This window comes from Triticum aestivum, chromosome 7D, assembly GCF_018294505.1.
Source record: "Triticum aestivum cultivar Chinese Spring chromosome 7D, IWGSC CS RefSeq v2.1, whole genome shotgun sequence".
NCBI classification, from domain to species: Eukaryota; Viridiplantae; Streptophyta; class Magnoliopsida; order Poales; family Poaceae; genus Triticum; species Triticum aestivum.
In genome coordinates this window covers 266259517-266330464 of record NC_057814.1, presented here as the reverse complement: position 1 = coordinate 266330464, position 70948 = coordinate 266259517, and the positions used below count along the sequence as shown (strand labels likewise).

The window sequence follows — 70948 nt, the reverse complement described above, 5'->3', positions numbered from 1 at the left end:
GCTTGTATCCGCATTCATGCGTCCATGCGGGAGTTGGAGGTGATCCAGGTCTGCGGCCCTGCTGATCACTTGCGCTCGGTGGAGTTCTTGTGAGAACTCCAAGCTAAGGTTCACGCGGTCACCGCAACCGCGACCCCGGTGGTGGTAGGGGGTGATTTCAACTTGATCCGCTCGGGTGCAGACAAAAACAACAATAATATCAACTGGCCTCGGGTGGCCTTGTTTAACAACGCAATCGCCTCTATGGCCCTTAGGGAAGTGGCCAGATCAGGTGCTAGATACACATGGACGAACAAGCAGCTTGCTCCGGTGCGGTCAGTGCTGGATCGAGTGTTTGTTTCGCTCGATTGGGAGGTGCTCTTCCCTCTCAGCTCGCTGATCGCCGAGACTCGAATCGGGTCTGATCACGTCCCCTTAGTTTTGTCCTTAGGGGAGGACCGGATCCATCGCAACCCTCGTTTCTTCTTCGAGATGGCTGGTTTGAGATCCCAGGGTTCGACGCCATTTTTAGGGACAAATGGACGAACTGTGTGTGCCAAATAGGGCCTTAACGTGGGCCTATGGAGTTCTGGAATGCGGTAGGCGGCCGGCTTCGCGCTAGGGGTTGGGGAGCGAACCAAGGCCGTCATGACAAGCTGCTCCGTGTGTGCCTTGTCGAAGAGATTGCACGTCTAGATTCCCACGCGGATGCCAGAGCCTTCTCAGAGCAGGAGTGGGCGCATTGCTATGCTCTGGAAGGGCAAGTCGAGGCTTTGTTTTGCGCGGAAGAGGAGTACTGGCGACACCGTGGTGGTCTTAAGTGGACAGTGAAGGGGGACGCCAATACTAAGTACTTCCACGCCTACGCAAACGGTAGGAGGCGGAAGTGCGCGATCATGCGGTTGCAGTCAGAGCAGGGGCTGCTGCTGCTCCAAGTGGATATTATGCGCCACGTATACGAGTTTTACACCCGATTGATGGGGGCTGGGGAGGACCAGAGGGCTGGCCTTCGTGAAGACGTATGGGCGCCTTCTCAGCTTGTTTTGGATAGTGAGAACGAATCGGTAGGGCTTGCATTCCCCCCAAAAGAAATTGATGATGCGCTTATGAATATGAAAACGGATACAGCACCGGGCCCGGACTGGTGGCCGGTGGCAATATTCAAGCACTTTTGGCCATTGCTCCGAGGACCCATTTTCGAGGTTTGCAATGGCTTTATCCGCGGGACAGTAGACATCGCTCGCCTAAACTTTGGTATTCTTTCGCTGATCCCCAAAGTGGCTGGGGCCGACAATATTCGCCAATTTAGACCAATAGCGCTCATCAACGTGCCTTTTAAGATCTGCGCCAAGGCATGCATGACTCGCCTCGTCCCGATTGCTCACCGTACGATTTGCCGCACACATACTGCCTTTATACGGGGCCGTAACATTCTGGAGGGACCGCTGGCGTTACAGGAAATTTTACACGAGCTCAAGCGCGCTAAAGAACCGGCCATCCTGCTAATACTCGACTTTGAGAAGGCTTACGACCGAGTAAATTGGGATTTCTTGCGTCAAGTCCTCCTTAGTCGGGGTTTTCGGCAATTTGGGTTCACCGAGTGATGCAGCTTGCCTCGGGTGGCCAAACTGTGATCTCGATTAACGGGGAAGTAGGGCACTTCTTCCGTAACAGACGTGGACTACGGCAGAGCGACCCCATATCCTCTATTCTGTTTAACTTTGTGGTCGATGCTTTGGCGGCTATGCTTCGTAAAGCGACTGAGGCTGGCCACATAAAAGGGGTGGGGGGACACCTCATCCCGGGGGGGGGGGGGTTTCTCATTTGCAGTACGCGGATGACACGCTGCTACTTCCACAAATGCGAAGTTCTTTCCATGGGGGTGGAGCCTGCCGAGGGGCAGCGCATTGCGGACTTGCTCAATTGCAAAGTAGGGAAATTCCCTTTTACCTACTTAGGTCTGCCCTTAGCTACCAAACGGCTAACGATAGACGAGTGGGAACCGCTATGTGCCAAGGTAGGGGGACGGGTGTGCCCATGGTGCGGCAAATTCCTATCATCGGCAGCGCGGTTGGTGCTCACTAACTCGAGTCTATCCTCGTTGCCCATGTTTGCCATGGGCCTCTTCCTTCTAGCCGAAGGGGTCCATGCCAAAATGGACACGCCGAGTTCTCGTTTCTTTTGGGAAGGAACGGGCCCGAAACGCAAATACCACATGGTTAAATGGGCGGCTGTTTGCCGGCCCAAGGCCTTGGGAGGCCTTGGGATTACCAACACTAGACTCCTAAATATCGCACTCATGTGCAAATGGATCTGGAAACTGTCGCAAGGGGTGACCGGTTTGTGGGCGGACCTCCTTCGCGCCAAATACTTCCCCAATGGGAATTTTATTGAAGGGGCCATGAGGGGATCACCTTTCTGGAATGATATCCAATCTATTAAACCGGCCTTTGCCATGGGGGCAAAGTTTGCCGTCGGCAACGGTCGTTCAACTCGGTTCTAGTTAGACCGTTGGGTGGGCTCATAGCCACTCTGGCAAGAATATCAGGACCTATACACCATAGCCATAAACCTGAGCCAGACGGTGGCGGATGCGCTGGCCTCTTCCCCTCCGGCCGTTCACTTCCGTCGTGAGCTCAATAACCAAGAGAGGGCGAATCTCGCGGTTATGCTCGACTCTGTGAGCTCATACCCGCTGTCCATCGGACCGGGTTCCGTTTCGTGGTCCCTTACTGGATCCGGCAAATTCACGGTCAAGTCCTTATACTACAAACTGTGCTAAGGGCCGACACAATTGGTGGCTAGGGGCCTCTGGAAGGCGCGTATCCTTCTCAAAGTCAAAGTTTTCCTTTGGCAAATGTTCGGCAATAGATTTCCAACGTCTGTGAGTGTGGCTAAACGTCACGGCCCGGCTTCGGGCCCATGCGCTCTTTGTGGTTCACCCGAGGATGCCAACCATGTATTCTTCAACTGCCCGCTAGCTAGGTTCGCCTGGAGTGCGGTGCGTGAGGCGGCAGGAGTTCCGTGGGACCCTCGGTCCTCCAATGAACTAGCCGGCCTGCTCGATTCGGTTCAGGGGCAAGGCAAACGAGTGATGTGGAGCTGTGCAGGGGCACTTCTCTGGGCTCTTTGGCTGACCCGGAACAAGCTAACTATTGAAGGGATTTTTCCGTCACATCCGGCTAATGTGATCTTTAAATGCAACTTGTTTCTTCAGCAGTGGAGTCCGTTGGGGAGGCGCAAGGATGCTGAGCTGATGAAGCATGCTCAAGTTCGTCTTCAGCAAGTCTACGTGATGGCTAGGGAGCCAGCGGCTACTACCTAGTGGAGTAGCCCCTTTTGTTTTTCCGCGAGCCTGCGTGCTCTGTCATTTGGCCAATGGCCCTATATTCGCTCGCTGAGAACCCCATAACCTTTCTATCCGTTTGGGCCTGAGGGTTTTTGTTTGTAAGACGTGGTTGACCCTGGTATGCTGCCTATGTTGTGGGCTTTATTAATTTAAAGTTGGACGCATCTAGTGTCTACGTTCTAAAAAAACCTTTTTAAAAGCACGAGTGTAGATCCTGCAATCGATAGAGATCATCAATAACCTACTTTGTATTTACCGAAAAAGGCTTTCGCCCTGCTTTATATATATAAAGCAACGACCATCGACCACTCGATACAAACACACGCCACCCCAATCCACGCACACACCCAAGGCAGGATACATATGAGCTGAGCGCAGCAACACCACCCCCTACCACTACAAGAGCTACCGGGGTCCTCAACCGTGAACACGCCACCGTGAGGAAGGTCACGGTAACGGAACGCACCACCACTCGATCCAAGGATCAGGAACCCTGGAGCAACGCGGCGAGCGATGAGAGCCGCGTCGGCGCCTTCAAGGGGACGAAAATCGCCGCCGCCGGTCTGCCCGAAGACAAACAGGTTTTCACCCCGGCATATGGTACAAACGTCGTACAACCGCCACCGAGCATCACCCCCGGCCACCACGCCACCCACACGACCATGGCCACCGGGCAACACCTGAGCCACGGGCTTCGCCCACGAGCCCGCGCTACCACTACCAGAGCTGCTGCCCTGGAATCCAAGACCGCCCCACCACCCGCACCATGGTTCACTGGCGCTACTGTCGGGAAAACGCTACCTTTGGGCAAGTACGGGACCCAGCCGACCGGAGCGGGGGAGGGGAAGGCCACCGGCAGCTGTCGGCCAAGCCGCAGCCACCTTGCGATTTCTCAAACTGGGTCCGGCCGCCGTCACCATCCCCGGTGATAGCAAGACCAATATAGGCACCCCTGCATCTCCTTGGAGCGCCCCTGTCCCCGAGGCCAGCCAAGGACGAGACGCGTCAAGCCGTCGTGCACACCCGTCGGGCGCGCCTCCAACCGCAGAACCAAGCGCCCCATCAGGCAGGAGGAGAGGGTCGAACCTCTGCCACTGCGCCACCACCCTGGCCAGCCGAGATGGCCCCGGTCGAGGCAGCTAGCCGCAGCCCTAGCCGCCCGCGTCTCGCGCCGCCCACCGGGCTAGATCCGGCCGAGGCCGCCGCATCCAGCCCCCGAGCACGCTCCGCCACCTCGCAGCCCGTCAGGCACCAACCAGTCCCGCACCCATCACTCTGTCGGCCAGCCGCCGTGTTGCTGCGCCCCATGCCCGTTGGCGCTAGCCCCTCCGAGCAGGGAGACGATGAAGCCCCGCCGCCGCCGGCCCAAACCGGGCTTTGCCCGACCACGCGCTCTGGCGGCGAGGGAGGAGAGAGTCCCGGTGGCGAGATCTAGGGATTCCTCCCAGTCGCCATGCGGGGGCGACGAGGGAGGGAGGGGGAGATTTTCGGTCACTTTGTATTTGCAATCATGGCCTCGTGCTTTCCCTTGAAAACATAATAACATTCTTGTGAGATTCAGAGTCTGATGAGGACGGTAAAGTATCTTCCAAGTATATCCATTTTGCGGGGAAATCTTACCTTTATTTTAATTACTTGTGTTTATCGTTAACCTCAAGTAAAAGAGTCTGGTACAGATGCCGGGGCTTCTTCTTTTCTTAAGAAAAGTAGAAGAGTCTGGTAGTCTTGTTCTGTGGTAATGATCTCACCTAATCGAGTAAATTACAAAAAACTACCACGATTCAAGCAACCTTCCCCGGAACTACCACTTTACAAATATTGACAGAATCGAACCTATTTCACTCTATTTTTTTGCTAAAAACTACCAGTTAAAGTTAATAACTGTTTGAGTTCAAACTAATGGTGGTTATGACATATATGGCCCAGCTATCAGAGCCGATGTGGCACAAAGTCTTGTTCTGCACCGCTATGTTGACCGTTATGACATGTGGGACCCACATGCCATTCCCAGTTAAAGAAAGCCAACAATCCCCTTGGCGAGATGCACCTCGCAAAGGCCTGACGTGTGCCTCACGCCATTGCCGGTGAGCCATCTCCTGCCCAACCCGACGCATGTCTTGCTTAGGATGCATCTTATCCCCCAGTCGTTCTGGTAATTCGAAACAACATATAGTTGTATATGTGTTTTCATGAATAAGCTGGTTGTGATTGTGGTAGCAAAAGTGGTGTGGTTGCGTGCAACTCGGGGCCCTGAATTGGACGGTGTTGCTGGGGTGGAGGGACACTCACGGCGAGCACGAGCATTAACCTGCCAAAGTTGGATAATGACCCCCCATGCTTCTCTCCTCGTTCCGCAACAAGGAACTCGATGCCTACGACCTCACTGCGTAGGGAAGGATTCAGGGGGGCGAGACCCCTCTAACGATTTCCTCCTGAATAGCGATTAGCAAAAGAGAGATGCTATGCGGACGGTGGACGGAGGATCATTTATACAGAGTTAACGGACATGCACATGTGGAGGTTTAGGATTGAAAAAGAGTAAAATACACCACAACTCCTAAAACTATTCGAGGGGTTCCAAGTTAGTTCTAATGCTATGAAAATGCATACAATCCTCCCGTGGCACCATATCTCATTGAACTAATGCCTATTCAAAAGAATAGTTCAGGAAAGTTCAATTTAGGTACAACGATGGGAAGTGAAAATGGACCCCTCAAAATGCTAAGGACATGTGTTGGATCAAGCTTTAAGCCTCCATTTTATATTTGAGTGATCCAAAATCACATTGAGTCCATAGGTATGCCAACACTATCAAGAGGGGATGAGGTTGTGATGAGTCTCTTGCTCAAGTGCTTAAAAATCAAACTCCAAAGGCCTCACGTCATTTCACATTATTCCACTATCACAAACCAAACATGCAACTCGGACTCACCGAACCCATACACATCGGAATCACCGAGCGATCACTCATATAGTTGTTGTCCTAAATCCTAGAATTTTAGTCTCACCGAGTTGAACCTTCAGTCTCACTAAAGAGCACTTGCCAACCTTCTGTTGCCTACTAAAATTCATTAGGAATTTCCGAACAGTTTCAATCAGTGACACAAGTGCGAAAACCATGCAAAGAAGCAGATCCGCGCAACACGGAGGTACAAGGAGTCGCGGTTTGTTTGTGGTTTTACCCACGTCCAGGTCCTTGCGATGGGTAAGAGCCCCTAGTCCTACTTTGTGTATATTGATACCGGCTTACAACTTACATGTTGTAGGTAGATTGGATATCCCCTACCTTGAAAGGACTCCACATGCCTTATATAGGCATCCCCCTATTAGTAAACTAGGAAACTATCTTCGGGCTATCCTCGATGATCCGATCTTGTATAGTTACACGGAACATATCTCCCGCAAGAGTCTGATCCGAGAAATAGTGCCCCTTTCCTTATCTCCCTTGAGTGTCTTCTTTGGTGCATCGTGCTGTGGCCCAGAGAGTCCATAGGCATTTGCTAGTCGACTTAGTCTATCCACACTTGTAGGGTATTGCCCTGTGATATCTCATCCATAATCATCGACACCTAAGCAACCTTGGCAGAAAAGCTTAAAACATGACCACTAAAATTTGAGTAGGTTTTTAATATGTTTATACAAAAGTTACCTCTTTGCAGCTCAGATGAAGCCTCCGAGCTGACCATTTAGTGACTCAAAATTGTACGAAAAACTGTGTAACGGTCAGATTTCAAGACTTATGCCGAGCCAAATAATATTCCACCAGTTCATTGAAGAGTTTCATTTCAAATATCCACTTCTAAGAGAGAACCTTCAAGTCTTATGCTGAGCCAAATAATATGCTACTCCAACATTCGTGCCAAACCTTTAAATATGTCTTCTACTTCTTGGTTTCAAGCCAATCTTTTAGCCACCCAACCTCTTCAGTCCAAGGCTTTCACCCCATGAGGGTCTGAGCATGGAGGACATTATCTTCTGAAGCACGAGCAAGAGATTCATCATCAAGCAATCGTATCTTGTTACTTTTGGAGGGTGTGTATCTCCTAGATTGGCTAGGTATGTTTGGAGCCTTCAATCTGTAAATGAACCAAGAAGTTTGTCAGGGCTAAGAGATCGCCTACCTCCTAAACACCTATCTCGAGTGAGGCTTGACCATGGTGGTTTATAAGCCATGGTGGTATAGGTTGGTAAGCGCTTTGTGGGTCCTTGGTGGGCGATGCTACCGAGACTTTCACCTTTGTGGTATGCCGTCTTAGAACCATTGTGATTTGAACCTCCCCCAACATTGAGTATGATAGCGCCAACCATTGTAACCTCGGGAACAATCAGGGTTTGGGATCTCTCTCCAAAACTCTCTTACCTTACTTGCACCTTTTGCTTACTCTTTCATAGATTTGCATGCGTATGGTGTTCTTAAGCATCCTTTAACTAAGCTTAAAATTTGTGAAGATTTAAATTGACTAGATTTTAGGTGGTTACTTCTGTTAGTCTATTCAACCCCTATAGACTCCAAACGATCTTACACATCCTCTGACAGGTTTGAACAAATCGCACCAATACAACGTGATGGCAACACGTGTTGAACATGTGTTACACCACATGTTACCCCTAAATGTGGCATGAGATAACCTCTGTAAAGGATAACCGCTAACTAGCGATTGTGATGAAACTACGACATTCAAAACCAAAATTGATGTAATGTAAACTTAAGAAAACAAATTAATCTCGAAAACTATAAAAACCAAGGAAATTCAATAAAGTGTTTCACATGACTATATGGGCCAAGCTAGACCACCCCGGGCTCACACAGGGACCTCCCAAAATTTGAAAGGTATGTATATACTTGGCCGAAGTTAACAGATCCTAGTTGAACTAGCCCAAACGAAAGCAGGTACCCCTACTGTAGGATTGAGAAGATAGGTCTAGAGGGGGGGGGGGCTGAATAGACACTTATTGAACCAAAGGTGCAGTTTTTAGTTTTCTTGAAGTTTAGGCAGATTTTGGCACTAGTTAAGATACAACCAGTACTTCCTACACATGCATATCTAGAGATAGGGCAGCGGAAAGAATACAACATGCAATTGTGCGGAAAGTAAAGGGGTAGAGATGGGAAGATCAAACGCAATGAAGCCATGGTGGTTTTTGGCGTGGTTACAATAGGTGGTGCTATCGTACGTCCACGGTGATGGAGACTTCAACCCACGAAGGGTAACGGCTGCGCGAGTCCACTGAGGGCTTCACCCACGATGGGTCCACGAAGAAGCAACCTTGTTTATTCCACCACGGGTTACGTCCACTAAGGACTAGCCTCACTCGGGGTAGATCTTCACGAAGTTGGCGATCTCCTTACGCTTACAAACTCCTTGGTTCAACTCCACAAGATCTTGGTGGCTCCCAAGTGACACCTAATCAATCTAGGAGACACCACTCTTCAAAAGGTAATAGCTGTTGTTGTTGATGATGAACTCCTTGCTCTTGTGCTTCAAAAGATAGTCTCCTCAACACTCAATCACTCTCTCAAAGATTTGGCCTGGGTAGGAGAAGGATTGGAGTGGAAAGCAAATTGGGGAGGCTAGAAATCAAGGTTCAAATGGTTGGATTGGAATCTATTGATCTCAACACATGACTAGGTGGTTCTCTCTCAGAAAATGAATGGTGGAAGTGTAGTTTCGTTCTGACGGCTCTCCCAAAGAGTAAGTGAGGGTGGAGGGGTATAAATAGCCTTCACCAAGAATCCAACCGTTACAACCTTTTGACTCAACTGGGTGACACCGAAATGAAATCTCGGTGAGACCGACCTGTGTAAAAGATTTGAACGTTAGGTGTCTCGGTGAGATCGAATAGAACAACTCGATGAGACCGATGTGCGATGACCTAAGCAAGACCTCATCTCGGTAATTCTGATCAAACCAACTCGGTAATTCCGAAATGGTGTGAGAGGGTTATAGAAACTTGGTCAGTACAACTCGATGAGACCGATCGTCATCTCGGTGAAACCGATTTGTTAGGGTTTGGTTGTGGCTCTATCTAGGATCAACTCGGTGGGTTCGGATGTGGAGATTTCGGTGGGACCGAGTTGGGCTTTTAGGGTTTGGACAGATAGGATTTGGAAAAGGTGGTTGAGGGTTTTTGGAGCAATATCTTCAAGCACTTGAGCAATTGAGTCATGATCGAAAACTCATCCCCTTTTAATAGTATTGTCTTTCCTATGGACTCAATGTGATCTTGGATCGCTTAACCAAAAATGTAGAGTCTTGAAGCTTGTCCCAATAGATGCTTAATATTTTGAAGGGGTCCACAATCTTATGTCTTTGTCATGCCAATGTTGAACTTTTCTGAAACATACTAGATGAAAATATTAGTCCAACAATATGTATGTTAACATGAATTACCAAAACCATCAAGGGAGCAAATGTGCTTTCCCCTACCTTCACAAAAAGAAGCCTATCCTAAAAAAATCCTTTCCGTCCGAGAGGGCTTCGAAAGACGAAAAGTTCTGCTAAGAAAAAAATGTTGGAAGTTAGAGAAAAAGAAACAGTGTTGTCGCGTCGGCACCGACCACCACCGGCGCGAGATTATCTTTTGAAGCACAAATAAGGGATTCAGGACCGCAACTATATCTTGTCACTTTTGGAGGGTGTGTGCCTCCTAGATCAACTACGTGTGCTTGAAGCCTTCAAGGTGTGAATGAACCAAGAAGTTTGTGAGGGCTTGGAGATCGCTTACTGCGTAAACATCTATCTTGAGTGAGGCTTGACCGTGGTGGTTCATAAGCCATGGTAGTATAGGTTGGTAAGCTCTTTGTGGGTCCTTGGTGGGCGACCCTACCGAGACTTTCACCTTTGTGGTATGTAGTCTTTGAACCTTTGTGATCTGAACCTCCACCAGCGCAGAGTACGATAGCGCCAATCTTGGAAACAATCAAGGTTTGCAATCTCTGCCAAACTCTCTTACCTTACTTGCAAGTCTTGCTTCCACACTTTACTCTTTCGTAGAACTGCATGTGTATGGTGTTTTTAGGCATCCTTTAGCTAAGCTTCAAATTTTTGAAGATTAAAATTGGCTCGATTTTTAGGTGGTTACTTTTTTTTGCGTGAAAACTTTCGATCTATTCATTTTCAATCATGGCAGTACAACGAATACCAGAAATAATAAAAATTACATCCAAATCCATAGACCACCTAGCAACAACTATAAGCACTGAAGCGAGAAGGTGCGCCGCCGTCATTGCCCCTCCCACACTGGAGCCGGGCAGAACTTGTTGTAGTAGACGGTCGGGAAGTCGTCGTGCTAAGGCCCCATAGGACCAGCACAACAGAACAACAACCGCCGCCGTTGATGAGTAGCGTAGATTGGAAGGACCCAACCTGAAAATACATGAATATAGACGAACTACGACCAGATCCGAACAAATCCACCAAGGACAGATCCACCAGACACACACCTCCACACGCCCACCGATGATGGTAGACGCACCATCGGACGGGGGCTAGGCGGGGAGATCCTTATTCCATCTCCAGGGAGCCGCCGCCGTCTCGTCTTCCTGAGCAGGACGCAAACCCTAACAAAATGCGAAGAAATAATTGAAAACAGAGCCCTCCCGCCGGCAAGGGCCGAGATCTACCGCGCCGCCATGGCTCTAAGGCCACTGGAGACGAGGCGGACCGACGGTGGCGCCGACGGGAGGCAAGGAAACCCTAGATTTTTCTTGGGGAGGAGGCAGCCTGCTTGGGTAACTAAGCCTTAGGTGTTACTTCTGTTAGTCTATTCATCTGCTCTAGACTCCAAACGATCTTGCACATCCTCTGGCAGGTTCGAAGAAATCGTGCCAAAACAACGTGATGGCAACACGTGTCGAACATGCATTACGCCGCATGTCACCTCTAAATGTGTCGTGGGATAACCTCTGTAAAGGGTGACCACTAACTAGTGATTATGATGAAACTACAACATTGAAAATCAAAATTGATGTAATGTAAACTTAAGAATACGAGCGAATCATGAAAACTATAAAATCCAAGGTAATTTCAATAAAGTGTTCACATGACTATATGTGCCAAGACAGACCACCCCAAGCTCACAAACCTCCCAAAAAATGGAATGTAACTGGCCCGAAGTTAACGCGGCCTAGCGGAACCAGCCCACACGAAAGCAGGTAGACCTACCTTCACAAAAAGAAGCCTATCCTAAAAAAAAAGCCTTTGCTGTCTGAGAGGGCATCAAAAGCTGGAAAGTTCTGTAAAAGAAAAGGTTAGAAAGTTGGAGAAAATGAAACAGCGCCGGCGCGTCAGCACCGACCACCACCGGCACCCCCCACCAAGCTTATGTCAGGATGCCTCGGCCGCCAGCAGAGCTCCCACCGTGGTATGCATCTAGTTAGCTCTTAGTTCTCTGTAGTGTCTACTGCCATGCCTTGTGACCTAGCTGGCTTGTACTGCCTGTGATGACGAATGATTATATGAGCCAATGCAGAATTATTGAGTCATCAAAATTCGCATCTTACCATGTTATTCCAAATCCTCTCGCTCAGCTTTAAAATTCATGTGCTTTGCATGTAATTTCTCGCTCCCTTAACTTATTTGGTTGGTGTCAGTAATGAAGGTAGTGCGCAGCCACTACATAATGCACTATCATGTGTGTGCTCAAATGATATGGATGCCAGTACTGAGTATCATTAGAAGTACACGAGGATTCCAGAAAGTTTTCAAATAGTTTTGCAACCACCACAGCCTTGCCAACAGAAAATTTGAAGTTGGTATCGCTATCATTGTAATTGTGTTTTTAATGCTGGGTGCAAACAAAAACAAAGCAGGATGTTATCCATTTGCAAGCTTGCCTTGTAGTTTGGACCTGCCATGTAAGCGAAAGATGCTAAAACAAAATCATGAGATTAAGCAGGTGTGAGGCTACGTGGCCACATTAATATACAAGGTACAAACAAGCAGGTAGTTATGGACCAGTGCGGAATATCAGAACATGCAAAGGTTGAATTCACAGTATGAGTTCGATCAAAACTTTTGTTTCCTTTCTGTATGGAGTATCCTGTACATTTCTACATATATATACACACTGGGAAAGATCAGCAATCCTTTAAAAGGTGGAAGCCAATCGCATAGTGCAAGAGTAGCTGATGTTGAAGTGTATCTATGAGCTAAGGATGTTTAGGAGAGTAACTCTGCTCTGGACCAATCTCCAGAACAGAATTCCTGCTCCAGCCTCAAGATCTCCAACACTGCAATCTAGGACCTGCAACTGTTCGTCCTTGCAAACAACCGAGTTCTTCTTCTGGAATGCCTTGGAGACAAGAGACCATTTTGGCACTGCGATTTGTTGGACAAGAGGTGTACTGTTGACTCGAGGAGAGAGGTGGTGATCTCCCTAGCCTCGCTCAACAGCCTGACCATCCTGCAGTCCTCCTTGTCAGATGTAACCTTCTTCGCGGCCTTCTTGAAATGTTTCTTCGCCTTCTTCACCAGGCGGGTGTAAGACTGGATCTTGATTTGAACAGCAGCGTCATCTCCTTTTCTGCTCGCCACTTGCAGATCTTGGATAATGGCCTTCAACTCGGTGAAGTCCTCATACATAGCATTGCAGAGATCTAGTAGCTCAAGGGAGCACTCGGTTTCACCTTCCAGCATCTTCCTTTGCTGTGAAGAGCAAATTTGGTTGCTAGGAAGGCACATGATCTCTTCAATGGTGCTGTAGATGTCTCCAAGCCTCCTCAGACCATCAGAGATTGTCTCGATGGTCATGGAGGGTGAAGAGATGCTTGCCTCTAGGCTGTGCAGCTCCTCTTCGACCTTGGTGTGAGGCCTAGAAGGCAAACTAACTGATCTAAGATGGCAAGCCATATCTGTTACTAAGACTCTTTCCTCTGTGTTGAGTACTTGAGGTTTGAAGATATGAGAATGAGAGAGCGCCTTTCGGTTTGATGTGTTTAGCCTTCTTCTGAGGCCTATTTATACAGAGGAACAATATGATACAACGCCATTTGAATGGTAGACACAAGGAATCATGCCAACTCATCTCCACAGTTTTGTATATCAAGTTTGTGAGATCTGGTTCAACATTTGGAATCTTCGCCCATGTGTAGTTCAAATTCTGTAGTGCAGTAGCTATTCTTCCAATGAGATATCACATTGTCATGTTCTTTTAATTGGTGACAAGAATCAACCGGATGGTTGGCTCTACTGGTGGATCTTGACATAATTGTGTGCTAAAAAATGTTTATTTTAGTTGCATACGTGTTATCTAGGTATTGTGCTGTTTTTAATTTATTATGTAGGTATTATATGCTGCACAACTCATGCTACCTGCGTGGCCAACTTGCAGTGTTGGTGCTGGCTTGCTTTAGCTATGGATAGCAGAATCACTGCACACTGATCCTTTGGCTGTTGTTGTGATAACAAGTGACACATTCCAAATTTTGATCTGAAACAGTATGATGTTATCTTGCATGATCGCCAGCAACGATGAGCATTTCTGAGTAATACTAATTGTATATTCTGAAGATCCGTCTGAGTTACATGCTCCAAAGTTGTTCTTTCTTGAAGACATTGTCCAAGCTATCTTCACAGCAGCATAAACAGTAAACTGATCCTCTAAAAGGTGGGTGCCTATCACAGTGAACCGTAGGCAATGTATCATCCAAGTACAAGCTTAGAGCATTCAGAAAAGAAACTCTGCTCTGGATCGATGACCTCAACAAAGTCTAAGCACTGCCCTCAAGATCAACGAAACTCCAGTTTCAGTAATTGCTCGTTGCATGGAAGTCTTTTCTTGTGGAACTTCTTGGAGACAAGATACCACTTGTTATAACTCGGCATCACAATTTGCTTCAGTAGGAACCGCATGGATGACTGAAGCATTGAAGCAACGACCTCTCTTGCTCCAGCCAACAGTTTGACCACCCTGCAACTCTCCTTGTCCGCTGAAGGAGATTTCTTGTTAATCTTCATCCACTGTTTTGGCCCCATCCTGGTCAGACTGATGAAGGACTGCTTGTCAATGTATCTTGGCCCGAGAGCCAATGTAATTTCATGACTGCTTGTCTTGAGCTTAGAAAAGCTCCCTAGGATGGCATTGCAGATGTCGATCAGTGCAAGAGAGTGCTCGAGCTCGAGCTTCACAGCTTACCTTTGTTGCTCTGGCAAAGGCTAATTTGGGTGCTTATGATCTCCTCGATGCTATTGTACACAAGTACAAACCTCCTGAAGTCATCGAACATTGTTTCAATGGTAGCCGAAGGTGAAGAGATCTTTGCCTTGAGAGAAAAGATGTTTTGCTGGCTAGCCATGGCTGGAATGGGGGATGGTGTGGTGTGCTTTCTATGTATCTGGAAACGGAAGAGAGATTCAGAGAAAAGAAATTTTGCTGCAATGGTGCTTAACCGGTATGGTTTGCCTCTCTATATAAGCACCTTGCAAAGGCTGGCCTTGTAGACAACAGGAATCTCGTCGCTGATGGGGTGCTGCGCCGTTGCCACCCATCTCCGACAAGCTGATTTTTCTTTTGAATTTCTGATCAGTGTAAGTAGTATCGTCAACTATTCGCCTGTGGTTGAGCTTATGGGCACCTTGTCATGTCTCCACTATGGGCAGCAAAATCATCTGCACGAGCGTGCAGTTTGATGTCAGATCCAGATCATGAGATTGGTGGTGGAGGAGCAGTTGACTTCACCATTGGGCTCCAACACAACACGCTGTGTTTGTCTGGTGAGCATCGCTGGTATGTTTCCACTAGTGCTATTAACTTCCACATGTGATCCTTTGCATCCTCAGGGTGCATTGGGTGCTCCTACCTAGGCCTATCACGTTCTCTTGTCCTATGTCATTGGCAGCAAGGAAAGGCGCGGTTGTTTACTCGATTATTTCTTATTCTCGTCATACATGCATGCTCGAATAGTTATTTGATTAGGAATGTTCAAGTAGATTTGCATCGGTGTGTATTGTGTCAAAAAAAAAGTTCTTAAGTAGTTCTCAAATAGTTCTTTGATTGGGAATCCTAACGTGTCTCTTAACATCCAATAAGAAAAGTAGTCTGAGTGAATTAGATTTGCCCTGAAAGAAGAACTTAAACTGAATTCCTGATTGAAACGTTCAGACATCCGTTTTTTGTTCAAGGTGACGTTCTACTGCGGTGGGGATATGTTTGACATTCAGTTGATCATCTCTGTGTTTTACTTGGGTGAAACCCAGTCAAGTCCCCACGGGCGTTGAGATAGTAAGACTGGGAAGTGACCATTTATCAGTAGAACGGTCACTGTGAATAGCTACAATTTTTGGGTGATTGATTATTTTGTTCTACGAATTCCCGTGGAATGAGCTTGATCTGACAAGGTGCATCTATAATTGTGAGATGAAAGCCTGTGACGCTGCCTGGCATGTCTCTAACTAATCTCAGCCACTGCTGGCAGTGACGATCTGCAGCTGTGCACGAGCACATACGTGCAGTTTAATTCCAGGAGATCAAGATGATGAGATCGATGAGCATGCAATGAAATGATGGAGAACTGGTGAGATTGGTGGTTGGTGCTTGCTTGCTGGTGGAATCATAAGTTGACTCTCTTCACCCCAGGGGCAAACGTAGAATGCGATGTTAGTGGTATCTGCTTTGCTTTTTTGCTTTGGGGGGAGTGGTATGTCTCTCAAGTCTCAACACCTGCAAGTCTCAACACCTGCAAGTCTCAACACCTGAAGCAGGGAGGGCAACTGAAGATTGATGCGCTGGTCAGGATTTTGACTGTTAGCTGTTTCTCAAACCTGTGTCCCCAGTTCTTTGGAGTTAACCTGTACCTTTTGTTTGTCTCTGATGAATAGCTGCTGCTGCGACTTTGCATGCTGATGGTCTCCCTGGTAGTTAGTGCTATTCATTTGTGTGGCATCGCTAGCTGGCCCTTATCGACGGCAAATCTCGAGACCATTGTCGGGGATATCTAGCGACATATGACAGGGGGTGGCTTATCATGGAGGGGGACAAGAGTACGTCGCCGGGCTCTAGAAGCGGGAGTGAGCGAGACCTCGAATGCCTACGAGTCTTACCCAGGTTCGGGGCTCTCCGTGGAGATAACACCCCTAGTCCTGCTCTGCGGGGTCTCCGCATGATGACTATCGTCAATAGAGTAGCTACAACTGTGCTCCTTGAGTTGTTTCGGCTAGAGGAGGAAGAAGGGCAAGGCTAGCTCTATCTTCTCTTTCTATGGGTGAGTGTATGATGGCCAGGGTTCTGAATCCTTTGCATGGGTGAGCCTGGGGGGTTTATATAGGCCTACCCCCCAGGGGTACAATGGTAATCCGGCCGGGTGTAGGACCCGGCCGTCAGTGTCTCTGGCCGCCGGCTTCTCCGCCGACTGCTGGGGCCCGCCGCTTGGTGGGTCCCGCCGGCTGCCGTGAACTCGGCTGACAGGTAGGGCCCGTCGCCTGCGGGCCTGGTTGACTGCTTTATACTGTAGCCTCGCCCCTGATGATGGAGGCCTTGTCGGGGGGCGCATGGCTACAGTCCCACCGCCTGGCGGGCGCTCACGGTAGCCACACCCCGTCTCATCGGATTAATGGGGCGCAGACTCCGAGGGGAAGGAGGGCCGCCTGCTAGGAGTCGGCCCGCCCTCGAGGCCGCCTGCTTGGGATTCGCCGCCTGCTAGCGGCTCGCGGACAGGTAGGGGCCGCCGCCTGCGAGCCGTACCGATCGCCCATCGTGGGAGCATGGCTATCCCTGACGTAGATGATGTCATGGGTTGTGTGGCAACAGTGCCGCGCTGGGCGAGGGGTGTCCGCTTGGTACACCCGCATTGTGGCCACGTTCCGCCCTGGATTCGGGGGTGGCAGGTCGTACTGCAGCCATGCCCCGTCTCGTCGTGGTTAAGTGGCTGCAAACTTTAAGGGGACGAGGGGCCGCCTGCTAAGAGCTCGCCGCCTTCTGGCAGCCGGCCCATCGGACCAGGCGGACCAAAGGGTCGGCCTTTCGTCCGGGAGGTGTGAGGGGCGCAGCTAGCCCCGATGTCTTGAAATGCCATGGGGTGCCGATGAGGCTAACCGTGGTCAATTACTCCGACAACCATCCCTGTGACGTTCTTGTCAATTCAGTTTTCAGTTGAATTTGGTGCATCCGTGCATCTAGGTAACTATAATTGATTTGCATCGTGCTGTCATGCTACTCCATTATATTGATTCCACACGGCCAGCAATTATATGCACGAACTCCTCACGAGAAAAGAAATATTTTATATGCACGTACTCATTACAACTCTACATTAGTAATATGAAGTCGGGACCTTTTTAAAAACACAAGTGCAGATCCTGCAATTGATAAGAGATCATCAATATCATTCTTTGTATTTGCATCATGGCCTCGTGCTTTCCCTCTAAAACATAATAACGTTACTGCAAGGTTCAGAGTCTCATGAGGACAATAAAGAATCTTCCAAGTACTAGAAGGGTTGGACACGCTTTGCTGCGCCGTTGAGGTTGTTGGGTATCTTAAAAAAATCCACTCTGTTTCAAAATGCAATGTGTATTGCTTTTAAAAAAATCAAACCCTTTTAACTTTGATCAAATTTGTAGATAAATATATCAAAATAAATAATATCAAATCGGTATTATTAGATTCATCATGAAATGGGTTTCCATATTTTTTTGTTTAATATTGTGGATGTCGATATTTTTGGCTCTAAACTTGGTCAAAGTCAAAGGAATTTAACTTAACAAAAAACTAATACCCCTTATATTTTTGAATTGATGGTACATTTAGTTCGGCGGGGCAGGGAGATGATGGAGTGTTTTTTTATAACACAGTGATTTGGTGGGCCTTTTGCGGTGTGATTTTGTGTTATCCGCTAACAAACCCACATTTATGTGGGGAAATTTCTACGTAGGTACCTGCATGTATTATATTGATGCTACGGTATCGGATGGTGGAGTTTTTTTCTAGGTGGTGGGAGGGCACGCAAGATTGGTATGTTTCTATAGGCCAGTTGTTGCTGATTGATTTGAAAAATCATTGTCCCGGGCTACCACTTCGCTAAAATTACAGAACCGTGGAGACCCGCTCCCCGCTCCTAAGGTTCCCCCGCCGCCGCCGCCGGCTCCCCGCGCGGAGCCGCGGCGGCGGCGGCCGGAGCCCGCCGGAGCTGCCAACCCCTTCCCCCTCTCGTTCCCCTTTTCCTCCCCCCGCCCCCTCCATTCCCCGGGCTCCACGAGCGAGGCGGCCGGGGGCCCTTCCCTCGCACCTCTCCAGCTCTCCCCTACGTCCCTCCCTCCTCCCGCCGCCGTCAGCGTGCGCCGCCGGTCCATGAGGTGCTGGCGGCGGTGGGCATGCGTCTCCCCGCGCGCGGCCCTCCCCTGCTCGGGCGGTGATGGTCGGCGGCGGTGCGCCTCGGCCGGCTTCGGTGCTGCCCGTCGGTGGTGACGCCGCGGGCCGTGATGGTTCTCGACACGGCGGTGCGGCCGTTGGCCACGGGGCGGCGCGGTGGCGCTGGGCCTGGCGGTGCCCGCCCAGCCCAGATCTGGGCCATTTTGGGCCTCTTCCAGGTTGGGCGGGCCGGTGGCTCGGTGTTCGGCAGCGTCGTTCCCTGTTGGTGGCGTGGTGGCGGTGGTCTCGGGCGGTGAGGGCTTCGTCGATCGGTGCGCTGCAGCGTGGTGACAGGACTGTCCGGGTCCAAGTGGACCCGGTCGGGCATTCGGTGCCCGGCAAGTCCTTGTCGCCGTGTCCGGTCGGCCCCGCTGAGGCGGTGGAGGCTGTCCCCTCCCTCCGGTCGCGTTGTGGCCACTCCCGTGGCCGTTGTTCCCTTTCCATCTCCAGGTCTCGTGTTGGCAGCTCCAGTGAGGCGGCGAGGGTTGCCCGGTAATCGTGGTGGCACACGCTGGTCGGCGGATGTTGGTGTGATGCATGTCGAAATGCCTGGGGTGGTGGTGGTGGTCGTGGATCCGGAGAAATCCATGTCGGCTTGTCTGGCACCGACGTGGTGACGCCTGCAGGCGCCATCGGTCCCTCCTGAGGGGCATCGGGTGTATCCTTTCCCCACTATCCCCCGTGTACCGGGTTAAACCCTAGAACTTGTTCGGGCAACAACCGCGACGCCGTCCCATCCCTTCTTGAAGGTGTTACTTGGTGCACGGCGCTTCGGGATGCTGGGAGCGTGGTGGTACTTCTTCGGAGGGTGCAGCGGTTGCCGGGCTTCCTTTCTCCGTTGATCTGCCGATGTCGGCATTTATTTCTCTTCTTTTTCTTCTTGTTTTTCCTTTTGGGCTCTGCTGTGCTGTGGCCCTAGCAAACTGGATGTATCAGCTGTCTGCTTTATATATAAAGCGGGGGGAAACCCTTTATCGTGAAATCATTGTCCCGATCAAAATAGTAAACCAAATCTAAAATTGAATACCTCAATCGAATGAAAGAGCTTCAAAATTGGAGAACATAGTGAATTAAAATAATTGAATGAGAGAGCTCCTCGAGAAATTGTTGACCCGGTCTAAATCGAGTGACCCAATTGTAAATTGAACACATTAATTAATTGTGATGACTTAAAAATTAGGAAGCATAGTGTATAGTATAAAGAAATAAATGGGAGAGCTTTGAGAAATTGTAGACCCGGTCAAAATCGGGTGAACCAATTCCAATTGAAGACCTCAATTGATTGTGAGGCCTTAAAATTTAGGGAGCTTACAATTGTTGACCCGGTCAAAATCGAGTTGAACCAATTCTAAATTGAAGACATCAATTAATTGTGAGGCCTTAAAAATTAAGGAGCATGGTATAAAAGAATTGAATGAGAAAGCTTTGAGAAATTGTTGACCCGGTCAAAATCGGGTGACCCAATCTCAATTGGAGACCTCAATTGAATGTGGGCTCTTTAAAACTAGGGAGCTTAGTATTATAGAGGATATCCATTTTGCGGGGTATTCCTACCTTTATTTTAGCTACTTGTGGTTATTGTTAACCTCATGTAAAAGAGTCTGGTACAGAGGCCGGGGCTACCCCTTTCGAGAAAAAAAAGTAGAAGAGTCTGGTAGTCTTGTTCTGTGGTAATGATCTCACCCAATCAGATTAGAGAATGGATGCGGATGAGCTTTACTGTTACTGAAGCAGTGTTACCTAAAGCCAGTCTGATAAATTTTAACATGCGGGACTTTTGAGCAGCTACTCCACTAGTACAGGAAAGCTTAGTAGTGGCATACCAAAATGGCCATTAGTGGTGTGTTTGTGTGTGTGTGTAGGGGGGGCTAATATGGCACCACTGATAAATGTTACTAGTACCATATCACACACGAAGGCCTCGTGTTGCTCCCCCGCGAGCGCCTGGGTGGCAAACCCTAACCGCCGTCCACCACCACTCATCCTCTCGAGAGTTGCCCATCTGGGCCGTGCTAGCCCGCTCGGCCCGTTAGCACGCCGGCACGACACGCCACGCCAGGGGCCATGCTTGGGCCTGGAAGCTGGGCACGCGGGCCGGGACGGCACAACCCAGGATGGCCTAAAAGAACATCCCAATAGACCAGAGCTGGCCCAAAAAACAGCAGTTCAAACAACACGTGGGCCTATCGTGCTTGGTGTTCCACCGTGTCGGCCTGAATAGCAGCTGGGCCATCCCGGGCGAACAACACGTGGGCCTACTATGCTTGGCGTGCCGCCGTGTCGGCCCGAATAGCAGCTGGGCCATCCTGGGCCAACAACATGTGGGCCTACCGTGCTTGGCGCGCCGCCATGTCGGCCCGAATACAGTTGGGCCTTCCTGGGCCTGAGTGCCCAGCATGAGGGCCGGCCTAGCATGGCTCGTTTACTAACCACGCCGGGCACAATTAACATGGGCCGGGCCGGGCTGGTCCGTTTGGAGAGCTCTGGTCCTCCCCTCAGGCCGCCAAGCAAAGCCCGCGCGGCATCGGCGTGCCCCTTTCTCACGCTTTGGCATGGATGGGGACGGCGCGTGGCGTTTCAACCATGCAAAGGAGCATAGCTGCGTGGCGCGGAGGCGCAAGGAGTCACGATCCGTTGGAGGTTTTACCCAAGTTCAGGCCTTGTGATGGGTAATACCCCTAGTCCTGCTTTGCGTATATTGGTACGAGCTTACAACATACATGTTGTGGGTAGATTGGATATCCCCTACCTGGAAAGGGCTCTTGATGCCTTATATAGGCATCCTACTATTAGTAAACTAGGAAGTTATCTTTGGGCTATCCCCCACAATCCGATCTCGTATAGTTACAAGGAGCATATCTCCCGCCACAGTCTGATCCGAGAAATAGTGTCCCTTTTCTTATCTGCTCCGAGTGTCGTCTTTGGTGCATCGTGTTGTAGGCCAAGGAGTCCATAGACACTCACTAGTCGACTTAGTCTATCCACGCTTGTTGGGTATAGCATGCGATATCTCATCCATAATAATCGACACCTAAGCAATCTTGGTAGAAAAGCTTAAAACTTGGCCACTAAAATTTGAGTAGATTTTTAATACGTCTATACAAAAGTTATCTCTTTGCAGTTCAGTTGAACCCTCCGAGCCGGCCATTTGGTGACTCAAAGTTGCACATAAAAGTGTGTAATGTTCAGATTTTGAGTCTAGCTTATATATACCCCATGTCTATCCCACCAGGCTGAATAGTTTTATTTCAAATATCCACTTATAAGAGAGAACCTTTAAGTCTTATGCTGAGCCAAATAACATTCTACTCCAACATTCATGCCAAACTTTAAATATGTCTTCTACTTCTTGGTTTCTAGGCAATCTGTTAGCCACCCAACCTCTCTCTCTCTCGAAACGGGCTTTCACCCCGCTTTATATATAAAGCAAAAACCCGAACAAAGTACATGGCCGAACGATACAAGGTGGTGAGGTAGCCTGCATACAGTGCCGATCCCAAGAAATCGGAACATGCGAGACACATGCGACTATGCTACCAACATAAAGCACAGGAAGAACTTAGAACAACGCCACGCTACATCCTATAACACCTAAGCTCCACGACAACACCCCCATGAGGGAAAACGGCGTTGACCGCCGCTGCTGCCGAGTCCACACCGGATAAAGGTTTTCACCTGGAACCTAGACATGAAGAGGAGCACCATGACGATGTCTTCAAGAAGAAAGCGGCACCCGCGAGCGTCGCCGCCGTCCGCGAAAAAGCACAGAGCTTTCACTCAGTACCTCCCCCGTGCCACCAGGAGGTCTCCAGGACAAGCGCGCTGAGGACAGAACTCTAGATCCGGATCGGGGCGCCGCCACTACCAAAGGCAGAGAACGGCCCAAGCCACCAACTGCTCCCGCCCGCCGCCCACACGACCGAGGGGGATCGCCACCACTGTCGCCATGGCGCCCGCCGGAGAGCCAACCATGCAGACCGCCTTCCAGGGCCGCCGCCCCGACATCCAAGGCCGGAAACCTCGCCATCCGCCCACTTCACAACGCACTAGCCACGGTAGGAGGAGTAGAAGTACACCATCCACTCCTAGCCCGACATCAGGCACTAGATCTGGGTCAGCACCTCCACGGTAGGAAGCGCCCACACCTGCGTCCCCAACCAGTCCCGGTGGACCAGGGGGACACGATCCAGTGCCTGTCGGCGGCCACCAGGAAGCAAGCCCCGGCCATAGCCCTATGACATTGGCCCAGGCAAGCACTCACGACGCCACACTCGTGGCCATCGTTGCCGATCCGCCAGACGGAGTAGCAACGTCACGACCACCTCCACCTCGCACCGTGCCCACGAGGAGGCAGACCTCGCCCGTGGACACCACCCGGACCGAGCCCACCATCCCTGCCCAGAGTAAGAACCTCCGACCCGCCTCGGGCCCTGAACTGGTTCGCCCAAGCGCGAGTCCTGGATCCAAGACGCCCACGGTCCGGATCAAGGAGAAGGAATGGCGCCACCACCGCCCGGCGCTGCCTATCGGAATCATGCCGCCATATCTGCGACGACGAGGACCCTGCAGGACGGCACCACCGTCACCACGCCCACCACAGCAACCCGCAAGGGACACCACCACCACCCCGCGCCGCCCGCTGTATAGCAGGCGCCAAAGGAGGTGGCTTGCATACAGCCAGCACGCCATCGCCAGGGGCGAGACACACAGCCCGACATGCCCACACCCCCAGCCTACTGGATCCGCGCCGGAGCAGACCACTCCCGCCGCCACCACCTTCCAGAGCCCCTGCCGGAGCTCCAGCCACCTCCTGCGCCGCGAGCACGCCACCCGGGGCCAGATCTGGCCGGACCTGGCCAGGGAACCACCTGCACGCCGCCGCCGAAGCCAACCTCGTCGCAACCGCCGCGCCAAAGACCGGCAGCAGCCAGCCACCGCGCCGCCGTAGCCTCACGAGCCAGCGATCCACTCGCCCGTAGCTGCGACGAGGGGCCCGCGCCAGCCCCAAGCCCCTACTCGAGCAGCCGTCCTGCGCCAGCACGCGCCGAGCAGAGAGGCACAAGGGCCCCGCTGCCACCTACGCCTGGCGGCGCCTCGTGGCGGCAGCGAGGGAGGAGGGCCGGGAAGGGAAGGGAGGTGCCCGGGCGCTAGTGATTGCCCCCGGTCGTCCACGGGGGCGATGCGGGGGAGGAGAGGTGAAAGGGGATCTGGTCCCGATGGCTTTGCCTGGAGGAGATTATCTTTTGAAGCACAAGCAAGAGATTCATCATCAAGCAAGTGTATCTTGTTACTTTGGGAGGGTGTGCGCCTCCTAGATTGGCTAGGTGTGTTTGGAGCCTTCAATGTGTAAATGAACCAAAAAGTTTGTGAGGGCTAGGAGATCGCCTACTTCATAAAGATCTATCCCAAGTGAGGCTTGACTGTTGTGGTTCATACGCGATGGTGGTATAGGTTGGTAAGTGTTTTGTGTATCCTTAGTAGGCGACGCTACCAACACTTTCACCTTTGTGGTACTTAGTCTTAGAACCTTTGTGATTTGAACCTCTGCCAGAGTATGATGGCGCCAACCATCCAAACCTTTAGGAACAATCAGGGTTTGCGATCTCTCTCCCAAACTCTCTTACCTTACTTGCAAGTTTTGCTTCCACACTATACTCTTTCGTAGTTTTGCATGTGTATGGTGTTAGGCATCTTTTTGCTAAGCTTAAAATTTGTGAAGATTAAAATTGACTAGATTTTTAGGTGGTTACTACTGTTAGTCTATTCAACCCCCCTAGACTCCAAACGATCTTACACATCCTCTACTAGGTTCGAAAAAAATCCCACCAATACAACGTGATGGTAACACATGTTGAACATGCCTTACGCCACATGTCACCACTAAATTTGGCATAACCTTTGTAAAGGGTAACCGCTAACTAGTGATTGTGATGAAACTACAACATTCAAAATCAAAACTGATGCAATATAAACTTAAGGAAACGAACAATTTTTGAAAACTATTAAGAAAATTTCAATAAAGTGTTTCACATGACTATATGCACTATCATGTATGTGCACAAATGATATGGATTCCAGAAAATTTTCAAATTGTTTTGCAACCACCACGCCTTGCCAACAAACAAATTGAAGTTGTTATCTCTTTTATTGTAATTGTGTTTTTAATGCTGGATGCAAATAGAAACAAAGCAATGGCAGGCTAGGCTGTGTGGCCGTGAAGAAAATCTGGTCAGCATGTTATCCATTTGCAAGCTTGCCTTGTAGTTTGGACCTGTCATGTCAGTGAAAGATGCTAAACCAAAATCATGAGATTAAGCAGGTGTTAGGCAACGTGGCTACATTGATATACATGGTACGAACAAGAAGGTAGTTATGGACCAGCGCGGAATCTCAGAAGCATGGAAAGGTTGAATTCACAGTATGAGTTCGATCAAAACTTTTGTTTCCTTTCTGTATGGAGTATTCTGTACATTTCTACATATATACACACACTGAGAAAGATCAGCAATCCTTTAAAAGGTGGAAGCCAATCGCACGGTGCAAGAGTAGCACATGTTGAAGAGTATCTATGAGCTAAGAATGTTTAGGAGAGTAACTCTGCTCTGGAGCAATCTCCGGAACAGAATTCCTGCTCCAGCCTCAAGATCTCCAACACTGCACTCTAGGACCTGCAACTGCTCCTCCTTGCAAACAACCGAATTCTTCTTCTGGAATGCCTTGGAGACGAGAGACCATTTTGGCACTGCGATTTGCTTGGACAAGAGGTGTACTGTTGACTCGAGGAGAGAGGCGGTGATCTCCCTAGCCTCGCTCAACAGCCTGACCATCCTGCAGTCCTCCTTCTCAGATGTAACCTTCTTCGCGGCCTTCTTGAAATGTTTCTTCGCCTTCTTCACCAGGCGGGTGTAAGACTGGATCTTGACTTGAGCAGCGGTGTCATCTCCTTTTCTGGTCGCCACTTGCAGATCTTGGATAATGGCCTTCAACTCGGTGAAGTCCTCATGCATAGCATTGCAGAGATCCAGTAGCTCAAGGGAGCACTCGGTTTCACCTTCCAACATCTTCCTTTGCTGGGAAGAGCAAATTTGATTGCTTGGAAGGCACATGATCTCTTCAATGGTGCTGTAGATGTCTCCAAGCCTCCTCAAACCATCAGAGATTGTCTCGATGGTCATGGAGGGTGAAGAGATGCTTGCCTCTAGGCTGAGCAGCTCCTCTTCAACCTTGGTGTGAGGCCTAGAAGGCAAACTAACTGATCTAAGATGGCAAGCCATATCTGTTGCTAAGACTCTTTCCTCTGTGTTGAGTACTTGAGGTTTGAAGATATGAGAATGAGAGAGCACCTTTCGGTTTGATGTGTTTAGCCTTCTTCTCAGGCCTATTTATACAGAGGAACTGTATGATACAGCGCCATTAGAATGGTAGACACAAGGAATCATGCCAACTCATCTCCACAGTTTTGTATACCAAGTTTGTGAGATCTGGTGCAACATTTGGAATCTTAGCCCATGTGTAGTTCAAATTCTTTAGTGCAGTAGCTATTCTTCCAATGAGATATCACATTGTCATGTTCCATTAATTGGCGACAAGAATCAACCGGTGGTTTGCTCTATTGGTGGATCTTGACATAATTTTGCATGGTGTCCTAACCGAGTATGGGTTGGTGCATACGTGTTATCTAGTTATTATATATTTATTGATTTGAATAGGTGTGATGTGTCGCACAACCCATGCTACTTGCTTGCTGAACCTTGGATATTCGAGTTGGCTTGATTTGGCCATGGATAGCAAGATCCACTGTACAAGGATCCTTTGCTTGTTGCTGAGCAACACATGGCATCTGAATAACATGGCCATCTTGTAGAGAAACATTCCAAAACTCGGTTTGAACAGTATGGTACCAAGTTTATATTACCTATGGTTTGAACAGTATGGTTCTAAAATAGATGACTCAACTTTATATTAACTGTAGTACAAAGTTAGTACAAAGTTGGGTCATCTATTTTGGAACGGAGGGAGTATTAGCTTGTATGACGGCCAGCAATGATGAGCATTTCTGAGTAACTGTATTTTCTGAAGATCCGTCTGAGTTAAATGCTCCAGAGTAGTTTTTTCTTGAAGATGCTGTCCAAGCTATCAGCAGCATAAACAGTAAACTGATCCTCTAATAGATCGGTATCTGGAACCATAGGTAATGTATCATTCAGAAAAGGAACTCTGCTCTGATCAATCTCCTCAACAAAGTCTAAGCACTGCCCTAAGAACAACGAAACTCCAGTTTCAGTATTTGCTCCTTGCTGCATAGAAGTGAACTTAGAGACAAGATACCGCTTGTTATACTCAGCATCGCAATTTACTTCAGTAGGAGCCGCGTGGGTGACTGAAGCATTGAAGCAACGACCTCTCTTGCTCCAGCCAACAGTTTGACCACCCTGCAACCCTCCTTGTCAGCTGAAGGAGATTTCTTGTTGATCTTCTCCCACTGTTTTGGCGCCATCTTGGTCAGACGGATGAAGGACTGTATCTTGGTCTGAGAGCCAATGCAATTTCCTGAGTGCTTGTCTTGAGCTAAGAAAAGCTCTCTAGGATGGCATTGCAGATGTCGATCAGTGCAAGATAGTGCCGTAGCTCGAGCTCCACAGCTTACCTTTGTTGCTCTGGCAAAGGATAATTTGGGTGCATATGATCTCCTCGATGCTATTGTACACAAGTACACACCTCCTGAAGTCATCGAACATTGTTTCAATGGTAGCCGAAGGTGAAGAGATCTTCGCCTAGAGAGAAAAGAAGTTTTGCTGGCTAGCCATGGCTGGAATGGGGGATGGTGTGGTGTGCTTTCTATGTATCTGGAAACGGAAGAGAGATTCAGAGAAAAGAAATTTTGCTGCAATGGTGCTTAACCGGTATGGTTTGCCTCTCTATATAAGCACAAGCCTTGCAAAGGCTGGCCTTGCAGACAACAGGAATCTCGTTGCTAATGGGATGCTGCGCTGCTGCCACCCATCTCCACGACAAGCTGATTTTTCTTTTGTTATGTCTGATCAGTGTAAGTAGTATCTTGAACTATTCGCCTCTGGTTGAGCTTATGGGCACCTTGTCATGTCTCCACTATGGGCAGCAAAATCATCTGCACGAGCGTGCAGTTTGATGTCAGATCCAGATCCAGATCATGAGATTGGTGAGCTGGTGGAGAGAAAGAGCTAGCTGTTGCTTATTGGTGGTGGGGAAACAGTTGACTTCACCTTTGAGCTCCAACGCTACACGATGTGTTTGTCTGGTGAGCATCGCTGGCATGTTTCCACTAGGGCTATTAACTACCTCATGTGATCCGTTGCAACCTAAGGGTGCATTAGGTGCTCCTAACTAGGCCTAACACGTTCTCATGTCTTAAGCTACTGACAGCAATGAAAGGCGCGGCAGTTTACTCGATTATTGCTTGTTCTCGTCATACGTGCTAGCTCAAATAGTTTTTTAATTGGGAATCCTAATTAATTGTTATGTAGTGCTAACTTGGCATGCTATTTCGAGGAGAGCAACATCCTTTCTATTACATAGTGTTGAGGTCTTGATGAGCATAGCATGCAATTGGCATGACCATCTCATTAACTCACACCAAAGTGTTGCAGGTATAAACTGGAAGAAATAAATACATATTACTTCCGTAACAGTCAATAGTGAAAATATTCTGAGTGAATTTGCCAGATTGCAACTAAAAATAATATGATCAATCACATCGTACTTAGTTATATGACAGCAATGCAAGATTTATCATCTGAACTGAATAACAATGTAGATATATACCAAAATCTTAACTGAGCATACCATGGCTAGTCGATTTATGTGCTAAGAAGGAAATCTGGCTAGTCGATTTATGTGCTAAGTACAGCCATCAATCATGTTGGCTTCGGCCTGGCATGTCCCATGCATGACCAGTGAGATCCACAAAATAAGGATCGTGTACTAACCATGAATCTTAAGGCAGGTATGACGCAACCAGTAAATTTGCAATGTTAACTTGTGAAAGAAACGTGCATGTAGGTCTAACATCATTGACGTTATCGTTTACCGCAAAAATGTAACCTGTAAAACAAACCGCTTAGTTCCTATAATTAGCAGAACCAAACAAATACTTAGATGGATTGACAGCATAGCATTTTCTTTTGTCATGCATATCCATCACAAAGCCCTAGAGAGATTATATTGATTTTTTTTTGAAACTATGATGATTTTTATAGCAAATTCGGAAACTATACACCCTAATGCAGAAAAATCAAAAGTATCACCCTGTCGGCCTCATGTTGGCCGAAGAGAGACTTTTCGGCCAACCGTTGGCCAAAAAGGACTTCGGCCAACAGTTGGCCAAAGAGTCCCTCTTCGGCCAACACCTGCTCTACTGTTTTAGAAAATTCATATCAATTAGGATTTTTTGTATTTTAATTTGATTCTTTTTTCATTAGATTAGAAATTTTATGAAGTTTATGTAGATATCAAGTTTGACTAGATTTGAAAGTTTGAATTTGAATTTTCATGAATTTGCTCAAATCACTAGATTGCCTATAATTTGAGCTAGGAGTATTTTTTCAGATGATTCTTTTTGCTACTGGTTCTTTGTGACTTTGTTTATCAGTAGTAATTAATTGACGAATTTTATAATTATTTAAAATTAGGTTTTTATGAAAACAGTTCTGTTTTAGTGTTTTATAGGTTTTATGCCATTTCTTTTAATTTTAATTGCTTTAAATTGTTTTCTTTAGTTTTTTTGACATATTCTTTTTGTTTCTGTTTAGTTATCAGTAGCAATTTTATTTGTAGTATTTTTTTGTATTTTATTTCTTTTATCCTACTAGAAAACTTGTTTTGAGCTTCATAGGAGTTTATATTTAAAAGTTCCTTATAAATCCTGTACAACCATTGCCGTTTTATACATGAAAAAAAAATACTTTTCCGCAATCTTTTTCCCTCCATTTTCTTTCCTGCCATCTTCTTTGCCGCCATTTTCTTTCCCGCCATTCTCTCCCGCCACACTAAGGAGTGCTGCATCGACGGAGGATGACTATGATGCCTTCATGTGGAGTGTGAAACACTGTGTGAGAGAAGTCATAAGTGTGAAACACTCTCCGATGATGATGACGAAGCTGCAAACACTTATGACTTCTCTCAGACAGTGTTTCACACTCTACCAGCAGCACCGACGCAGGAGACACAGACCGTGTCAGACGATGTTATCTACGGTCGTGGACAACATGAGGCTCGTTTAATAAGTTGAGAAGTGAGGATGGCGAGAAAGAAGATGGCGGGAAAGAAGATGGCGGGAGAGAATGGCGGGAAAGAAAATAGCGGGAAAGAAAATGGCGGGAGAGAATGGCAGGAAATAAAATGGCGGGAGAAAATGGAGGGAGAGAATGGCGGCAAATAAAATGACGGGAAAGAAAATGGCAGGAGAAAATGGAGGCAAAGAATGGCAGGAGAGAATGGCGGGAGAAAATGGCGGCAAAGAAAATAGCGGGAGAAAATGGAGGGAAAGAACAACGGGAAAGAAAATGGAGGATAAAAGAAATAAAATACAAAAAAATACTACAAATAAAATATCTACTAATAACTTAACAGAAACTAAAAGAATATGTCAAAAAATAAAGAAAACAATTTAAAGCAATTAAAATTAAAAGAAATAGCACAAAACCTATATAACACTAAAACAGAACTGTTTTCGTGAAAACCTAATTTTAAATAATCTTAAAATTCCCCAATTAATTACTACTGATAAACAAAGTCACAAAGAACCAGTAGCAAAAAGAACCATCTAAAAAGAATACTCCTAGCTCAAATTATAGGCAATCTAGTGATTTGAGCAAATTCATAAAAATTCAAATTCAAACTTTCAAATCTAGTCAAACTTGATATCTACAAAAACTTCATAAAATTTCTAATCTAATGCAAAAAGAATCAAATTAAAATACTAAAAATCCTAATTGATATGAATTTTCTAAAACAGTAGAGAGCCGAAGAGGGACTCTTTGGCCAACTGTTGGCCGAAAAGTCCTTTTTGGCCCGCGGTTGGCCGAAAGTCCCTCTTCGGCGAATGGTAGGCCGAAAAGTCCCTCTTCGGCCAATGGTAGGCCAAAAAGTCCCTCTTCGGCCAATAGGAGGCCGACAGGGTGATACTTTTGATTTTTCTGCATTAGGGTGTATAGTTTCCGAATTTGCTATAAAAATCATCATAGTTTCAAAAAAAAGTCGATTATATTGATATCACAAAATTTGAAACAGGTCAAAATTTGGTTTCTCTTTCTACAGTTTCTGTACATTTGTACTCTATACATATGGAAAAACTGCATCAAGATCAGCTAATCCTCAAAAAGGCGGGTGCCAATCGCAGGGCATAGTGTGACGTGGAGTATCGAGAAACTCTGTTCTGAAATAATTTCCTGAACAATTTCCTGCTCCATTCTGAAGATCTCTTATGAGCATGTACAAAAACACGCTTTTGATGTGTGCCAATAAGCATATAAAACATTGGTTGTTGTTTGTGTACTGAGAATTACTATAGGAAAGGAACACAAACTTTGCGCCCTCGCAAGTTTGAATTCTTAATTAGGACTTGCCCAAATTATTGTTAATCCTGTAGGACAAAAGCAGAGTTGTGGCTCTAAATTACATGTTTGTGCTATTTTTTTGGCTTAAATGCTTAAATGATGCAGATGGTGATTATATTATAATTTGAGTTAACTAATTTGGACTTTGTTGCATTCTGAAGCAAGAAATATATTCACTTGTAGTGCCAGACTGCACAGCCATGTGGTGGTGGTGGAGACGTTGTGACTTTGATCTGGCATGTTTCATGCATTAGGAGCAAGATCGACTAACCAAGGATATCAAAATAAACTATACTCGGATCACAAACACATCTTCAAGCATGAAATGGTCTAATGGATCAAAACTTTGGTTTCTCTTTCTATATTTCCTGTACATTTATACTGTATAGTGTATACATATGGGAAACTTGTATGAAGATCAGCTATTCCTTAAAAGGCGGATGCCAACCACAGGGCGTCAAGAGTGACTTGGGAGTATCTATGAGCTAAGAATGTTGAGTAGAGAAACTCTGCTCTGGAGTAATTTCCTGAACAGATGTCCTGCTCCACTCTCAAGATCTCCGATACTGCACTCTAGCTCCTGCAATTGCTCGTCCTTGCAGACAACTGCCTTCTTTTTGTGAAATGCCTTGGAAACAAGAGATTGTTTAGGCATTTCAATTTGCTTCGACAAGAAATGTAGTGTGGACTCCAGCAGAGAGACAGATATCTCTCTGGCCTTGGTCAATAGCATGACCATCTTGCAATCTGCAGGAGTCTTTTTCGTGGTCTTCTTGAATTGATTCTTGGCCTTCTTCGCCAAGCGGGTGTAAGACTGGATCTTGGCTTGAGCAGCTGCATCATCCCCTTTTCTCAGAGCCATGTGCAGCTCTTGGATGATGACCTTCATTTCGATGAAGATCTCTTGCATGTTACTGTAGAGGTTCAACCACTCAAGAGAGCATTCCATCTCTCCATCCAACATCTTCCTCCGCTGAGAGGAGCTAACTTGATTGCTTGGTAGGCAAATAATCTCTTCAACACCATTGTAGATGTCTCCAAGCCTCCTCAGACCATCACACATCGTGCCGATGGTAATGGAAGAAGAGATACTTGCCTCTAGGCTCAGCAGTTCTTGTTCAACCTCGGTCTCATTGGCCTGAGGCCTAGAAGGCAAACTTATGGATCTCATGTGGAAAGCCATATCTAATCTGGAAGCTTTTGTATGTATTGTTGTGAAAGAGAGGAGAAGAGGAGAGCAACTTCTGGTTTGATGTACCATTGCCGAAAAAGGCTTTCGCCCCGCTTTATATATAAAGCAAAGATCCACATCATCCAATACAAACGCACGCCAACACCACACACACCCAAGGCAGGATACAAAAGCGCTGAGCGCAGCAACACCACCCCTAGCACACACCACGAAGAGATGAAGCCGCATATAACGAACCGTGGACTCCAAGGCGGTGCCTTCAGGAAGGATACGACACCGGAGCGCCGCCACCGCCTGATCCGAGGATCAGAGTTTCCCCCGGAGCCGCACGACGAGCGGTGAGAGCCGCGACGACGCCTTCAAGAAGGGAATGAGTTTCGCCGTCGCCGGTCTGTCCGAAGAAAGAGCAGGTTTTCACCCCGGCCAACACTCACCGCCGCCGAACGCTACACCCCGGCAACCACGCCGCCCACACGGCCATGGTCACCGGGCAGCGCCAAGACATGGGCTTTGCCCAAGAGCACCGTGCACCGCCACCAGGGCCGCCGCCCAGGCATCCAAGACCTTGACACCACCGCACCCGAGACCCGCCGCTACCCCAACCAAAGAGACGAGCAAAAAAGGATCCGCCTTTGCACCCCTGGCCCACCCCCAGCATCGAGACCCAACAGGTCGGCCAACACTGGCATCCATCGACCCATCCTGCAGCCCGGAGCGTGAGACGAGATCGGTCCTGCAGCACCGTGGGGCGGGGACGAGGTCAGTCCTGCTGCACCGTGCGCGAGACGAGCTCGGTCCGGCGGCACTGTGCGCGAGACGAGCTCGGTCCTGCTGCACCGGGCGCGAGACGAGCGATGAATCGTAGCTGGGAAAGGGCCAGCCCTTTGAAGGGAGAAGTGACCGAGCGCCGAGGAGATGGAGTGAAGGCCGAAACGGTCCGATCGCAGACAAGCCGACGCCGGAGAAGCTAGCCGCCGCTGCAAGCAGATCCGCCAAGCCACCATGGAACCGCCACGACACCGTGAGTCCATCACCGCCGGACCTCCACACGTTGCCGCCCACGGCCGGAGCAACGGCCACGCCCGGCCGCTGCCCTACCCGCGTCGCCCGGCGAGCTCATAGCGCCGGAGTCGCCGGGCACGCACCACCGCCACCACGCGCCGCCGGCCGACCCCCACCACCAGATCCGGCTGGATCCAGCAGGGGCCGACCGCGCGCCACCTCCCGAGATGGGAGCGCCGCAGCCGCCCCGCCACGCACGAGACCCAGGGCACCGGCGCGCCGCCACCAGCCGGCTGCCCCGCGAGCCCGCCTCCGAGCTGCTGAACCCCGCGAAGTCCAGCACCGCAGAAGAGGCCTATATATACAGAAGTGTATAAGCAGTAGCAGTCCACTGGTAGACATGAAGAATCGCGCCATTACATCTCCCAGATGCTGTCTTCTATGGCTTGAGATCTGGCAGCAACATCTCAATTACAACAGCCAGGTCGTCTCATGTTTAGTACATTTTTTAGTGTGTCCACTGTCCTAGAGATGAGCCATCCTATTATCATGTTCCAACAATCAGCAGCAAGAACCAGCAGTGTGGTGAAGTCTGGCGGTCGATCTTGGTATTATTGCGTGCTCATGACATTTTTTAATGGATTGCTAACGAAGCATATTTAGCTGTGAGCGTGTAATGCTGGCTGCCGCCCTGTCGTCAGTTCGGGTATTTTCTTTGGTGGAAACTCTTGCCAATCACAAACTGAAGCTTCGTGCGCTGGTGTTGGCATGCTATGGTGATAGAAAACATGATCCGCTTGACAAGGATCATGGGCAGGTTATTGGACCAATATTATCCCTATTTTTTTGTTCAAACCACCCACCGTGTGAGTAGCATGACCGTTTCATATTAAACCATTGCAGAAATGAGCCTTTAATTTGGTGTGTGCCCCTGGACATATACTTATATTATGATTTTCACATAACCTTTACCCATTAATCATACTACGCTGTAGTACTCCTTGTCGTCAGATATATATTTCTAATTAATTTTCTTCAGATCTTTTTTTTCAACAGTCATCAGGTGGGGAGGGGATATATGTCTTGTGAACTAAATGCAGTTCTTGCACAGTCATCTTCAGCTGTATGCTTTCTTGTATGGCAATGCCAGAGATCAAGAAACAACACCGACCATCTCACACTGTGTATATGGTTGCAGAAAGTGAAAAGCCAAAAATTGCAGTGGGGTTTTACCCTACTGTTTATAGTAAAAAAAAAGAAAGTGAAAAGCCAGCCGTGTCTTAGCTGTGCAGCTGATCTTCGATCCTGATTTTATCGGCGAGATGTTCTTCAGCTCCGACTTTAGATGGGAAGTCATTCTTGGAGCGGAAAAGAGGCTGGTTAGCGAACCAGCTCCTTTGTAGGCTCCTCTCTACTTATAACAGATAATCTGCCTAGAGACAAGATGAATCTTGTGGATCATGCACAAGACAAGCTGATGCTCTCTTGTTTACTTTCTGTTGTCATGTCTCACGTATTGGCAGCAAAATTTCATTCAGTTCGTGCAGCATAGTTGGCTTGCAAGGTATCTGAAACACTTGGCATCTCATTTGAATTTGTTAATGTGATGCATAGTCAGATCTCGAGAGAAGCCATGTGCTGTGTGGAAAAGTTTAGCGCATTACGTGCACCTACATTGAGCTCATACTGTGACACGTTGCACTTACCTGCTGCAATAATCTTGAAACAGATATATTTAGTACCTTGTAGATGAATAAATAGGTTCATTTTTAGCTAAATAGATGAATAAATGGTTGGATTTAATTCTATGCATGCTGTCAGTCTGGTTGATGTTCGTGGGCCAAGCGAAGATTGGTTTTGATATTAGCTGATGGGTCCACATAATTCTTGGCTCTGTAACCAGCATATGCCCGGCATTCCATCAGATCGTCACTGGCGTCCAGCCTATCTTAGCAGCCATCTGGATTGACATTCTATCTTCATGGCACAGCTATTATTTTCGTATAGGAAACCCATCGGTGTTAGTTTGTTGAGCATTATATGGAAAGGAGCAAAACAGTTTAGTGGCGGGGCAAGTTTTGATGTTCGGATTTAATTATCCCAAGAGCAGGTAGAACTTGAGATGGATTTTTTTTGGGGGGGGGGGGGGGGGGGGGGGGCGGGGATGGATTTCAGTGCTGTACACCATGACATGTTTGGTATGGAGGTTGTTTCAGTGATAGTAATTAATTGATAGTTTTTGTGGTAATCACATCCTTAGCCCTTGTTAGCTTTGACCTGGCATACATAATGTACAAGGAGCAAGATCCACTAAGTGAGGTCGATATCAAGAAAGTATAAAGAGAACATTAAACATGAAATAGATCAAAACTTTGCCTTTTCTCTCTGTATATTCTGTACATTTGTACTGTATACTGTATACATACTGGAAAACTGTATCAAGATTGGCTAATCCTCAAAAAGGCGGATGCCAATCACAGGTCACTAAGAGTGATGTGGAGTATCTATGAGCTAAGGATGTTTAGGAGGGAAACTCTGCTCTGGACTAACTTCCTGAACAGATGTCCTGCTCCGTTCTCAAGATCTGCGATGCTGCACTCTAACTCCTGCAATTGCTCCTCCTCACAAACAACTGGCTTCTTCGTCTTGTGAAATGCCTTGGAGATAAGAGACTGTTTGCGCATTTCAATTTGCTTTGACAAGAGGAGGACTGTGGATTCCAGCAGAGAGATAGAGACCTCTCTAGCCTTGCTCAATAGCATGACCATGCTGCAACCTTCAGAAGTAGCCTTCTTCGCGGTCTTCTTGAAATGTTTCTTGGCCTTCTTCGTCAAGACAGTGTAAGACTGGATCTTGGCTTGAGAAGCTGCTTCAGCTCCTTTTCTTAGTGCCACTTGCAGCTCTTGGATAATGGTTTTCATCTCGACGAAGATCTCTTGCATGGTGCTGCAGAGATCTAGTAGCTCGAGAGAACCTTCCATTTCTCCATCCAACATCTTCCTCTCCTGGGCGGAGCATACTTGGTTGCTTGGTAGGCCAATGATTTCTTCAACACCATTGTAGATGTTTCCAAGCCTCATAAGACCCTCGCACATTGTGCCGATGGTAATGGAGGAAGAGATGCTAGCCTCTAGGCTCAGCAGCTCTTGTTCAACTTCCGCCTGACTGATGTGAGGCCTAGAAGGCAAACTTATCGATCTTAGGGGGAAAGCCATATCTGATCTTGAAGCTTTTCTCTGTATTGTGGGTGAAGAAAGGAGCTGAAGAAAGAGAGCCTTTTGGTTTGATGCGTCTACATTCTGCTGAGCCCTATATATACACAGAAGTATACAACCAGGAGTATTTGATTTCTAGACACGAAGAATCGTGCCATTTCATCCCCCAGATGCTGTCTCCTATAGCTCGAGATCTGGCAGCTGAATATCGATTACAAAAGCTAAAGTCGTCTCATGTTCAGTGCATCTATTAGTGTGTTTGTTGTCCCCGAGATGAGCCATCAATTATCATGTTCCAGCAATTGGCATCAAGAACCAGCCGTGTGGTGCTGTGTGTATGGTGGCTCTTTGCATAATTGCATGCTCAAGCCATTATTTAATTTAATCAGGTCTTTTCATTGGTGAGAACCACAGGTTGCAGCCTTGTGGGTTGGTGCTGTCATGTTTAGGTGATGGAAAACAAGATAGGTCGGAGCTGCCATGTATGCCCATTTTTTTCATCCACTTTGGTCACCATATTGTTCTTATACTTTCTGTATGTACAATCTTATACTCTTGTTTATCATACTAAATGATTCTCAAACATTTATGACCCTTTTTTTGCTGTAGTTGTAAAGAAGCAGGCCTCAGTTCTATTTTTTTCATTGATGTACATTTGTACTTGTTTGTAAACTAAAATATGTTTGTATGATTAGCAAATCCTTTAAAAGGATGATTCCAGTCGCTAGTTTCAGAGATGGGTACCTAGAAGGCTAGAAGCTTAGTGTACTTAGAAGAGTAACATATTTTCTAGAACAATTTGTGAACAGACTCTCCTTTGCTCTCTAATGTGCGCAGTTGCTTCACCTGTACCGTGTGTACATTTTTTCTCTTTTGCAATATCATGGAGACTAGAAACCACTTCTTTGTACTCGGCATTACAATTTTCTTGGACAGGAGCTGCATGCAATTTTGGTTCAAGTAGCGAGATGGTCCTGTGCTCCTGTAAGTAACCCGATCACTCTGCGATCCTCCTTGTCATCAGTTATCTATCTTCCCAGCTTTCTTCAGATGTTGTTGCATAATCCATGTCCACTCGGGAAAAACTGGCCGGGCTGCTAGACAACCCATCATCTCACAATGCAGATGTAAGTATTTCCAACTGTCCTTAGTCAATCTCGCACCGATTGTCGCACAAACTGAAGATGAGGCAGCCGCGTTTAGCTTCGCGGCCATTATTTGACCCTGATTTCACCGGCAGATGTTTGTCGGCTCAAGACTCTAGATGGCTAGCCATGCTTGGAATGGGAGCCAGAGCGTTCCTGTGTTGTCTCGATGGAGCAGGAAGAGAAGAAGTGGTGACTGGTGAGAGAACCAAAGAAACTTCCATGTAGGCTCCTCCCTACTTATAACAAAAACAATCTGCTGACGCTCTCTTGTTTACTTTCTGTAGCCATGTCTCGAGTATTGGCGGCAAGATTTGATTCCCCTCGTGCAGCATCACTGGCTGGTGAGGTGTCCGAAACATTTGGTATCTCATCTGAATTTTAGAATACAGTGTGATGCACATCGAGATCTCGAAAGAAAGCCATGTGCTATGCAGAATTATTTTTACTGCACACGCGCATCCAGTTCAGCTAATTGCTGTGCTATGTTGCAACTGCTTGCAGCAATAATATTTAAATAAATATAGTTGAAGTTACTTAATGAATGGATGAAATATCTTTTTGGGTATAAATCAACAATAAATAGGTTTTTTAGCAAAGGTAGCTAGGCTTTGTGCGCGCATGCTGTCAGTGGTTGCACTTCATGGGCTGGGCCAAGATGTGCTTTTATATGAGCCGATACGTCACGGCCTAAGAGTTTGACCAGTGTGTAATCCAGCGGGGCGAAAGCCTTTTTCGGTAATCCAGCCCTATACACAAAAATGAGAAATTTCTCAAATAGAAATGGAAAACAAAAGGAGAAAAAAAACAAGATATCAATGACCGAAGCAGCGGAGTGGCAACCCAAATGCTGCGGTGGACTTATGCCCGGCATGCCGCCAGGATCGACGCCAGCATCCAACCTTCTCTGGCTCTCCGTGCTTCCGCCACGAGGCCACTCTCTAGCCTCGGACGTTAACTAATTCATCTACTCTGCTTTCTTACCAGCCGTCCCAATTGCTGTTCTATCTGCAGCACACAGCTATCATATTAGCTTGCAAAACATTGCTTGTTAGTATATTTTGCACGCAATGTTTGCACTAGTAAATCTAGATCAAATTAATGTTAGTATTATATTGTCCCCAAGAACAAGCAGAAGTTGAGATGTTTTTGGAATATTTTGGTCACTACGACATGTTTGAACGATATGGAGCTTGAGCATCTATAAGTTTCAGTTCAAAAGTTTGGAATTTGTGGCATATATCAATCCTAAAACTATAAATACTTTAATTGCACAGCCAGACTGTACAGCCATGTGGTGATGGTGGTAATCTTAGTAATTAGATTTATTTTTCTGCTAATAACAACCTTAGGCACCGCTGCTTTGACCTAGCACACAAGGAACATGATCCACTCTCCAAGGACATCGAAAGGAAGTATATGTAGAGATCACAAGACATGAAATAGATCAAAACTTCACTTTTTCTTTCTCTAAGTTTCTGTACATTTGTACTGTATACATATGGCAAAATTGTATGAAGACCGGCTAGTCCTCAAAAAGGCGGATGCCAATCACAGGGTGTAGAGTGACTTGGAGCATCTATGAGCTAAGAATGTTCAAGAGAGAAACTCTGATCTGGACTAATTTCCTGAACAGATGTCCCACCCCATTCTCGAGATCTCCAATACTACACTCTAACTCCTGCAATTGCTCCTCCTGGCAGACAACTGCCTTCTTCTTGTGAAATGCCTTTGAGACAAGAGACTGTTTTGGCATTCCGATTTCCTTTGACAGGAGATGGACTGTGGACTCCAGCAGAGACACAGAAATCTCTCTAGCCTTGGTCAATAGCATGACCATCTTGCAACCCGCAGACACAGCATTAGCCTTCTTCGCGCTCTTCTTGAAATGTTTCTTGGCCGTCTTCACCAAACGGGCATAAGACTGGATCTTGGCTTGAGCAGTTACATCATCTCCTTTTCTTAGAGCCACTTGTAGCTCTTGGATGATGGCCTTCATCTTGACGAAGATCTCTTGCATGGTGCTGCAGAGATCTAGCAGCTCGAGAGAGACTTCCATCTCTGAATCCAACATCTTGCCAGCCTGGTTGCTTGGCAGGCCAATAATCTCTTCAACACCATTGTAGATGTCTCCGAGCCTCCTCAGACCGGCACACATGGTGCCGATGGTGGTGGTGGAGGAAGAGATGCTCGCCTCTAGGCTCAGCACCTCTTGCTCGACTTCAGTCTGGTTGGCCTGAGGCCTTGATGGCAAACTTATCGATCTCAGGTGGAAAGCCATTTCTGATCTTGAAGTTTTTCTCTGTATTGTGGTTGAAGAGAGGAGAATAGAAGAGCGACTTTTGGTTTGATGTGTCTACCGTTCTTCTGATGCCTATTTATACCAAAGAGGCATACAAGCCAGAGTGTTCGATTGTTAGGCATGAAGAATCATGCCATTTCATTTCCAAGATGCTGTCTGCTATGGATCGAGATCTGGCACAAGCAAAGTCGTCTGATGTTTAGTGCATATTTTAGAGTGTCCGCTGTCCTCGAGACGAGGCAGCATATTATCGTCAGCAGGCACCAGCAGTGTGGTTATGGTCCAGTGGTGTTGCATGCTCAAGCCATTATTTAATGGATTGCTAACGCAGCATCTAGCTGTGAGAGTGCCATTCTGGCTACTGCTATTCACTAATTGAATCAGGTTTGTTCTTTGGTGGGAAGTGTTGCTAATCACTAATTGAATCATTATACTTTGGAGCTGGCATGTTTAGGCGACGGAAGACAAGATCCACTGGACAAGGATCATGGGTGTTGCGATTGGTTCAACCGTTTATCCCCCATTTTTCCTTTCAGATTGAGCTACCTACGGTGTGAGATGCATCACCATTTTATAATCAAAATGGCATGGCAACGATTTTTTGACGTGTTTATGATCATCATTTTTTTACGCAATCGTGTTTTTAGTCATACTAATTGAATCTCAGACACGAACTATCTTTACTTTTGCTGAAGTTCTATATGAGCAAACCTTAATCCTACTAAACCGCTCTCTTTTTTCAGTCTATTGCTCCTGTGGCCAGCCAAATCAAATATCTGCTCGAAAGTGGGACATAGAAGAATTTCACCCATGCATACTTGGATGTTCAAACTGAGATCGTAAAGTTGGAAAATTCTTGATTTTTAGTGATGGAGATCTTCACTTTTCTTTACATTGAAATTCGTTTGAATGGGTAGTTGTAACCTTGAGAGGTGGACACCAATCATGTAGATTCATAGAAGGGTATGTAGAAGGTAGAAGCTGTCTTCCCTGTGCTTGGACACGAGCTGCAATTTTGGTTCGAAAGTATTTGTCTCCCTCCCTCTTGCAGGTAATCTGGTCAATCTATTTATTATTCCTTCAAACCAGAACTCAGAAGTACTCGTCTCCTTAACTTTCTTCTGATAGCTTACTCATGTAAGTAATCTGACCACTCTGTAGTCCTCCTTGTCATCAGTTATCTATCTTGTCAGCTTGCGTCAGATGATGTTGCATAATGCATGTTCACTCTGTACAACTAAGTGCAGCTCTTGGTCATTCATGTTTCAATTCATTGCTTTCTTCGATGCCACTGCAGACATCGGGCAACATCACAGAGCACCATCACCTTTGTATGTGGAGACTCTGGAAAGCTGGACTAGCTGCTAGACAACCCGATGATCTCATAACGCAGATGTACGTATTTCTAACTGACCTCAGATAATCTCGTCTTCGATGGTTGCAGAAACTGAAGAGACATCCATGTTTAGCTCCGGTGGCCATTCTTCGACCCCAATTTCATCGGCCAGATGTTTGCCGACACCGACTCTAGATGGCTAGTCTATCCATGCTTGGAATGGAAGCTAGAGCGTTCCTGTGTTGTCTAGATGGAGTTGGAAGAGAAGTGGTGACTGGTGAGAACCAGAGAAACTCCTATGTAGGTTCCTCTCTACTTATAACAAAAACAATCTGCGACAAGAAGAATCTTGTTGATCATGCGCAAGACAAGCTGATGCTTTCTTGTTTACTTTCTGTAGCCATGTCTAAAGTATTGGCGGCAGGATTTGATTCCACTCGTGCAGCATCGCTGGTTGGTAAGGTATCCGAAACATTTGGTATCTCATCTGAGTTTTTATAATATGATGCTTATCAAGATCTCAAAAAGAAGCCAAGTTTCGTGCATCTTTTTTTTTGCTGCACACGCGCATCCAGTTGCTTATCACTGTGCTATATTACAACCGCCTGCAGCAAAAATATTCAAATAAATATATTTAAGTTATTAACTGAATGAATAATTTTTTTGGGGTGGGTGGGGGGAACAAAATCAATAAAAAAATAGTTGGATTAGATTTTGTGCATGAATGTTATCACTATAATTGAAGGGAGGCCTTGGTGCAGAACTAAATCTGTTGCCTTATGATCGGGTTTGAGTCCTGGAAAGCGGAAACAACCTATTGCAGAAATACAGGGAAAGGCCACATACAAAAGACTCAAAGTGGCCGGCCCCTGCGCAAGCAGGTGTTATGTGCACCGGGCTGCCCTCTTTTTTATGTTGCCACTGTGATCACTATTCATGGGCCTGGCCAAGATGGGCTTTTATATATGAAAGTACATCTAGGCCCAATATGGGTTTGGGGATTAATGGCAAGACAATTAGGACTAACGATTTTTGGTAAATTTATTTCAGGATTAGTCTATTTTGTAGGTGGAAACATCGATGTGACTCCTACTTTTATTCTTCAAGATGGTTGTAGCCTAAGGCTTTAAATTTATAAATTTTTAGTATTTTAGTGGATCAAGGATTCACATTGAGAGTCTAAGGACAACCATACTATCTACATGGGCACATGTAGAAGAACCACAGATGAACTCTTTTTCAAGATCTTTAAACAATCCCCAACTATTCCACTTCATATTTCTCACATTCCCCACTTTTACACTTATCTGGTACCTTCGGACCTGTCGGTCGGTAGTACCAAACTCAATGAGGTGTGAGAGTTCTGCTGAGCAAACTACCCTCGGCCGCTAGTGGGATCACTGGCCACTCGGGTGGCATCCTTTTAGGCGTAAAGGACGCCACCTTTGAGGTAGGAAGCATGGACCGGGGCGAGTTCTTTGTCAGCATGGAGGTCTTCCAACGAGCTCTGAATTTCAAATGGGAGATTATCATAGTCTACAGCCCCAGCGATCACCGCCAGTCTGAGACCTTCCTCGCCGAGCTGCAGAGGAAGGTCTCAGTGGCCCAATTATCGGTGGTGGTTGGTGGTGACTTTAACCTCATCCGCTCCACTGAGGACAAAAGTAATAGCCTTGTCAACTACCCTCGGATGCAGATGTTCAATGATTGCATCGCCTCTCTTAGCCTCCGGGAATTAGATAGGGTTGGTGCCAGATTCACCTTGACCAACCGCCAGGCGGACCCAGCGCGATCCGTTCTAGATCGCGTCTTCATGTCGCCTGAGTGGGAGCTTCGGTGCCCACTCACCTCTCTCAGGGCCATCACTAGGATCGGATCTGATCATGTACCCCTCCTTCTTTCCTCGGAGAACGATCGCCCCCCTCTGCCGCTGCGATTCCATTTCGAGACATTCTGGCTTAACCAGGATGAGTTTGCTGAGGCCATTCGCGCACGATGGGTAGAGGCCCGCCTCTCTCCCCACCGGTCTCGGCCCTCGACTCCTGGCACTTCTGCGCCAAGCGCTCCCGACAATTCATGAAGGGCCGGGTGCGAACCTTGGTCGGGATTTGCGAGAATGGAAGAAGGCTCTTCTCGAATCCCTACAGGCCCTAGACCTCCGGGCAGACTCCACAGGCCTTTCCTCTGACGAGTGGTTGCTCCGTTACGATCTTGAGGATCAGCTGACGGTCATATACACCGATGAGGAGGCCTATTGGCGCCTACGGGGTACTCAGAAATGGGTCCTCAAGGGGGATGCCAATACAGCGTATTTCCAGGCCATCGCTAACGGTCGGAGGAGCCGTAACACCATCCCCCTCCTCTGGGACGGTGACACCCTTTTACACGGTCGGCCGACATACGCGCACACGTCGATGCTTTCTATAAAGCTCTCTTCTCCTCCTCCCCTAGGGGAGGTGTAGGCCTGGCTACCGACTTCTGGGCTACACACTTGTGTATCACGGCGGAGGAGAATGCGGCCCTCATGGCCCCTTTCTCCAAAGATGAAGTGTGGTTGGCCAGCAAGGGCATGAACCCGACATCCGCACCGGGTCCGGATGGACTCCCAGTTAGGTTCTTCCAGACCTTCTGGAATGTCCTCAAACCTGAGGTGATGGACCTCTTCGAGGAGTTTTATGTAGGATCTATTGACCTGGCTCGTCTAAACTACGGAATCATCATGCTTATCCCCAAGGAGTAATTAGATTTATTTTTCTGCTAATAACAACCTTAGGCACCGCTGCTTTGACCTAGCACACAAGGAACATGATCCACTATCCAAGGACATCGAAAGGAAATATACGTAGAGATCACAAGACATGAAATAGATCAAAACTTCACCTTTTCTTTCTCTAAGTTTCTGTACATTTGTACTGTATACATATGGCAAAATTGTATGAAGACCGGCTAATCCTCAAAAAGGCAGATGCCAATCACAGGGTGTAGAGTGACTTGGAGTATCTATGAGCTAAGAATGTTCAAGAGAGAAACTCTGATCTGGATTAATTTCCTGAACAGATGTCCCGCCCCATTCTCGAGATCTCCAATACTACACTCTAACTCCTGCAATTGCTCCTCATGGCAGACAACTGCCTTCTTCTTGTGAAATGCCTTGGAGACAAGAGACTGTTTTGGCATTCCGATTTCCTTTGACAAGAGATGGACTGTGGACTCCAGCAAAGACACAGAAATCTCTCTAGCTTTGGTCAATAGCATGACCATCTTGCAACCTGCAGACATAGCATTAGCCTTCTTCGCGCTCTTCTTGAAATGTTTCTTGGCCGTCTTCACCAAACGAACATAAGACTGGATCTTGGCTTGAGCAGTTGCAGCATCTCCTTTTCTTAGAGCTACCTGTAGCTCTTGGATGATGGCCTTCATCTCGACGAAGATCTCTTGCATGGTGCTGCAGAGATCTAGCAGCTCGAGAGAGCCTTCAATCTCTGAATCCAACATCTTGCCAACCTGGTTGCTTGGCAGGCCAATAATCTCTTCAACACCATTATAGATGTCTCCGAGCCTCCTCAGACCGGCACACATGGTGCCGATGGTGGTGGTCGAAGAAGAGATGCTCGCCTCTAGGCTCAGCACCTCTTGCTCGACTTCGGTCGCGTTGGCCTGAGGCCTTGATGGCAAACTTATCGATCTTAGGTGGAAGGCCATTTCTGATCTTGAAGCTTTTCTCTGTATTCTGGTTGAAGAGAGGAGAATGAAAGAGCGACTTTTGGTTTGATGTGTCTACCGTTCTTCTGATGCCTATTTATACCAAAGAGGCATACAAGCTAGAGTGTTCGACTATTAGACACAAGGAATCATGCCATTTCATTTGCAAGATGCTGTCTGCCATGGATCGAGATCTGGCAGAAGCATAGCGATTATTACAGCAAAGTCGTCTCATGTTTAGGGCATATTTTAGTGTGTCCGCTGTCCTCGAGACGAGGCAGCATATCATAGTCAGCAATTGGCAGCAAGAACCAGCGGTGTGGTTGTGGTCCGATGGTGTTGCATGCTCAAGCCATTTTTTAATGGATGCTAATGCAACATCTAGCTGTGAGCGTGCCATTTCTGGCTACTGCCATGTTCTCAATTTATTAAGATTTGTTCTTTGATGGGAAGTGTTGCTAATCACTAATTGAATGATCATGCTTTGAAGCTGGCATGTTTAGGCGACGGAGGACAAGATTCACTGGAGGAGTACGATTTGTTCAACGTTTTATCCCCCATTTTTTTCAGATTGAGCTACGTGCCTACGGTGTGAGATGCATCATCATTTTATAATCAAAACGGTACAGCAACGATTTTTTTATGTGTTTATGATCATCACTTCTTTTTACGCAATCGTGTTGTTAGTCATACGAATTGAATCTCAGACACGAATTATCTTTATTTTTGGTGAAGTTTTATATGAGCAAACCTTAATCCAACTAAACTGCTCTCTATTTTTGCCCAAAAAGGGTTTCCCCCGCTTTGTATTCCAAAGCAACCAACACCCAGTACAGATAACGCTGTGGCGAGCAGCACAACACACCAAGAGAAAAAGAAGAAACAAATGCCAACGACGGCAGCTTGGCAAAGCGCGGAAGACCCGCCACCGCGGCACCCACCGGAAACAAAACACCACAGACCGAGGCTCCGATCCGCCGCGTACCAAGCAGCACCTCCAAAAAGGGATGCGACGCCGACGACGCTGCTGCCCGGACGAGTCCTTAGGTTTTCCCGGGCACGCGGAGGGAGGTGGGGGTGGATACCACCGACACCCTCCAGGGAGGAATGGTGGCACCCGCAGGTGTCACCGCGTCGGGGCCGAAGCCGGCAGGGATTTCTCCCGCATTCCAACCCCAACCGCCCAACCGAATGGAACCGACCACCCAACCGCCGCCCATCACCATGCGCCAACGCAGTAGCGCCACCACCCACGCCGCCTCACTACGAACACCGCCAAGAGGACCGGAGAGAAGCTCACCACGACGGGAGCAGCAACATCGACGCCGAGCGGGAGGGAACCACCTCCACCGCCGTCGTGCGGGAGGCCCGTGCCTCCGGCACCGTCGCGGTAGCCGTCCGGACACGGCAGCGGGGCATGCCGGGCCACCCCTGCCCCAGCCAGGCCCGAAGCGGGCCCGTTAAGCCCCGCCGGCCACGATGCAGCAGGCCGGCGTCGTCGCCGCCGGCACCCAGCCACGCGTCGCATCTCCCCGCCTCCCAAAAGCCAAACCGGAGCCATCCCCGCCGCCGGCCCGCCCAGGCCCAGATGGGGCCCAACGGGCCCAGATCTGGGCCGAGCGGACGAAGCCAGATCCCGCCGTCGCGTTGCCCCGCCACCAACGGCGGCGCCGCCGCCCAGAAGCTCGCCTGCATGCGCCACGGAGCCCCGCCGCCACGCCAGACCGCCGCCGCCTAGATGCACCCCCCGGAGCCGCTCCGCCCGCGCCGGAGAGCGACCGGGAGGGGAAGGGCCAGGAGGCCGCCGCCACCAGCAGCCCCAGGGCCAAGCCGGCCGCGGGCGCCGGCGACGGCGGCGAGAAGGAAGAGGGGAGGGGGGAGCCTGGAGGGAGGAGGCCCGACGCGCGGCCGGTCGCCCCGGGGGGGGGGGGGCGACGCGGTCGCGAGAGAGAAGTCTATTGCTCCTGTGGCCATCCAAATCAATTATCTGCTCGAAAGTGGGACATAGAAGAATATTACCCATGCATCCTGAGATCGTAAAGGTGGAAAATGAAGACCAAACTTAAAGTCTCCACACAAGCTTAATTAGGCATTTCGATTCCCCTCCTCTCCCGCGACCGCGCCGCCCCGCCCCCGCGGGCGGCCGGCCGCGCCCAGTCCTCTCCCCCGCGCGCCTCTCCCTCCCCCTTCCTCTCTGTCGCTGGCGCCCGCTGCGGGCCTGGCCCGGGCGACGCTGGTGGCGGCGGCCCCCTGGCTTTTCCCCTCTCGGGTGTCCGCCGGCGCGGGACGGGGCAACCCCGGGCGGTGCTTCTAGGCGGCGGCGGTCCAGCGCGGCGGCGGGGGCTCCCGGCGCGAGCAGGGGCGGACTTCTGGACGGCGGCGTCGCCGTTGGCGGCGGGGTGACGCGGCGGCGCGGCCTGGCGGCGCCCGCTCGGCCCAGATCTGGGCCCTTCGGGCCCCATCTGGGCCTGGGCGGGCCGGCGGCGGGGCGGGTCCGCTTCGTGGCTTCCGGGAGGCGGGGGAGAGACGATGAGCGGCAGGGTGCTGGCGGCGCCATCGCCAGCTTGCTGCAGCATGGCGGCGGGGCTTAGCGGGCCTGTTTCGGGCCTGGCCGGGCCAGGGGTGGCCTGGCATGCCCTGCTGCCGCGTCCGGACGGCTACCGCGACGGTGCCGGAGGTTCTGGCCTCCCGCACGACGGCGGTGGAGGTGGTTCCCTCCCGTTCGGCTTCGGTGGTGCTTCTCCCTCCGCGGGGCGCTTCTCCCCGATCCTCTTGGCCTCGTGTTGGTGTTCGCAGTGAGGCGGCATGGGTGACGGCGCAACCGCGATGGCGCATGGTGGTGGGCGGCGGTCTGGCTGGTCGGCTCCGGTCTGTGGGGCGGTGGGGATTGGAGTACGGGAGAAATCCTTGCCAGTCTTCGGCCCCGATGCGGTGACACTTGCGGGTGCCACCATTCCTTCCTGGAGGGTGTCGGTGATATCCATCCCCCACCTCCCTCCGCGTGCCGGGGAAACCCTAGGACATGTCCGGGCAGCAGCGTCGTCGGCGTCGCTTTCCTTTTTGGAGGTGCTGTTTTGTACGCGGTGGTCCGGAGCCTCGGGTTGTAGTGGTTTGTGTCTGGTGGGCGTAGCGGTGGCGGGTCATCCGTGCTCTGTCGAGCTGCCGTTGTTGGCATTTGCTTCTTCTTCTTTTTCTTTTGGGCTTGTTGTGCTGTTCGCCCCAGCGATCCTGTATCGGTGTTGGTTGCTTTGGAATACAAAGCGGGGGAAACCCTTTTCCGGTAAAGGTGGAAAATTCTTGGTTTTAGTGATTGAGATCTTCACTTCTCTGTACATTGAAATTCGTTTGAATGGATAATGGTAACCTTGAAAGGTGGACACCAATCACGTAGATTCATAGAAAGGTATCTCGAAGGTAGACGCTGTCTTCCCCGTTTGCTTGGACATGAGCTGCAATTTTGGTTCAAAAGTGTTTGTCTCCCTCCCTCTTGCAGGTAATCTGCTCGCTCTGTTTCCTTCAGACCAGAACTCAGAAGTACTCGTCTCCTTAACTTTCTTCTGATAGCTTACTCATGTAAGTAATCTGACCACTCTGTAGTCCTCCTTGTCATCAGTTATCTATCTTGTCAGCTTGCGTCAGATGATGTTGCATAATGCATGTTCACTCTTTACAACTAAGTGCAGCTCTTGGTCATTCATGTTTCAATTCACTGCTTTCTTCGATGCCACTGCAGACATCGGGCAACATCACAGAGCACCATCACCTTTGTATGTGGAGACTCTGGAAAGCTGGACTAGCTGCTAGACAACCCGATGATCTCATAACGCAGATGTACATATTTCTAACTGACCTCAGATAATCTCGTCTTCGATGGTTGCAGAAACTGAAGAGACATCCATGTTTAGCTCCGGTGGCCATTCTTCGACCCCAATTTCATCGGCCAGATGTTTGCCGACACCGACTCTAGATGGCTAGTCTATCCATGCTTGGAATGGAAGCTAGAGCGTTCCTGTGTTGTCTAGATGGAGTTGGAAGAGAAGTGGTGACTGGTGAGAACCAGAGAAACTCCTATGTAGGTTCCTCTCTACTTATAACAAAAACAATCTGCGACAAGAAGAATCTTGTTGATCATGCGCAAGACAAGCTGATGCTTTCTTGTTTACTTTCTGTAGCCATGTCTAAAGTATTGGCGGCAGGATTTGATTCCACTCGTGCAGCATCGCTGGCTGGTAAGGTATCCGAAACATTTGGTATCTCATCTGAGTTTTATAATATGATACTCCCTCTGTCTCATAATATAAAAACGTTTTTGGCACTACATTAATGCCAAAAACGTTCTTATATTATGGGACGGAGGAAGTACATATCAAGATCTCAAAAAGAAGCCAAGTTTCGTGCAACTTTCCTTTTTGCTGCACACGCGCATCCAGTTGCTTATCGCTGTGCTATGTTACAACTGCTTGGAGAAAAAAAATTCAAATAAATGGGGCTCGACAGCGCGACGGCTGGTGCGCGGGATGGTGACGGCGTCGGCTGGTGTGCGGCGGCTGTGGGGGTCAAGTCGGGTGGTGGCGCGCGGGACGGCCACGGCCAGATCCGGCTGAATCTGTCGTCGGCGGTCCGTCGTGCGGCAAGGGCTGCGGGCAGCATGGTTCGTGGTGTGCTCTTCCCTTGCTGCTTGACAGGGGTAGCGGTGGCATGGTGGCGGAGCGTGCCGGCCGGATCTGACGCTTTTTTTCCGGTGAGAGGCGCTGGTTGGGGCACCAGCCCGGCGTAGCTGCTGCTCCGGCTGTGGGCAGTGGCGGCGAGGTGACTCGGCCCTCTGGGTGGCTTTCATTCGCCGGGCCGGCAGCAGCAGCACTGGCTATCCGGCGTTGGCTCGTTTCGACCTTCGATCCCTTTCCTTGTCGTCCGGTCACTACCTTCGTCGAAGGGTGGCCCCTCCCCCAGTTGTGGTCCATCGCTCGTCTCGCGCCCGGCTGCAGGACCAGTTTTGGCCGAGCGCTGGGGGTCGTCCAAATGTGAAAGGTGGGTCCTTTCCGCTCGTATCTTTCGTTGGGGTAGCGGAGGGTCTCTGGTGAGGTGGTGTCAAGGTCTTGGATGCCGGGGTGGCGGCCCTGGTGGTGGTTCTGCGGTGCTCATGGGCAGAGTCCGTGGCTCAATGTTGCCCGATGGCCATGGTCGTGTGGGCGGCGTGGTTGCCGGGGTGTGACGTTCGGTGGCGATGTGTGTTGGCCGGGGTGAAAACCTGATCTATCTTCGGATGGACCGGTGGCGGCGAAGCTCGTTCCCTTCTTGAAGGCGTTGTCGTGGCTCTCATTACCCGTCGTGTTGCTCCAGGGGAAACTCTGATCCCCGAGTCGGGCGGTGGCGGCGCTCTGGTGTCGTAACCTTCCTGAAGGCGCCGCCTTGGAGCCCACGATTCGTCATATGCGGCTTCATCTCTTTGTGGTGGTGTGCTCACGGTTGAGGACCCTGGTTGCTCTTGTAGTGCTAGGGGTGGTGTTGCTGCGATCAGCGCCTATGTATCCTGCCTTGGGTGTGTGTGTGCGTATGTTGTGATGGCGTGTGTTTTGTACCAGGTTGTGAATGATCATTGCTTTATATATAAAGCGGGATAAAGCCTTTTTTATATTACACTTCATATCTCTCACATTCCGCACTTTTACACTTATCTGGTACCTTCTGACCTGTCGGCCGGTAGTACCAAACTCAACGACTTGTGAGAGTTCTGCTGAGCAAACTACCTTTTTCCCTAAGTCTCATCCAAAAGTGTCGAATATCGTTCTCAGCACCTCCGAGCTTCTTTACATTTCATACCCATCTCTATTAACTCTTTCTTACCCATCTCTATTAACTCTGGTACCTCTGAATTATTTTATCCAACACATTCGAGCATTCTCAATTTGCTCCCGCCTCCGGTCCACTATAGGTCTGGCGCCCCTGAGCTGTATACGTCCAGTATCTCCAAGCTGGAATTTAGCTGTTTCTGCCAAGCTCAATACCAAAAATTACTCTGTTAGGTATCGTACCTCTGAGTAATTTGCATGATACTCCTTCTCGGCATAAATGAGCTATCCTTTTGGCTGACACCTTCGAGATTGGATTTTGTGCACGCATACTATCACTATGGTTGAAGGGGAGGCTTGGCGCAATGGTAGATCTGTTGCCTTGTGACCGTGAGCTCATGGGTGCGAGTCTTTGAAACACTCCTCTCAAGAGGGTGATAGATATCTATCATTTCAATCTTGTCACACCCTAAGCTGCATTCTCTGGTTCCTAGTCCTTTAGTCAAGCAATCTGCAATTTGTTGCCCTGAACTCACATGTTCTATCTTGATAATCCCAGTGTCGTGCTTTTCTTTGATAAAGCATATGTCTAACTGGTCATCAATATCTTTAGCTCTTATGATAGATTTTTTGTACATAACAACTCACCCAGTCGCTGAGACATGACTCTGTATTCACCCTCTGCAGATAATTTGGAAGCAACAGGTTGTTTCTTGCTTCTCTAGTACACTAGATTTCCTCCTACAATAACACAATGGTCTGAAGTTGATCTTCTGTCATCCAGGCAACCTGTCCAATCCGTATCACAATAACCATCTACAAAAAGAAGCCCATGACTCTTGAACAACAGTCCTTTCCCGGGAGTAGGGGGGTCGACCAGGAAGGTCTCTTTCGGCGGTGGTTGCCTCTCGGTGCCTTGGTCTGCCAACCACGACCAGTGGGTCTCGGGGATCTAGAGAGATGCGTTGGAGAAGGAGAGAAAAGTTAGACGAACCGGTACTGGAAAGGCACTTGGTGGTGGCAATCTTGCCATAACTTGGACTAACTCGGTGGCCTCCCGCACGCCGTTTTGGCACTATAAATTCTCAAATATTCCGAAACCCTTCGAGGAAGACCTAGATCAGAAGTTCCGCCGCTGCAAGGTCTCTGTATCCGCGAAAACCAATCTAGACCCCATTCCGGCACCCTGCCGGAGGGGAGAATCATCTCCGGTGGCCATCTTCATCATCCCGTGTGACGCCCGGATAATTAAGCTACAGTAAACCTCTGTTAACGATGCCACGTCACCATGATTACCGTTATTAATCTGGTGTTAGTTCGAAACCGATTATAATTCAAAATTCAAAATCAAGCAAACAATAAAAGTTTTCAAATATTAAAACTAAAATGTTCAATAAATAGTAGATAAATCAGAGGCTAGGATAAAATTGTAAACAACATTAATGAAATTTGTTAAGTGACTTGAACAACCTCAAACAGTGGCTGAAAACATTATTTAATAACCTCTTTATTAATACAAAAAATTATGAAATGATATTTACCCCAAACTAGTTTTTGGTGGTAGAATATATTGTGCTGTGAATTGTGGGCCAGCTCTCATATTTTACAAAACTCATTTGATGTCCAAACAATTAGCCGAAATAGAAAAGAATAAATAAAAGTAAAAAACAAAAGAAAACAGAAATAAAACAAAGCCCCCTCCCTTGGGCCACCCGGCCCATCTATCTAGCCGGCCTGCACAGCCCAGCCCAACACACCCTGTTTTCCCCTTCCTCCCGCTACAGAAGCAGACGATGCCGTGGCGGCCATCCACGGCGCCATGGCCGTGGTGGCGACCATCGGCGCCCCATCCCGCCTACTTAGCCGACCCCGGCGCCCCCTTCTCCCCCTGGAACCCTAACCCCTATCCCCTCGCGCCCCCTCTTCCTCTGGCCTCTCCCCCCTACGTCGCCCGACGCTGTCGTCCCTGTTCTTCTCGCACCGCCACGGCGACCGGCGACCCCGAGCTTCACCAGTGCCTCCACGAGCTCCGGCGTTCTCCGCTCCTTCGTCTCCGACCATCAGCAGGAGCTGGGAGGCTCCGCTGAGGGCATTCTGCTCCGCCCCCTTCCGCCTCTGTCGCCGACGATCCTCGTCGTCTCCGACGAACCCCGCAGCTACTAATCCGTCGAGGGCTTTTCTTGGCCGCTCGGTGAGCTCCTCTCTCCCTCCATTCCTCCTTCCCGCAGCCGCATTCGTCCCTAGCTAGTTCGCCGCCGTTGCCGTGCCTCTGCTTCCGCTGGCGTGCTCGTAGTCGTGTCGTTGCTGCACGTCGAGCTCAGATGAGCTCGGGATCATGCTCAGCACGTCCGTGCGGGCCCGTTGCCCCCCTCCTCCGACCGGATGCGCCTCCGCGTAGCTCGTCGCCGGCGTCGTTCCGGCGACCTTTTGGTCTTTTGCTCGCGCCCATCTTGCTCGCGCGTGCACGTAGGCCTCGCCCCGCTCTCTGGATTGTCCGATCTCGCGCCGTACCACCGTTGCCGTTGCTCGCCCGAAGCACCTCGCCGCCGGCGAGCTCGAAGCGCTCGCCCCCGTCCGTTCCAGCCACTCCGGCCACCACCGTTGGACGCGCGGCGCCGAGCCGCGTCGAACGCGCCCAGCCACAACCCCGCAGACCCCCTGTGCGCGAAACCCGCGCCCCTCCCGAGCCGCGCCGCCGCGTTTGGCTCGTCGGAGTCAACTCCGGCGCGTCTCCGGCCAGTGTCCGACGTGGCGCCGCGTGGCCTCCCCTGTGAGGCTGACGTGTGGGCCCATGGGGCCCTGTTGACTATGTTGACCCAGTCAACTCGCTGACTGGGCAACCCAGAGCCACTGACAGGCAGGCCCCATTCCTTTAATCAATGTTTTAATAATTAAAACTTATTTAGTTAAACTAATTAGACACTGACAGGTGGGGCCTACTAGCTAATTAACTTAGTTTAGTTAAATTAACCACTGTTAATTAGTCCAGTCACTGACCAGTGGGACCCACTGGAACCACAGGTCAGTTTGACCTGGTCAGCAGTCCTGTTGACCGCTGACGTCACAATGACGTCATGCTAATGCAATATTCCTTTTATGTTAATATTAATAATTCTAGAAAATACCTTAACCTTTAGAAATTCATAGTAATTAAACCGTAACTCCGATGAAAATGTTTTCTATATGAAAGTTGCTCAGAAAAATCCAACGAATCCGAATACGCGGTCCGTTCATCTGTCACATGCCCTTAGCATGCTGAACATGGAACATTTTCCCTCCGGTCATCTGACTGACACAGGTCCGGAACCGGGAACACCTTCCCGGTTGAATTCCCCCTTCACCTATATCGTGTAGCCATACGTTAGGTCACACCCGGCACATCATATTGCCACGTTGTGCTTTGTGAAGCTATGTTTGCTTTATATTTACTGTTTCTTCCCCCTTTCTCTCCGGTAGACTCCGAGACCGTTGCCGATACCCCTGTGATCGGCTACATCGACGACGACCCCCTCCTTGCCAGAGCAACCAGGCAAGCCCCCCTTGATCACCAGATATCGCCTATTCTTCTCTATATTGCTTGCACTAGAGTAGTGTAGCATGTTACTACTTTCCGTTAATCCTATCCTGATGCATAGCCTGTCATTGTTGCTACAGTTGTTACTCTTACCTGCCATCCTACTGCTTAGTATAGGATGCTAGTGTTCCATCAGTGGCCCTACACTCTTGTCCGTCTGCCATGCTATACTACTGGGCCGTGATCACTTCGGGAGGTGATCACGGGTATATACTATATACTTTATATACATGACACATGTGGTGACTAAAGTCGGGTCGGCTCGTTGAGTACCCGCAAGTGATTCTGGTGAGGGGGCTGAAAGGACAGGTGGCTCCATCCCGGTAGAGGTGGGCCTGGGTTCCTGACGGCCCCCGACTGTTACTTTATGGCGGAGCGACAGGGCAGGTTGAGACCACCTAGGAGAGAGGTGGGCCTGGCCCTGGTCGGCGTTCGCGGATACTTAACACGCTTAACGAGATCTTGGTATTTGATCTGAGTCTGGCCATTTGGTCTATACGCACTAACCAACTACGCGGGAACAGTTATGGGCACTCGACGTCGTGGTATCAGCCGAAGCCTTCGTGACGTCAGCGACTGAGTGGCGCGCGCCGGATTGGACTGGAACGCCTGCTAGGCTAGGTCTGCTTCCGGCCGCGTTCGCAACGTGCAGGTGTGCAATGGACGATGGGCCCAGACCCCTGCGCCATAGGATTTAGACCGGCGTGCTGACCTCTCTGTTGTGCCTAGGTGGGGCTGCGACGTGTTGATCTTCCGAGGCCGGGCATGACCCAGAAAAGTGTGTCCGACCAAATGGGATCGAACGTGTTGGGTTATGTGGTGCACCCCTGCAGGGAAGTTTATCTATTCGAATAGCCGTGTCCCTCGGTAAAAGGACGACCCGGAGTTGTACCTTGACCTTATGACAACTAGAACCGGATACTTAATAAAACACACCCTTCCAAGTGCCAGATATAACCCGGTGATCGCTCTCTAACAGGGCGACGAGGAGGGGATCGCCGGGTAGGATTATGCTATGCGATGCTACTTGGTGAACTTACCACCTACTCTCTCCTACATGCTGCAAGATGGAGGTGGCCTGAAGCGTAGTCTTCGACAGGATTAGCTATCCCCCTCTTATTCTGGCATTCTGTAGTTCAGTCCACCGATATGGCCCTTTACCCATATACCCATGCATATGTAGTGTAGCTCCTTGCTTGCGAGTACTTTGGATGAGTACTCACGGTTGCTTTTCTCCCTCTTTTCCCCTTTCTATACCTGATTGTCGCAACCAGATGCTGGAGTCCAGGAGCTGGAGATCCCGAGGATGATTCTACATGGAGTTCGGCTTCGAGGAGTAGTTAGGAGGTCCCAGGCGGGAGGCCTTGCCTTTTCGATCGTTACTACTTTTGTGCTAGCCTTCTTAAGGCAAACTTGTTTAACTTATGTCTGTACTCAGATATTGTTGCTTCCGCTGACTCGTCTATGATCGAGCACTTGTATTCGAGCCCTCGAGGCCCCTGGCTTGTATTATGATGCTTGTATGACTTATTTATGTTGTAGAGTTGTGTTGTGATATCTTCCCGTGAGTCCCTGATCTTTATCGTACACATTTGCGTGCATGATTAGTGTACGGTCGAATCGGGGGCGTCACATCCCGGCGGCCACCACGATGAGGAGGGAGTAGTCCATCCTCGGGGCTGAGGGTTTGTACCAGTAGCTATGTGTTTAATCTCTCTCTCTCTCTCGTGATCTATATCATGGGCTTTGTTAATATAGTCGGATCATATGATGTTTCTCCCCGTTATACTCTTGTTATGATGAATTGAGTCTTTACCCTTTGAAGTTTTGTATTGTCGGATTGAATATTCAGAGATGAGAACACATGATGTATGTCTTGCAATATGAATACTTGAGGTGACAAATGGGGTATCATATTGATTCACTTGATATGTGTTATGGCATTCAACTTGCGGATTCCCATGGTGATATTGGGGTAATCTATGCATATGAGTTGATGCACGTTTTTGTTATCTTTTCCGGTAGAAACTTTGGGGTCTCCTTGTAGTTCTTTGTGTGGATTGAGTATTATGAATATGAATTTTCTTTGGTGTTATTCTAGTACGAACTCTTGATTAGATCGATCGGGAAGAATAGCTTGCGTTATTCTAGTACGAACTCTAGGAAAGATTGATCGGAAAGAATAGTTTTGAGGTGGTCTCATACCCTACAAACAACTTCTATCTTTTGTTCTCCGCTAATAGGAACTCGGGAGTGATTCTTTTCTGCACTTTGAGGGATAATCATATGATCCAACTATGTTAGCATTGTTAAGAGATTGCACTAGCGAAAGTACTGACCCTAGACCTCATTTTTAAGCATTGCAATACCGTTTTTGTGCCCGTTTACTAATTGCTACCTTGCTGTTTTTATTTATTCAGATTATTAAAATATATTTCTACCATTCATATTACACTTTTATCACCATCTTTTCGCCGAACTAGTGCACCTATACAATTTGCCATTGTATTGGGTGTGTTGGGGACACAAGAGATTTCTTGTATTTGGTTGCACGGTCGTTTGAGAGAGACCATCTTCATCCTACACCTCTCACGGATTGATAAACCTTAGGTCATCCACTTGAGGAAAAATTGCTACTGTCCTACAAAACTCTGCGCTTGGAGGCCCAACACGTGTCTACAAGAATAAAGTTACGTAGTAGACATCAACACTACAAAAAATACACTTCCGTGATGATACGTGTTTGTCACAGTAGGTCACGTTTTCTGTCATGCATGTACATCCATGACAAATTTATGACAGAATCAAGATAGTCATACCTGTGATGTCGTAGAAGTGTTCCATGACATTACCAAAATTATCATCACGGAAGTGTCCACTTCCATGACGATAAATCGCGCGTCACAGAAGTGCTTTCATCAAGGGTGACTGACACGTGGCATCCACCGTAACGGAACGCCGTTAAGCTATCGGGTCCGGTTTTGGATCCGATAACCCGTTAACAGCCCGGACCAATGGGGATTTTCCACGTGTAAAATGGCTGACGGAAACACGTGTCAGCTCCGCGTTGGCACATGTGTCACTCATCCAATGGGCGAGATGCGCCTATGATATGTTGGCACGTGGACCGGCCCAAAAGTGGCCCATAAAGTTTAAATGGGCCAGCCCAACTAAAGGCCCGCAAGATTTTGCGGACCATAATGGGCCGGCCCAGCTAAAGGCCCACGAGATTTTGCGGACCATTATGGGCTAGCCCAGCTAAAGGCCCACAAGATTTTGCGGGCCATAATGGGCCGGCCTAGGTAAAGGCCCACAAGATTTTTGCGGGCCATAATGGGCCGGCCCAGGTGAAGGCCCGCAAGATTTTTGTGGACCATAATGGGCCGACCCAGTTAAAGGCCCACGAGATTTCGCCGACATTAATGGGCCGACCCAGCTATAGGCCCACAAGATGTTGAGGACCCTAGTAGGCCGGCCCATTAACTGGCTGCCATGTTTTGGACCGCCGGCCCATATTTGATCCGGTCCATTAATGGGCTGCCACGTTCCGGGCCTAATAATGGCCCATATGAGATCCGGCCCGTTAAAAGCCTACCACGTTCTGGGCCAAATTATGGCCCAGATCAGGTCCAACCCTTTAAGAGGCTTTGGGCTAAATTATGCCCCATATCAGATTCGGCCCGTCAACTGGACGCTATGCTTTTGGGCCCACTTGCTAAAGGCCCATTTAGTAATTCGTCCTGATATTAGTTTCGGCCTATTAAGGGCCCGTTTAACATTTTAGCCCTATATTAATTTCGGCCTGTTAAAAGCCCGTCATATAGTTGGGCCTAACTATGGCCCGGTTTGCATCCGGCCTGCTCGCAGCTGATAATCTGATTGGGCCAAACAAGGACCGAGACAATTTTGGCCTATTAAAAGCCCATTGAGTTTTCTTGCGAAAAGAGGGCGGGCGGTTTACTCGGCCTATTAAAGGCCCGACTCTACTAGTGGGCCACTTTACATTTAGGCCTTCTAACAGACCAAGATGACGGGGCCCATGATGCGGATCATACATCGTGATTGCATGACGGCCCGATTATGTACCGTAATTTTACGGTTTGGCCGGTTTACTGCGAAGACAGGATATATATATACAGTAAAATAACTGCAACATCGTGAATAAGAAAAAACCTAGACTATACAATAAAGAAATTACGGCATATTACTCCCACTGGGCATCAAAGTTCGCCACTATGATAATAAAGCACAAGCAGACAGCAGATTACATACACGGGGCATCAAAGATCATCACCGGTGCAACCAAACACGCCGACAAAATAATATACAAAACCGACAACACTTCAATAGAGTTCAAGAAAGGTTAGCCCTGCTGGGGAGCTGCAGCACAAGCAGCTGAGCAAGCTGATGAGACTGCGCTTATTTAACACTTATATCCTCCTCACTCTGAAAGATAAACAAGCAGACAGATGACAGGTTTTGCACATAAAAGTATCAGTGCTGACAATTCATCACATTTCTTACCGACGAATAAAGTGACACAGTTTAAAATTGCATTAACACAATATGGTATTGTTCAGGTTAAGACATGGCAGGAAATGACATTGTGAAGGAGTTGGCAGCTTCACGACACCACTTGATTACAGATCAAGAACCCATAAGTATCAATGGTTAGTGTGCTGTCAATTTATCCCATTTCAGATTGGCAAATAAAGAGACGGTTTAAATAATAGTAGAATGATATGACATTGTTCATAGTTAAGACATTGCAGAATATGACATTGTGCTGTAGTGGGTAAGTTCACCACACCACTGGATTACGGATCAAGAACATAAGCATACATGCAGTGCAAAAGAAAATCACTTGCTCTGTATAGTTTAATTTACATGGTATGAAGAAGGAACTTGGTTGTACAACTGAAAACTTAAATTGAGAAGGACAAACTTTTGTTTATGAACTACATATTAAACTTTAAACATGCAATTTAATGCAAACACCAAAAATAAACAGCTGTTGCAGTCATGCCTAACCAAATATACACAACAAAGTTTGAAGGCTTGAGAAGGACAAACTTACATTATTCACTACTAGGAAAAGGGCTATAGATGAAATGACCACTAATGGCGCACCAGACATGTGGTGCGCCACTACTATATAGCAGTGGCGCACCAGACACACGGTGCGCCACTAGTAACAAATTTATTATTATTATTTTTCCAAACATAGTAATGGCGCACCAGCCTCATAGTGCGCCACTACTATATTTTTTTTTTGCAAAACTACTAATGGCGCACCAGTGTATAGTGCGCCATTACTAGTTTAAACTAGTAATGGCGCACTGTGCCCTGGTGCGCCATTAGTGTATATTTTTTTATTTTTTGCGAAACTACTAATGGCGCACCACCAGCAGGTGCGCCATTAGTAACCAGGGTTACTAATGGTGCATTTGTAGGTGGTGCGCCATTAGTAACCTGGGACCAGCTAGATATTTTGGACAGCCACACCTACCCACTCACTTTCCCCACTTCATTCTCTCCACCTCCTCCTCCAAGCTTGTCTCGGCTGCCTCCTCCTCCTCACCTCATTTGCACCATAAATTCATCCAAATTAAGTGGTTAAATTACCTTTTTTTTATAGGTAAGTAAGGGGGAAGCTATCTTTATGTTGTTCTCCCTCCAACAACGTGCACATGCACTTTTTATGGCCTAGCTAGATCTATGTATGTTTGTGGTGTTGCATATGTTTGTGGTGTTGCATATATGTTTGTGTTTGCAGGTACCGGTATTTGAAATGCGATAGTTGCCAATATTTTGCTGGAATGTTGATTCATTTCCGTTTCGGCGAGAATTTTGGCACTATGCATTCTTTTTGGTCCTATTTTTAGGGAAAGTCATGCCAAATTTTTTCTTGGTTCTAAAATATCGTTTTGCTCTACCCCGCAGGCGACCATGGTCCGCACGATGACCGAAGGCATCGTGAATAGGTTTTTGAGCTCCGCGAAGGCCGAGATGCTTCAAAAGAACGAGACGGAGATAAGATGTCCGTGTCGAAGATGCAAGCTGAAGAGCCTTATTGCGGACCCGGATTCCGGGCAGGTGCGGGACCACCTGCTCTTGCGTGGTTTCATGGATGGCTATCGGTGGCAAGGTGATGAAGATGACTATGAAGTCGTCCATGGGGGCCGGGCAAGAAATGAGGAAGGGCAGCAAGACAACCACCGCGGCTCGGGCGGGCGAGAAGACGAAGAATCTCCGGGACATGATCACGACGGTGATGCTGTATACAGTCATCATGTAGAAGATGCCGGACATGATGATGAGGAAGATGCCGGAGCAGACGAAGGGCATGATCATGAAGATGAAGATTCTGGCGGAGCAGACGACGATGGACCATCGATGGGCTGGGTGCAGGACCCTCATATTCAAGAGCTGCTTCTCAAGCAGACGGATAACGCAAGAGCTGCCGCCCGAGAGAAAGCCAAGCTGGATCAACTGGAGATAGACGCGGTTACTCCATTGTATGAAGGATGCAGGCCCGAGGATACCCGCCTGAAAGTAACGCTCATGGCTCTGGAGATGAAGGTAAAACACAAAATGACCGACGCATGCTTCGACGAGAACATGTCATTCTGGCACGAACGTCTTCCCAAGGGGAACAAGTGCCCGACCAGTTTCGAGGAGGCGAAGAAAATCGTGTGTCCTCTGGATTTACCGCACGTGAAATACCATGTGTGCATGAACAATTGCATCATTTATTGGGACGAGCACGCGGAGTCTACCATATGTCCGGTGTGCGGCGTCACTCGATACAAGAAGAGGAAGAAAGCTCCTCAAAAGTGGTGTGATACTTTCCGATCACTCCTCGTCTGCAGCGGTATTTCGCGGACCCTAAGGTAGCAAAGCTCCTGCGTTGGCACGTGGATAGGGAGGAGAAGAAGCGAGAAGATGACGCAAATGATCCGGAGATAAATAAAAAAGACAAGATGCTGAGTCACCCTAAGGATGGGAGCCAGTGGCAAGCGTTGAACTTCGAACACCTAGAATTTGGGAAGGATCCAAGGAACATCGTGCTGGGCGCGAGCACCGATGGAGTCAATCCGTTTGGCAGCCAGAGAAGCACACATAGCACCTGGCATGTGTTTGTGTGGATGTACAACCCCCCCGGTTGTGCATGAAGAGGAAGTACATTCACATGAGTATGCTAATTGAAGGGACGAAACAACCAGGGAACGACATCAATCTGTATCTGGGGCTGCTGAAAGAGGAGCTAGACATGCTGTGGAAAACGCCAGCCAATACGTGGGACGCCGCAGAGAAAGAATATTTCCCTATGAGAGCCGCACTGCTCACGACGGTGCACGACTATGTCGGTTACGGATATCTCGCGGGGCAGGTGGTCCACAAATTTTCTGGATGCGTCAGGTGCATGGATGACACAACGTATCGCCAGCTAGATAGAGATCTGGGTCTTCGAAAACCGTGTTCATGGGACATCAAAGGTGGCTTCATGACGATGACCCGTGGAGGAAACGCAAGGATCTGTTCGATGGTGAAACCGAACCCCGAAGATGCCCGCGTATGAGGAGCGGCGAGGAAATAGATGAGCTGTTGAAAAATTGGAAAGATTGCCCACTGCCGGGAAAGAAGCAAAAGGCGCCAGAGACGGGAAAGAAGCAAAAAGCGCCAGAGCCGCTGCTGAAGGTATGGAAAACGAGGTCTGTTTTCTGGGACTTGCCGTACTGGAAGATCCACCGTGTGCCTCACAGCCTTGATGTCATGCATATCACGAAGAATGTGTGCGAGAGTCTGCTTGGTATCCTGCTCAACATGCCAGAGAGGACCAAAGATGGGCCGAAAGCAAGGGCAGACTTGAAATCAATGGACATCAGGGAGGAGCTTCACGCTAATGATGATGATGATGAGGCGAAGCAGGACACGGAAAGTCGTCGCAAAGGCAAAAAGGCCAAGAAGACCGGAAATGACTTCCCTCCCGCGTGCTTCACTCTAAGTCAGGAGGAGATCGATCAGTTTTTCACCTGCCTCGTAGGAGTAAAACTTCCTTACGGTTACGCGGGGAAGATAAGCAGATACCTAGACTCAGCGAAGCAGAAGTTCAGCGGGATGAAGTCTCACGACTGTCACGTGCTGATGACGCAGATACTTCCAGTTGCAATCCGTGGGATCATGGCCGCGCACGTCCGTGAAACGCTATTTGGCCTATGCAACTTTTTCGACGTCATCTCCGGGAAGTCGGTTGGCGTGAGGCAACTCAGAAGGCTACAGGAAGAGATCGTGGTGATACTATGCGAGCTTGAGATGTACTTCCCGCCCGCATTCTTTGACGTTATGGTGCATCTGCTGGTCCATATCGTGGAGGATATCATCCAACTCGGGCCGACGTTCCTGCACAGCATGATGCCATTCGAAAGGATGAATGGTGTCATCAAAGGATACGTTCGCAACATGTCACGTCCAGAGGGAAGCATAGCCAGGGGCTTTCTGACCGAAGAGTGCATCACCTACTGCACGAATTATCTAGGCATCGAGAACCCCATTGGTCTGCCCGTCAACAGGCACCTCGGCAGGCTCGCTGGATGGGGTCACCATGAGGGTCGCCGCGAAATGCATGTCGACTTCGAGGGTCGACTCGCCGACTTTGAAAGAGCAAACCTAGTCGCGCTACAACACATAGACGTGGTCGATCCTTGGGTGGTAGAGCACAAAACCTTTATTGAGAAGACGTACAATGACCGAGGCCAACAGAGGACGGACGGAGATATAATCAAAGAGCACAACTCATGTTTCACGCGTTGGTTCAAGCAGAAGCTTCTGTCGTACCCTTTACATGAGGATTCTTCCGCGGAAGAACAACTCATATTCGCCTTGTCACAGGGCTCCGAGCATAACCTGATGATGTATGAGGCGTACGATATCAACGGCTACACATTCTACACCGAGGACAAGGACATGAAGAGTGATGGTTATCAGAACTCCGGGGTAACGATGGAATCCTACACCGGTAACGACAAGGACAGATACTACGGAAGGATCGAGGAGATCTGGGAGCGGAGCTACGCTGGAGAGAAGGTCCCGATGTTCCGTGTCAGATGGGCCAAGAGCGTCATAAAAGAAGACCGGTATTTCACCACCATGGTTATACCCGAAGCCAAATCCAAGACCGCAGGCGCGAACGTCACCGCGAAAAATGAGCCATGGGTACTGGCTTCCCAAGTGGACCAATGCTTCTTCATTACCGACCCGTCAAAGCCCAGTCGTGTTGTCGTGAGGAGAGGCAAAAGGAAGATCATTGGAATGGATGGAGTCGCCAATGAGCAAGACTTCGACAAGTATGGCGACCCGAAGATGGAACATGACGACGACGATGAAGTATCAGCATACACCACAAGAAGAAGCAGGACCACCCTACCTAAAGGACGTCCGTTCAAGAGAAGAACTCCATTTGCGAAAAATAAGGGCAAGAAGATTGTGAACAAATAGCTAGCTAAGATCGATTGTATTTAAATTGTAGCCTTCATTTCTCGATTGTATTTCATGGGCACTTTTTGAACTCATGAATATTTTTAAATTTCATGGACACTCGATCTCGATCCCCCTCCATCTCGATCGCTATCCCACCTCGCCAGATCCGGTCCCCCTCGCCGCCGAGCACCCCCGCACCCTCTACCCCGCTCCACCGGCCGCCGCCGCCGACCCCCCGCACCCTCCCCCGCTCCACCGCCGCCGACGACCCACCGCACCCTCCCCCGCCTCACCGCCGCCGACGACCCACCGCACCCTCCCCGGCCCGCTCCACCGTCGCCGACGACCCCCCGCACCCTCCCCGGCCCGCTCCACCGTCACAAATGAATGCAACTGAAATTGCAAAAAAAACAAATTTGATCATATTTTCAAATAACAAATTTGATGATTTTCAAATAATAAATTTGATGATATTTTTTCATATTCATAAATATTTTCAAATAACAAATTTGATGATATTTTTAAAAAAAATATTACTGTTTTTATAAAAATATATTACTGTTTCGTATTCATATTCATTTTCTAAAAAATTATTAGATGCAACAAAAAATAATAATTAAAAAAATTACTTATGGCGCACCTCTGGCTGGTGCGCCATTGCTATATAAAAAAAGATTACTAATGGCGCACCTCTGGCTGGTGCGCCATTGCTATATATAAAAAAAGATTACTAATGGCGCACCGGTCGTGGGTGCGCCATTGCTATCTAAAAAAACATACTAATGGTGCACCGCTTCGGGGTGCACCATTAGTAAGCTTCCCCCTAGCTAATTCCTCCCTCTCCCTCGTCAGATCCCCTTCACCCCTCTCCCTCGCCAGATCCACCTGCGCGCTGACCAGACCCATGACGCCGCCGCCCCGACCCCCGCCGGACTCCACCCCTGTCGCCCTCGCGCCCCCAACACTGCAGCTCCCCCGCGCCGCCGTCCCCGCGCCGACCCGCGAAGCACGTGGCCGCCGGCCTCCCCATGACCAACCGAGGCGCCCAGGAGGACCGTCGCCGTCTTCCTCTTCGACTACGAGGACCCGGACGAGCTCGGACGCCCTCGAGCCATCCCTTCGACGCCGCCGCCGCCGCCGACCCCGACCCCTCTGGCGACCGGCCGCGCCCGCCCAGGTACCTCTCCTCCTTCCTCCTTCCTCCTTCTTGTCCAGCGCCCGCCGCCCCTACAGCATCTCCAGCAGCACCACCCCGCAGGCCTGATAATAACAAACGATCCAGATGCTCTAGTACTTCCTGTCCACGAGACTGATCCTCGCCCCAGGCCTCGAATTTTGGGAATCTCTCTATTGTAGTGTTACGGGCCGCCGTGTTTCGTCTTGTTCAGTAGATGAAATGGATGAGAGGGTTTTAGACTGAAATGCTTTGTTGGCGCCCTGCTGAAAGGGAGTGCCCATGTTGTGATATATGTATAAATGTTGCCCTGTTGTGTGTCTCTTGTGTGCTGCATTGTTGCCCCATGTGATGTTTTCCATTTTTTTATCAGAGGAATCAAATCTGCCAGGATAAATAGTACCGAACCACCCCCAATTAAGCTATTTATCTGGGAATGGAACTGGAGTAATTCCCAGCTAGATGCTATGTTGGATTGTTGGTGCCTTCAAATGGAGAGCCAATGCTTGCAATTTGGAGCAGAAAACATCTCATTTGGAACCTGTGTTTTTCTCCTTAAAATATAAGATTAAAAAACAAGTGTGTGCAAACTGTGCGACCAACTGTGGATAGCTGCTAACTTATCATTTGTATGATTGCCAATCAGCCATTGATTAGGTTGCTATTTGGAGTATTCAGGGATCAGATATCATCAAACGAAGATGGCTTGATCCTCGAGAAATGTAGTTAAGTATAATCTGTATGTGTTGTTTAAATATGGAATAATCCTACTGGATATTCGATCCAAGATAATCCTACTCAGCAAAGGATTACTTTAATCCCACTGGACACTCCATCCAAGATCCACAGTAAGTATCAAAGTCACAACCCTTTCTCTGGTCATGTGCAGATGCTGCAGAGGGAACGGACAATGATCCGGCCTAACCGCATTAGATATAAGTTTTTTAGGGTGGATTATACATAGGTTAGTACAACTTGGACTAGTGTACTGTGTTGGTATCAGCATCATATAGTGATTAACACAGCTCATGCATACCTAGGAACCACTAAACTGGATGAACAAGTACAGAGGTACTGCTGGCCATTGACCTGCTCGTACACAAAGTACAGAGCACATGGCTGCTGATCTAGCTGCAAGATTGTTATATAAGGTATTACATCACCTGCCATCCCATCAAATTATTTCAAAAAGTGTGTATTATTTAAGCAGATGGTGGTGGTGATAGCTGATTAATCAATCTGGTTTTGGCTTTAGCACACATCTGGTTTTGGCTTTAGCACACATGTGATTACACTTGACTTTTGAGCCTGCTAGTAGTAACTTGGCAGCCATTCAAGGATGTCTTGGTTGGTCACGAGGCCATCCAATTGTTGTTATGTGATGACCTGATTTCTTGTCTTCCAATGGCATTTGACATTGTGATGACCAACTCATTGATTTGTCATACCCATACTAAACAAAGGTTAGGTTCAGAGATAGTGCTGCATTGGTGAGTTTTACTCCTTTTGATGTAGTAAATTTATTGACTGGTGTTTATCTTACCCTGTTCCATTAAGTAGTAAATCATTATTGGCTTGTATAGATGTCAGCATGCTCCCTTTCTACTCATTTTGGAGAACCTGTTCTTCACTTCTAAGAGTTGTTGTATTGACATGGCACATTTGCAATGGAGTTTTATATATCTTTAGCCACTGTTCATTAACAGCAAGTCAACAACAACATCAGTAAAATTCAGTTAACAACAACATCAGTAAAATTCAGTTAATTAACTGAAGAAGAGAAGAGAGAAAGTAGCCAGGGGTAGATGAAGAGAGAATATCATGAAGGAACAGTTTAGTTTTAATTATGGAAAAGTTGCATTTACTTGTAATTAAAGGAACAATTTCAGTTAATTATAAATATTCAATAGCAGCAGAGGCAAGCAGTAGCAGTAGCAGTAGATGCCAACTCTTGATATGCATGCATGCATTCTTTGCTTGTTTATATTCATTCTTGTAAACTGAACATGCTCATCTATCTATCTATCTACCTGCTTAAGTATGTATGTATGCATTGTATTTTTATTTCCTTTGGAAAGTAAAGTTTATTTCCTGGCTGGCTGGCATGATGGCTCATGGATCCCTCAGCTGCAGCTGCAGCTGGAGCTCATTCTGATCTCATCTGAAATGACTCTATAAATACAGAGTGTAGTTAGTTACAGAGTTGCAGAAATAGTTGCTGGATGCAGTTACTTGCATGGGCCTGGCTGATGAAGAAAAACTTTATATATATTCATACTGATGTTGACTCTATAAATCATACTTATTGGACATGTTTTACGTGTTGATCCATCAATTGATCACATTGAGAAAGACCATCGTGTCTCCGACCATTTTGCAAAGGTCATGTCTCCGACCATCGTGTCGTGATGATTTTGTAGGTACCCCGAGAGGCCCTTGAGTTTGCTGGAATGTCGATTAACTTCCGTTCCGGCAAATTTGGGTACTCTATATGTCCTATTTTCAGCAAAGGTCATGCTGAAATTTTCCGTGAATTTTAGCATGACTTTGCTAAAAATAGGACATATGGGGTACTTGCGACTAATGCATGGGCCGAGGTATCTTAGTACTTAATTAAGTAGGATCAACTGCCTCTTGTGTTATACATATAGAAGTGTGATATGTTTACTATCTCTTGGTGTTTGTCCTTAATTAAGTAGGGTATATTATTAGAAGATACCCATATATATCAGTCAACCTAGGGTGCCTCGGCATCGATAAACCATAAATGATGAAAACTTAACTTAGCATTTAGGGTGCCTCGGCGTCGACAAACCCTAAATGATAAAACCTTGGCTTTTAGGGTGCCTCGGTGTCGATGAGAACCTAAATGATGTACGCTTAGGCTTTTAGGGTGCCTCGGCGTCGACAAACCCTAAATGATAAAAGCTTAGCTTTTAGGATGCCTCGGTGTCGACAAACCCTAAATGATGAGACCATGATCTTGTTCCTTGACAATAACCAACTTTTTGACCAAACTTTTTTCCTATTTAGAGCCAAACATGGCCCACAACGATGAGGCCGGCGGTTCGGGCGGCAAGCAATTCTGGGAGCTGTCCCAGGAGCTGGAGGAAGAACCTCACCGCTATGAGGACGCCGCGGAAGACACCGATCCCGACTACACAACCCCTAGTGGCGTCGGGGATGACACCACTGATGGTGCCGCCGAGGATGCCACCACTGATGATGGCGGCGCACGCACAGATGGCAGCCAACCGAAGAGGCAACGGTAGGACCGGCGCCTGAGCGTGCTCGGCACCGTCAAGGAGGAATTTACTGAAGTGGACTCCGACGGGCATCCAACGGCGCCCAAACAAGTAGTCAAGGGGTACTCGGTTCAGCTCGGGTGCATTCTCCGGAGCACCGTCTCGTTCAACACCGAGAACCTAAGGCATAAGGACCGAGGGAATTTGCGCAGCCTCCTCTTCACGAAGCTGCACGAACGATACAAGTTCCCCGCTGAATTTGCAAACACATGCCTCTCAGGGAATAAAGTGAACAGTGCCGCCCTCACGAGGATGAGCACGGCCCTGTCTACTTGGAGAAGCACGGTGAAGGCAATGATTGAAAAAGGTGATAGTTATGAGAAGATCAAGGCGAAATATCCTTTGATCAGCGAAGATGACTACAAGGAGTTCAAGATCAAGTGCGAGAGCAGCGCAACCTCCGAATCAAGTCAGTGGGGGAAAGAAATGCGGCAGTTGAACTTAGGGGTCCACCAACTCGGTCCCGGCGGTTACAGAGTGGCGGAGCCTATATGGGACAAGGAGGACGCGGAGCGTGCCGAGCAAGGCCTACCCCCCCGCTTCGAGAAATTCCGTGACAAGCAGACCAGGAACTTTGTCAGGGCCCGGTACAAGGAGGACCCGGTAACAAAGGAGCTTACCACGGATCCGAAGACCAGGGCGCTTGAGCTTGTTCTGGTAAGGAATACACCCCCGCGTAATTAGCTCCATATGGTTGCATTCTAATTAATGAAGCCAAATTTCTAAATGGTTCACATTCCTTCCGCAGGAGGCTGAAAGCAGTAGCGCGGGGTCGTCTCAGAGCTCCCCTTTCGACACCCCTTTAAATAGGGCGTTGAACGTAATGAAAAACAAGGATAAGCTCAGTAAGCCGTCGTCAGCTGGTCGTGTGGCCGGCAAAGGCTTGTCCACAAAATGGTCGTCATACTATACCGCTGGTGGGCGAAAGGAGAAAAAGACCAGCTCGGAAAGCCAGTCGCGCGAGGTTCAAGAACTCAAGGCACAAGTGGCGCGGATTTCGGAGATTTCCAAGAGCAAGTGCAACAACAACTGGGAACGACGCTCACCGCCATGGTGCCTACCTTGATTCAGGGGCTGACGACGTGGATTGCGGGCGGCCAACAGGGGCCTCCCCCGGTTCCCAGCTTCACGGCCAGCAACTCGCACAACGCGCAGGCGGCGCCATTGGTGTCTCCGGCGGAGGCGGTATTCGTGTCTCCGGCGCCGGCACGGGCATTGCAGCTTAATGCACCCGGGTGTACGCCGGCCAGCACCTCGCCAGCAAGCGGCCCCTCCGTCAGTTGCACGCCCGCCGTTGCGGTGCCTCGACATTAGCCGAGCTCGACGGCATCACGGTAACTAAGCCTCTCGGCCGATGAATTCATCTCCTTGCCTTTGACTGGGCATCCCTGACGCCCTACATGTTTTCGCAGGGCGCCGCCGACGTTCCTTGCACTCTCCTGCACTTCGTGGGCGGCGAGTTGGTCGATGTCGCCAAGGGCAGAATCGTTCAACCGGGTAACCGCGTGTTCCACGGTAATCTGATGCCACCCACCTTGTATAGGGTTGAACTGGTTCGGGTGCTGCCAGGCTGCGACGAGTTGTTACCTCTGATTCGACCCGCTAGGGCCAACGAAGATGATGTGATGACCCTCAGCGCCTGCGTAAGCTGGCCCCTGCTTTGGCCGAAGAGCCAGATTCGTTTGGGGGCGGGGGACACCACCCCACAGACAAGACCGCCAGTCGTGCCAGCGCCAAGCCATGGCAAGAACGCCGCAACGCTACCGGACATGCCGGACATCCCTTCGGCACAGGATCTGGACATGCATATGGCATAGGATCCGGACGATGACGACAACGACGACGGTACATTTACCAACATCGATAAGTACTTTGCCGAACATGGGTACGGTGACGAGTTCTGCGGGCCTCCTTCTCAAGAACCCAACCCTGAAAAAGACGACCGCGATCTAGCTGGTACGGTGGAGAAACCCAATTGCAACAGGCGTCGTCTGGCGTTCAGTTCTCAGGAGACGCCTCCAGCTGCCGCCTTCACCGAGCGTCAGATAGCTGAGGTGCGAAATATTATCAGCCCCAACACACTCAAGAAGGCGGTCTGTGAGCAGAACTCGATCCCATTACAGCAGATCAGGAAGAAGGGATGGAAACGAAAGAGTAACAAGGGCGCCGGTGCGAGCCAACCGGCACCGAGTACGATCCGTGCTCAGGACGGGCCACCTTCACCTAAGGATATCTCGAGGAGGGTGCATGTGGCGGGTAGGGCGATGCTACCGACAAATATGCTCAATGCTGCAACCGGTGCTATGCGGAGTCTGCATGACAGTGTTCTTTCTTTGGAGAAGCGGTGTCTCAGAGAGAATGATGTGGCATACCCGGTTTTCGTGGCCAAGGTGCCAGAGGGCAAGGGCTTTGTGGATAGTGCCGTCGGGGGTACAATCGTCCTGCGGTTTGATGACATCTTTGCTA

At 48.7% G+C, this 70948-nt stretch overlaps 6 protein-coding genes and 1 long non-coding RNA gene across 7 annotated transcripts; 1 reads left to right on the top strand and 6 right to left on the bottom strand.

Annotated features, from left to right (window-relative positions):
• Nucleotides 1-12239: 12239 nt before the first annotated feature.
• LOC123170196 (uncharacterized) lies at nt 12240-15175 on the bottom strand. The gene has a single exon (XM_044588028.1). It carries the CDS (start codon nt 13177-13179, stop codon nt 12568-12570), a length of 612 nt encoding a protein of 203 aa, XP_044443963.1. The 5' UTR covers nt 13180-15175; the 3' UTR covers nt 12240-12567.
• A 9923-nt stretch (nt 15176-25098) lies between these two features.
• Nucleotides 25099-27641, bottom strand: LOC123170193 (uncharacterized). Its single transcript, XM_044588025.1, has one exon. It carries the CDS (start codon nt 25945-25947, stop codon nt 25240-25242), a length of 708 nt encoding a protein of 235 aa, XP_044443960.1. The 5' UTR covers nt 25948-27641; the 3' UTR covers nt 25099-25239.
• A 3814-nt stretch (nt 27642-31455) lies between these two features.
• LOC123170192 (uncharacterized) lies at nt 31456-32686 on the bottom strand. Its single transcript, XM_044588024.1, has one exon. It carries the CDS (start codon nt 32684-32686, stop codon nt 31745-31747), a length of 942 nt encoding a protein of 313 aa, XP_044443959.1. The 3' UTR covers nt 31456-31744.
• A 3122-nt stretch (nt 32687-35808) lies between these two features.
• Nucleotides 35809-36729, bottom strand: LOC123169894 (uncharacterized). The gene has a single exon (XM_044587752.1). It carries the CDS (start codon nt 36673-36675, stop codon nt 35965-35967), a length of 711 nt encoding a protein of 236 aa, XP_044443687.1. The 5' UTR covers nt 36676-36729; the 3' UTR covers nt 35809-35964.
• A 1066-nt stretch (nt 36730-37795) lies between these two features.
• Nucleotides 37796-50710, top strand: LOC123169897 (uncharacterized). Its single transcript, XR_006484977.1, has 11 exons — nt 37796-38019; nt 38108-38164; nt 40866-41259; nt 41420-41517; nt 41592-41758; nt 41859-41920; nt 45651-45783; nt 48654-48733; nt 48894-48991; nt 49066-49232; nt 49333-50710. It is a non-coding gene; the product is annotated as an uncharacterized lncRNA (long non-coding RNA).
• LOC123169896 (uncharacterized) lies at nt 38958-40152 on the bottom strand. The gene has a single exon (XM_044587754.1). It carries the CDS (start codon nt 40099-40101, stop codon nt 39400-39402), a length of 702 nt encoding a protein of 233 aa, XP_044443689.1. The 5' UTR covers nt 40102-40152; the 3' UTR covers nt 38958-39399.
• Nucleotides 44325-45997, bottom strand: LOC123169895 (uncharacterized). Its single transcript, XM_044587753.1, has one exon. It carries the CDS (start codon nt 45158-45160, stop codon nt 44459-44461), a length of 702 nt encoding a protein of 233 aa, XP_044443688.1. The 5' UTR covers nt 45161-45997; the 3' UTR covers nt 44325-44458.
• Nucleotides 50711-70948: the final 20238 nt, after the last annotated feature.

Coding starts and splice junctions, on each gene's coding strand:
- LOC123170196 (XM_044588028.1), bottom strand. CDS start 13,179: ATGGCTTGCCATCTTAGATCAGTTAGTTTGCCTTCTAGGCCTCACACC.
- LOC123170193 (XM_044588025.1), bottom strand. CDS start 25,947: ATGGCTTGCCATCTTAGATCAGTTAGTTTGCCTTCTAGGCCTCACACC.
- LOC123170192 (XM_044588024.1), bottom strand. CDS start 32,686: ATGCGGCTTCATCTCTTCGTGGTGTGTGCTAGGGGTGGTGTTGCTGCG.
- LOC123169894 (XM_044587752.1), bottom strand. CDS start 36,675: ATGGCTTTCCCCCTAAGATCGATAAGTTTGCCTTCTAGGCCTCACATC.
- LOC123169896 (XM_044587754.1), bottom strand. CDS start 40,101: ATGGCTTTCCACCTGAGATCGATAAGTTTGCCATCAAGGCCTCAGGCC.
- LOC123169895 (XM_044587753.1), bottom strand. CDS start 45,160: ATGGCCTTCCACCTAAGATCGATAAGTTTGCCATCAAGGCCTCAGGCC.